We start from the raw sequence: 72,089 nt of genomic DNA, 5'->3' as shown, positions 1-72,089 counted from the left end.
AGATTCAGTTCGATATTAATGCAACATCATGCCAGGTAACTACCAATTATTTCACAGAAAAAGTTGATTTTGATGTTTTAATTCAAGCTAACTTTAATAAAATTTTTGTCATTAGAATACAAAAAAACATACAAAAACTTTGTAATTAGAAAGTTGCATTGTTGAAAAGCCACCTAAAGTGCCAGCTAAAATTACATTCAGTAATATAAATAATTAATATGAATAAATTTTAAAATAAAATTGAATATCATTGAAAATAATGCTGAGAATTTCCTGTATATTGAACCAAAGTGTCCTCATCTAAAGTTAAGCATGACCATTTTTTTTAAACTCAGGGTTGCCACTTTTTTTTTCAAAATTTTTTCAAGGTTTTCAAAACTTCCTTCAGTTTTTTAAAAGTACCCTTTTAGAGTCTATTTTTAGTTTAAAATTAAGTTTGAGGTAAAAAATGTTTTAAATAGTAAAAAATATTGAAAAGATATGGTAAAGCTAATTTAAATGTTCTTTTGAATAAAAAAAATTTGATAATGACAAAAAACTTTTATTTTTAGGGTAGAATTTTTCTGTCAAATCTAGATTTTTCTACTTAACATGTAAAACTTGTTTAAAATTCCAGGTTTTTTAGTGATTTTTTTTCAAAATTCCAGGTTTTTTTCAAAAATTCTCAAATTCTAGGTTTTGTTGCCTAAATTGTCAAATTCCAGGTTTCCAGGTAAAGTTGCAACCCTGTAAATATAAATAATATAAAATTACAGACCTGTTTCTTCAGTTCTTATAAATTTTCCCTCCAAATGTTTACAAACTTGTGTTTATCTTTGTCAAGCTTGAGTCAACTTCAGAATTTTAAAACTTTATAATTTCAAACCAGGTCCAAAAAACTATTTAGTAGAGACTTAATTCATTTTTTATAAAAATGTTAAAATGAAATAGAATCTGCAAAGTTTAACCGCGTAAAGCTTACACTATAAAGTCTTTGTTTCTTTATTAGATTCTCGTAATCTTAAAGTATTTAATAAGTTAACAGAATATTTCTTAAAACTGAGTTATCGTATCTTAATTCAAACAACTATAAATTTAGAAGTTAATTAACACTGTATAACTATCTTTGGTATGAATCTTATTTACTATAAGGTAAAATATTTTTTTTCTTAAATTAACGATAAATATAATAATGACGATAACTTAATATTCTACTCTAAATTTAATATTAAAAAAGATAAAGAAATATAAATTTAAAAAAAGCACACCCTTTTAAACGATTTTTTCATAGTTTTAGGTCAAAACGAGCATTTAAAATTTTTAGATATTTTTTACGAAAAAATTAGCCTTGTGGCATTTAGTTTTTAATTGATATTCTAGATTTGTAATTAAATAGTTAAACAAAGTTGTTTAAGCTAACGGTTTTTACTAATACACAGCAAAAATATTTTACAATCATTTTTATAGTCAAAAAACAAAAAAAACTTTCAAAAAGTTCTTTAAAATCATTTTCCTTGTAAGTAGAGTTTAAAATATTTGATTAAAATTAATGTTAATTCATTTGTAATTTATTTAAAACAATATCTCTTTTACGATAAAGTTCTAAAACAAAAAGTAATAGTTACTAGTTAAATAAGTTTAGTAAAGTACAACATTACTTAAGATCAAAAAATATAGTTATTTTTATAATATTGTTTGAGACATATTTTTCCTTGCTTAGTTTATTTAATAGCTTACAAACTGCATTTTCATTATAAGTTTTTTTTAAGTTACTTACTATTGTAGAGAATTTTTTGAAAGTATTTTTTAACAACATTTTCACTTTAACAACTTTCTTAAAAAAATTCTTCCACTGATAAGCTTAAAAAGCAATTTATTTTTAAGAAAAAAAACATTAGACTAGTTTTAATTTTTAAATTCACCACGGAAAAATATTTTCAAAGGAGATTTCCAAACATTATAAAAGTTTTAAGTTTATTGCAAAATAAGTCCTTACGAAAATCAATATTACAAAAACATTGCTCAAACATGAAATAAAACAAAACGAAAAAAGCTGTGTTATTAAAAAATTGACTCTGTATCACTTGCCTAAAATAAATTACTTTATTTTGTAAATAATATAGTATGAATTCAAGCTGATTAATTGTTTAAAACAAAAAGTTCAAGAACTTAAAGCAAAGAAAGTTGATATTTTTATTAAATTTTAGATTACAAGTTTTCAAAAAAAAACTCAATAAAATGAATAAAGCTTTTGTTTTATTTTTGATTAATTACTGGTTTTACACTTAAAGTTATCTATTTGTTTAGAAGTATTTGTCTCAAGGTAAAAAACAACTTTATCAAAGTAAAATTACTTATATCAAACTGTTTTTACTACATAACTTAAGCTAATTTTCAGCTTTTAAAAAATCGCAAGTAGTAAATCGTTTCTGTTTTAGTCTATTAACCTTTGACAAAGCTTTAGTTCATCTGTAAAAAACTTTTTTTTTTCACTATGAAGTTTTGAAAAGTATAAGTTTATTTTTTTAAAGAATTCAACTTTATAATTACCTTAAAATAAAGTTTTCATTACCATAACTAAGATAACCTACTAAACTTAGTTTTCAACACATTCATATTATTGTTAATAGAATCATAACAAACAATTTTGAAATTAAAGAAAGTTTACATTCTTATATGCTATTTATACTGTTAGTGAATTTGCTAATGTAATTTTAAGACAGAGTTCTATTAATTAACACTTGAAGAAAGATGTTCTTTGACTATTTGTAAAAGAAGTGTCGAGCAACAATTACACTATATATTATTATAATTGTTATACCAATAAGTATCTGTTTAGTTTTTACTTGTAATTCCATATTTCAGTATGTATTTCAATTGTTATGTTTATATTGCAACAACCACAAAGTTGTTTGTTCGCTGTAGCCATTAACCACTTTTTCGGCTTTTATTTTATACTATAAAAATTAAGTATTTTGTTTTCTCAGTTTAGAATATGATTGTAAACAAAAAAAATAATTGTATACAAAACTTCTTATTGTAAACACGTATATTAAGTTTTCAAAAGAATAACATTAACTGGCTTAACTTAGAAGAGTTTAGTCTGTGCTTAAATACTTTATTTTTTTTTAATGTCGCTTTATTTCACAAAATAAGAGTTCTTATTTGAAAAAATCTCCTTGTATCAGAGAAAATTGTTCATTTTCTAATGGGTTTTATGTGATGGTAAAGCAACAAATATTCATAACATGATGATAAAAACTAAGTATATAAACGTTACAAGATTAATTAGAATGAACCTTGATGGTCGAGTGGTAAAAACAAAAATTTCCATTCGAGTGGACCGAGATCGAATCCAACCGGTAGCGTGTTTTTTAACATTTGCATGGTAGTTTGTGTTGGAAAATTGTGAAGAAATTTTTTATTAAAAAAAAACCTTTTAATTACAACAGAAAGTTCTTTAGAATCAGTAAAAGATGTAACATTAATTTACTCGACTTGCTTGTTTTTATTTCGTTTATAACCGAAAGTTGGTTAGCTAGGCAGCTTCACAACTTATTTATTTTGCACTTGCCGTTTAGACTAGTTAAGTGAATATTTTTTTAGTTACAAAAAAGTAAATCAATTTTTTATAATTAAATCGTTGAGCGTATTTACTCTGATTTTTATTTATTTGTATCTACTTTTCAAATTTAAATAGTGTCTAGTTTACAAGCTTTTAATAATACTTTACTTTAGTAAAAAATTAGTTTGTGTTTTGTTACGCAAAGTTAACATAAATGATAAAACTATATATTTGAAAAACCCTAGAGTGTTTACCCGTCTTAATGTAAAGCGTATAGAAAAGTCTGACTGACAATCAGTCCTCAGACAGCAAGACTAAACAGAACATTTAGTTTATGATCCACCAACATTCACTGGTTTTAAGTTCTTTACTTATAACCAACAAGTGCTGCCTTTTCATTTTCATGTATTGACAGTAGTTGTAAACAAATATACATGAAAGTGACTTACAAGTTTTTAAGTTAAGTAAACTAAGCTTTTTTTGTTTAAATTCAAACTTAATTAACTTAGTTAGTTTTACCATCAGTTCGTAGTTTATTTTTCAAACACGATTTACAATGTTTATATAAATAAACAGAAGACCTTTCAAAGTGTTTTGTGTGTAAAATTGAGACGGTTCGTAAAAAGTTTTATTAAATATATATATTACTTACAAATTCAGTTAGATTACAATTTTGCCTGAAAACAAACTAACTATGCTGAACAAATCTCAAAATTATTTACAACTGTTTTAATATTTATATTTAATACAAAAATAAAACAACTCTTTTTTGTTGTAACTTAAATTTCACAATTTTACATATTTAAATAAATAGTATGTGTTAAGTATAAACACTTCTTTACACGTTTATTCGACTCAATGCTTTATGCACAAATTTTTATTCATAGTAACTTTCATTCGCGCGAAAATTAGTAACTTTACATAAAAAAGTTATATGATGTAATATTTTAACAGTCAAACTGACTATTCACAGTACTTTTGAAAATTTTGTTCCTTTTTGAAACAATAGTATAAAACATTTAATTAGCATACTAGTTAGTAAAACATGTTAAATAATATATTTTTCCAACATGTACTTTGCTTTTCTTTTTTTTTTAAGTATTTAGTATTACATACTATGAAAAAAAATGAAAATATTATTATTAATAAATGTAATATCAAAAAATTTAAATTAAGACAGATAAATTTTAAACACGAGAAAATTATGCCAAATGTTGCCATAGTAACGGGTTCCAACAAGGGCATCGGGCTCGCCATCGTCAGGGGGCTGTGCCAGAAGTTCGACGGGGACGTCTTCATTCTGTCCAGGAACGAGCAGCGCGGCAGGGAGGCGGTGAAGACCCTTGAGAGAGAGGGACTCTACCCCCAGTTCCACGAATTGGACGTTTGCGACGTCAAGAGCATCGAGCGGCTCAAAAGCTTCATGACGTCACAGTACGGGGGCATCGACGTCATCGTGAACAACGCGGGCATCGCGTACAACTCGACCGACGCGACGCCGCTAGTGAAAAAGGCGGAGGACTGCGTGAGGACGAACTACACTGGAACCGTCGACATCAGCAGGATCCTGTTTCCATTTGTGAGGAAGGGTGGCAGGATCGTCAACGTGTCCAGCACTTTGAGCATCATGTACCTCAAGCAGTTGAGCGAGGAGAACCAAAAGTTCTTCAGGAGGGAGACGCTGACGGAGGAGGAGCTGACGGGGAAGATGGAGGAGTTCGTCGAGAGCTGCCGGAGGGGGACTTGCAAGGAAGACGGGTTCGTGGAGCAGCCGTACGGAATGTCCAAGGTCGGCATGTCCGCGCTCACCTTCGTGTGGGCCAGGAAGCTAAAGGGTAGTGACGTCATAATCAACGCGATGTGCCCCGGATGGGTGAAGACGGACTTGGGCGGGGATAAGGCCTCGAGGACGCCCGATCAGGGCGCCGAAGCCCCCGGTTTACCTGGCGACGCTTCCGGCCGGGGTGGAGTCCCCGAACGGTGAATTCGTTTCTTCGGAAAAGAACATAAAGGAATGGTGAAAAAATAAATTATGTTTAAAATATTTAACAGTTTTGTGTTAAAATTGAAATGAAGTGATATTTATGACATTGTTAGTTTGAATACTTTTTCTTTTGTTATAAGTGCTGAGATCTACCCAAAAAAAAAATATAGAAATTCTTTTTAAAACACGTTTAACAAAAACATTTAATCAGCACTAATACAGTAAAATAACTTTTTAAAAGCTATTATGCCAACTTTTAGAAACACAGTTATAAAAAAGTTAAAAAGTTACTCAGATTATTTATGCAAATGCAACAAGTCACTTATGTAGATATTCTTCTAATCATTTATCTACAGTATAAAAATTTTTAGAGGTTATTAATTAATTTAATTCTTTGATATTTTTAAAGATTTAAGCATAAATCAGTTCCCTTGACTATATTACCGAATGTCAATTTCTGTATCGTTTTCAATAAACTAAAAAACTTATAAGTTTTATAAAACTATCACTTATTTTGGTTTTTAATTTATTGTTTTTTAATGACTAAAAAGAGTATAATATACTTTCTATAGAAAAAAATCAGATTGGGTAAAATGTGTCTTGGGTTACAACTTAAAATTTGCAAAGTAAGCATAAAATTTCAAGTGTAAAATTATAAAAACTAATGAAAAGTTTTTTTTTCCCTGAAAATAATCGTTGTAATATAAAAAAATGTTATAACATATTCAACAACTTGTAACCCAACTAAACTTGTTACTAAAATCAGCTCAGCAGTTGAAACCATTAATTAACATTTAACAGTTATTTTTCGAAACTTAGAAGCTTAAAATAAATGTTTTTTTTTTCACATAACTCATAAATATATTTTGATAAAAGTTTTTTCAATAACTATCTTAAAAGTCGTTTTTCTATTTTATCTTACGAAAAAATAATATGTCGTTTTTTAAAAACTAGTTTGTATATGAATATTATAAAAGTTACAATGAACTTCTTAGTTAATCCTCAGTAATCTTTTTTTTCTTAATACGTGTCGGCGTTTGTTGAAGTATTTAGATTGTAAATATTCGTTTTGAATCGCAAGAATTTGGCGGGAATCTTAAATAATTCTTTCCAGCACCATTGCAAGGTATCCAGAAATAAAGAGTTTTAAATCTAAAACATATTTTTTATTAAAACGTTATGTTCAAGTAGATTTGAGGCGGTATAGTAAACTAATTCTGGAACTCTTCCTACGAAATCAAATAACTTTTGGTCCGTGCTGGCATTTTTGTTAGAAAAAACATTGTATATGACGTTCCACTAACTAAATTATTTTCTAAGATGTACGATCTAAGTTTAAGAAACTATATCATTAAAAGCTAGACATACACCATATTCTAATTCTCGTAGCTTTCCGATGTAAAGTTTTACAAATTTATATTTTCGTTCTACTTTTTTACAACGTACCGCAAGCATATTCATAATATCAATACGAGTTGTTTGAAATACTTCAAAGTAAAAAAAAAACAGCAGACAACATTGTTTGTCATATTTTCATTATGTAGAACGATTATAAGGCCTTGCTAATTGCTTATTCAATCGGTATATTTCGTCATGGTAAGAAAAATTCCTTATTTTTTTTAGCGTTACTATTTAGTTTGATTACTTATATTTTCATTAATAAGTTTAAATTTTCTTTTTTTTAAACATTAATTAAGATTTTGTTAATTCAATTCAACATTTTGTAGACAACAAAATTGATGAATTTATTATTTTTTTTTCTTGCATGTTGTCATATCGAGTATTTTATATTTTTCAATATTTAAAAGACATATTAATTTTCTTAAAATAAAAAAAAAATTTTTTTGTAAAACTATATTTTAAAAGGAAAAGTTTACATGATTTTATAACAAATTTAAGTAGTTTTCGACTTGGTGGAGTATAAACAACTTTTAATATTATTATAGTGGGAAAGAGAAGCTTTTAGATATTCGTGCATTTTGAAAACTTTTTTTTAACTTTTACTCAGTTTTAATTTAATCTGTTACACTTATAATTTTTTTCAATTTTAACAAACAAGATCTTGCTCAAACTTCTTGGTTTTTCAGTACCAAATTTTTTTAGATAGAGTAATCATAAAAAACTTTGTGACCTAAAGTTCAACTATTTTTTAATTGTTTATATTTATAAAAATAAACACGTTTCAAAAAAACTTAATTGAGCTTATGATTTATAAAAAGTTTAGATAAAAAACTTAATAATCTAACTTCATAGGTATAATAAATTTTTTTAAGATTAAACAAAAACTACATTTTTTTGTATATAAGAGCCCATCTATTTTTATTACATGGGTATTCTTTATAAAATTAAACACATTTTTGAGATAATATAAAGGAGTTGAGCCTAAGGTTCGTATTCAGTTAAAAATACATTTTAAACGTTTATTTTTGCTTTATAGATAATAAGTTTTTTGTTTCGATTATATCAAAACATTAAAAAATAATTTCATGATCTTAAAAGTCAACTTATTTTTCTACTCTTCTATCATTTATAAAGTTCAAAACGTTTCGAATAAATTTAGAGAAACTTTTATTTTTTATTCAATTTAAAAAAGTCTTAAGTTTTTTTTTTTTGCTTTTTTACATATTACACTTTTTATTAAGACTAAAGAAAACAGCATAGCTTTTTTTTGACCTATAAGATCAATTAATTTTTTATGTTTTTATTCATTACATTTATATACATTCGTGATATTTTTAAACATGCTAAGTCATAGTTAAAACAAACTATCACAAAAATTACTCACAAGGTCTTTTTTTGTTTTTCTAAGACAAAAACTTTACTTACTGCTACATTTTTAAGTAGCTTAAAAATGTTAAGAAACATATATTAAAATTTAATACTTACCTTGGGTAAATTTGATTATAAAAAATAGTCTTTTTTATTTTAAACTGTAGCGTCCTTAAGAAAACTATTTTAAGTCTTATATTTACTTATAGTTTATATTAGAAACTTGAAATACTTATGATTATTTAAAAAATATAACTTTGCTTTATACACTCCACAACTTTAGTATTATAAATCAAACTTTTAAAACTAAAATATAATAAGTAAACAACGAAGTAAAAAAACCAATTTTTATTTCAAGTGAAACTTTTCAAAGTACACAACTATAAAATTGTTATAATCCAATACTTGAAAGTTTGACAAATAAAATTTAGTTTTCGGGAGTTTAACAAAATGCAAAGCTTAATAACATTGAAATATAATAAAACAGAATATTTCTAATTTGTTGAATTATCCATGTCTTAATATATCAAACATACTACTAGACAAAATATAAACGATAAATATCGTTATAAAATTTAAATTTAAAATTTAAATCTTATACCATTTTAGAAGAAATCATTTGATACAAGTTTGAATATAGAAAAAACTAACTTATAGAAAAAATAAAAACAGAATAAATCAATAATGTCCAATTTCACAAAGCCCGTAAAGTTCTTGTGACTTGGGCAAGTTTTCGAGCGCTTTTTTCTCGTGCCTTATGACAACGGCTTGATCGAGTTCGGTGTCACGTGGCACTGAAGCCGACCAATAGTAGAGCAGCTGTTCAAACGGGTTTGCGCGGGAAGCGAACAAATATTCGCCGTTCAACAGTTGGAACTCGCTGTTCAAAGTTTTGTCCTTGGCCCGCTGGCATCCGATCCAAACATCGTTGCTGTCAATCGCTTCTTCCACCAAACTGAATAAGTGAAAAATTTCAAAATTTTTATTTTTCAATATTTAATTTAAGATTTTATTAATGTAGAAAAAACTTATGCTCAATGAGATTTTGAAATGGTAAAAAAAAAAATAAAGTGTCATGTTTTATTCCACGTCCAAAACACGTTTTATCAAAAGATTTATAAAAATAATCAATCTAATGAGCTTGAATGGATAATACCAAATTTTAAAAACTTGTTCATTACACTTGCTCAGTAGCAATACACAACTTAACTTGAGTAAATTCTTTAGCTACTTACTCCTTATACGATGTACGAAGTCTTCCAACGTATCTCTTCAAAGTGTTGTGGACCAGTTGACCTCCCATATCTTCGCACATGTCTCTTGTTTCTTCCCAACTTCCTTTTTCCGTTGTCAGTTTGATGTCAAATCCTGTTTTATAAAGTAATGTCGTTGATGAATTGTATATAGAGAAGGATCAGTTCATCTCTTTTTGAATAAGTAGTTTGTCTACAAATGTACAAACAGAATGCTACATGCTTAAAGTCTTTGCTTGGCTTTTTTGAATAGAATTTGTGCGTAATTTTTATCATAAGCTTTTAATTACTTATATAAAGCACTTGATATGAGCTTGTGGCAAATACACTTATTATAATTTTAGTTCAAAACGGTACTTATTTTTCTTGCATTTATAGTCCAATTACAAATAATTGTAGACAAAACTCATACAATTTGTTACTTGAGTCTTAATTCAGTTTGACTTTTATTTTAGCTTAGGTAGCAATACTTATCTATTTGAATATATTTTCTAAGTTTTAAACTCATGAATGAACTCATGAAAGCTTTAAGCAACTTTTAACTTTACTTTTATCCTAATTAACTTACGAAAACGTGTATATATTTACTAAATTGTACTAAATTATAAAAAATTATAAGTTGTCATTTAAGTAATTACGGAAATTAAAAAACATTAAGTTGAAAAACGATATAGAAAAATTTACATAGTAACATGTTTTTTAGTCTTAAAATAATTCTACTGTAGTATACAAGTCTGAAAACAAATGCTGAACATCTGAAGAATCAAAATTGATAGTAAAAAACACTAAAACGATATTTGAAACAGTTGTTGTACCTGCGTAACAGACAAGTCGTTCTGATCTGTCAGCTGAAACGTACCAGCTTCCTCTGCTGCATCTCGTGTAAGGAAGATTTGGCACTTTGGCGTCTCGAGCTGAGCAGACGGCAATTTCGCAGATTGAAGCCTGGTAGGATTGGTAGCACCCGAAGTCGCTCAAACAGCCGCGATCTCGGTTGTAGTCCACGCAATGCTGAATGCTTTGGAAGTTGTCGGGTTCGCGCCGGCAGAACTGCGATATTTGAGATATCAGAATTCTTTTACCGTCGGGCAGGGTGACGAAGTCGTTTGCGGAATAATCGGACCCGGGCCGCTGCAAACCAGTCCACATCTTGCTTCCTGGTAATGTGTCTATGATCTTCTTTATTCGACTGTAATTTGGGTATAGTATAATACATGTAGATTTTAAGTGCTTAATGTTACCTCTAGAAATTAGTTATTTGTATAGTTTTTAAAAGTTTAGCAAAACTATTTTGACCTGAGAAAATGTTTTTGTGACAACATAAACCCTTGTTTTTTATTATTGTTCTCTATGAATGTGGTAAAATTTTAAAGATGTTCATATAACTATTTTCAAAATACGGCTTATTATTATTTTTGCTCGACTTGTCAACTCAGTTGAACTTTAATAAAAATAAACATTTCAGTTTGAAAATGTTTTAACTTACCGTTTTCTACTATTCAAGTACCGAAATTTGTCAATGCAAATAACAAGAAAAACAAAGATAACTTCTCTAAAGTACTTACGGCATATAAGCAGGGATGAAAAAAGTCGTAGACATCAGGGTACCTTCTACCGATCTGCAAGCATCGTCGGCAAACTGGTATGAGTTTGACTCTTCTCTTGGCCTAAGCTCGAAGCGGTCAACTTCGCATACAATCGGCCGTTTGCTTTCACAGTCTAAATTAACAACGCAGAAGCCGTTTGTGCGGATGAAATAGCAGATCGAAGAGGCGGAAGGTTTTGGGAAGCCTGAACACCAGTTTAAAAAGGTGTCGCTCAATTCTGGCTTTCCGTAGATGTAAGTGTACTCGAAGTTTTCATCACTCATGTGCTGAGTTATAGCCTTCAAATACCTGTTGTATAAGTTTACATTTTTAATGTTATAGAAAATAAACAATCACCGTTTTGAATGCAATTTTTTCTTTTTATAAAACGTAACTAGAAAAGTAGTAGGGTTAGCAAAGTGTTTTAAAACAAACTTTTTATAATCTACATCGTCAAGGGTTGGTCCAAGAAGGTCTGCAGACAAATTGTCGCACTTTTCAACTGCCTCATCGTACGAATGAGCATCCGTTATTATTTGATACGCTTTACATTGTCCTGAAAATTTTTTATCAATAAGGCGTATATTGCTTTTCATATACAACGTTTAATAAAAAAACACCAACTTTTAATGCACAACGGTTTTGCCACTTGGCTCCCAGAACTGACTTCATTCCACTGCACAGCATTCGGAGGTACTTGTTGGTTGCAGTGGAATGTAAAAGAAGCTGGAAAATAAGAGGATATGAGCAGGTGGTAGCCTTCGTCGCAAACGTAACTCTTCCTTGTTCCTTCTACATCTTTCATGCTGGCATGCTGATCGGTCAACTGGTGGAATTGACCGTTCTCGATGGAAGTTGGCAACAGTTCGCAAACTGAAATTTGTTGAAATTTTCAAAACTTTTATAACTAATCAATATTTGGTACAGTTATATTTGTTGCCAAAGAAGGCAAACTTTTTGTAAACAGTAATTAAGTTTTTTTGATATATTGTCTTCCATCTAAAAGCCAAATTTTTATGCAAAAGACTTAAAGTTAGCTAAATTGAACACAAAACTTAAGCAGACGTCCTTAAACTCATTAAGCTGCGTAAATTAGTAAGTTTTACAAAAAAAAGTAGTTGATTTCCCATATGTATGTTTTAATGCAGAAGTGATTGTCATAAGAAGTATTGATAGTATAAAGGTTTAAAACTGAAAATTAAATACTCAATAATTATCATTACTTAGTACACGTTAGCTATATCACTCCTTAGAATTTACTTTGGTAGCGTGTCCAAAGTGTTCATAAACTTTTATTTTCATCGTACGTGAGATTTAACAGCTAAGAAAAATAGTTTTATGTGTATTGTAACACGTTACTTTAAAAGTATTTAATGAGGTAAAACTATAAGCTAAAGCTCTGGAAACTAGAGTTCACTAAAAATAATAACGAATATTACTAGGGATACAGCTGGGTGCAACAGGATCGCTCCAACTTCCGTCTCTTCCACATGTACGAGTTGAATCAGTGAAGTTGGTCAGCGTGTGGGTTTCAGGACAAGTGTACTCTACAACCGTGTCGGTGAACAGTCTTCCTTCCCAATATGTGCTGGTAATTTTCCAAGTTGCCAAATCGTCGCTTGGTGGTGTCAGACAACCTAAATTAAATTCATTAAACACGTTTCACTCAACTACTAAACATGCCAACTAGTTTGATGCAAAAAATACTAGTGTTTAATTCAAAGTGGTACGTTAAATTTACTTGTAATGCAGCGCGATCTTTCCAAAGAGTGCCAGATACCATTAAGATCACACCTGAAACCAATGACTCCGCATATTCCTAGATCTTCTTGAAAACCATCGCGTAGCTTTTCACAGCTCACACGCAACGAGCCAGGACGGTCCACGAGGAAGTACCCTTGGTCGCAAACAAATCTGAATTCTGTTCCTCCCACATTAATATCTGTCCTTGGCCTTTTGTAATATTCGACGGTTGCAAAAGTCCATACTTGTAATTGGCAAACTTTTACATTCTGGAATACATACACTTTTCAACTTTGTTTAGATTTTTAAATATTATTTTTTTAATTTTAGTTACGTTTATGTTTTTGTTCATAAATAGTTATAAACAAAATATTACCTCTAGAGCAACTTTTAACATCTAGTGGTTTTGAGGAATCAGTGCATGTTACAAGGCTATTTGCGCTCGTGTAAAGATATCCTGTGTTGCACAAATAGTTGGATGAAATTATCAAAACGTGTCTTTCTCCTACCAAGTCCGATAGAAACTGTGAATCCGCAGTGAACCGTTTGCCATTCGGGATGTCTGGCCAGTCGCCACAGTCTGAAGATTTCCAGTTAATTTTGTTAATTCAAAATGGGAAAAAACTTAAAAACAAAATAAAAAAGCAAAAAAGAAGTTTTAATTAATATACATATTCTGAAACCAAACCCGGATAGCAAGCTCCAGAAGTAAACGACTCTCTGGTTGTGAGAGGAATGTCGTATTCTAACGAATTTTCGCTGCATTCAAATCCCTGGAAAAACTGCGGGGCCATGATGAAGCCGTTCTGGCAAACATAATTGACTTGCGTGCCTGGAAGATGCACCCCTTCATACTGCCATTTGAAATGCTGAGTTGCATTGTCTAATTGTGGGGTCGCAGAATTGCATTCTGTTTCTATTAAAGTTGTGGAAAAAGTTATACTAATGTACTTTAATTAGTATTTGTATATTTTTTCCGTAATTTTTGCTTAACTGTTTTAAATTTGTTTAGTATTATTTAAATATAAAAACTTATGAAAAAAGTTTACACTCTGCTCAAAGTATTGTGAATGACGTATTAAAGCTTTTAGAAATATACTTTTTTAAAACGCAATGTAATTAAAGTAATCTTTTATAGTTCCAATTACAAAAACGTTGTTTAAAAATGTTTTTATTATTACTAAAGCAGTATAATATTAAGTTTTGTAATCACCTTTTAGTAGAATAAAAATATACTATAACTACTTAAGCAATATTTTTAACTGACCGTTTTACTTTAACTTTTAAGCCATCAAAATAAACCTAGTCAACAATCTAACCAGTGTAGCAGCTTTTGAAATCATCAAATGTCCATTCCCCGTCATCACCGCACTGCAGCACGCTGAGACCTGAAGGCAAAGTTCTGTAGCCGGCTTCGCAAGTGTACTTTATTCTGTTCGGCGGTAGGTAGACACGGTGAGTGCTCATGAAAAAATCAAACGTGGAATAATTGTTGGTTGGCGGGGTTGAACACTCTGTGGTTTTAAAATAAATTGAAACATTAAAACTTTAAAAAACCGATTAAAACTTTTAATAAAATTTAGTACAAATCATGAGCTTAAACATTTGTATACGACTTGGTCACCTGGCAAGCAGACCGGCAACTCAGGTTCAAACGTGAAGCTGGTATTCGAGCATTTCAACACCATCTCGCTTCCGGGAACCGTCGAGTGAAACGGGTTGCAAGAATAAGTCACCTGGTGCGGATACTTGCTGCTGTACAGTTCCTCTTCACCTTCAGGATACTCATCCGACTCTTCGTTGACCAGGAAAGATCCGTTGTCGATCTCGTCTGGATTCCCGCAATCTTTAAAAACAAAAAAATGAGTTGTTTTTAATTTATTTTTTCACGTGCAAATATACATACCTCGAACACACGTGATCTCGGGCGTCCATCTGCCGTCGAGGCCACAACTCGATATCGAGTTGATCAGGCCGTAGTTTGGTTGACAGCTGAAATTCAACGATGATCCGGTTATAAGCTTGCCCTCCCTTGAAACATTCTTTGTAACAACAGCGGGCAACGTTTTATCGTACACGGGTATGCTGTTGCATTCTAGAAAAGATAAACTCGTAATAAATTTGATAACATTTCAAGACACTTAAAAACAGTCCGTTAAAAAATTTTAGAGTAGGAAATTGATTTGAGCCTGAGAGGATCTTTTTAGACGCTTGAAATTTGTCTAACAAACAGTTTGCAGTAAAAACTGGTATTTATTTACCTTTTAGACAGACAGGAGTTTCCAAGGGAAACCAAACAGGACCGAGCCTGCACTCGAAAACGCTGTTCGACTCGTTGTCAATGTGATAACCGTCTAAACATTCGTATTCAATAAATGAGTCGTTTAAAATATTAATTGTTGAGCCTTCAACGGCTGGAGGAGTTTCACATTCTGTTAAGTGTAGTTTATTTGTTATTTCTTACGCACAGATTTAAATATAACTAAAAGTATTTGTTGGGATAGTGATAATATTTTCATCATTTATTAACCGGGAGCACACTCAGGAGGGGAGTCATCGCTCCAGTTTGCGTCTCCTTCACAAGTGCGAGTCCCGTCCTCATCGGGATATTTAAAAGTGTGTTTTTCCTTGCATACGTACTCCACTACGGTGTACGACCAGTATTCTCCTTGTGCGTGACTGAACTTTATCGTGGAATTTAGAAAGTCGCCTCGAGGAGGGTCGTCACATCCTTAAAATAAACAAATTGAGTAGAAAAGAAGTATATTGTAGATAAAATTAAGTTAATAAATTAGTTTAAATGCATTTAAACTAATGAAAAAACGAATCAACTAAACTTGTTAGGTCACTAATTTTAGTGCTGAAAAACTTCTGAAACAAGTGTAGGTGTCAAAATAAAAGAACGTCTTAAATTTTTTTCTTACATAAATGAAAGTTCAACAGAATAAGAATAAAAGCTTTTGATTAGCGTAACTCACTTTTAATACAAACCGGTATTTTTTCGTAATTCCACCTTCCGTTTGACAGGCAGGACAAAGTTGTACTTGAAGCTGTTAAGTCTGAGCTCAACACGTAGTCATCATCACAGCTTAGTTCAACTCGGTCACCGGCCAGATAGAAATTAGTCCGAGCTTGTACAGATGCTTCAAGACTTCCGTACGGATCGTTTTGCAGGTTAGGGCAGCCTTAAAGTCAAATAGTAGGTGGACTGATAAACAAACACTTATCAATATTGTTACAACTTACGCCTCAAACACCTAGGGTTCAACTCTGAATTTTGCCAGCTCCCAGCGTAGTTGCAACTGTATCGGCTGTTTACAAAAGTCGGAGTGAATCCTTGGTTGCAAAAGTAGTGTATGGTTGTCGAGAAGGAAACCAAGCTCCTTCGATTCGGTTGCCTAATAACTCGCTTAACCCCGTTTCGTATTAAAAATGGGAGTGGCGGGCAAGCTAAAAGTTATTAGTAATTTTTTATTTTACCTTAAACTTATGTACAAACTTCAGTAGCAATACTTTGCGCTGAAAGGCTTTAACAAAACTAAATTATTCGACATATTAAAAAACAGAAAAGATAAATACTTACGGTTGTTAATTTAAAACATTCAGTTGTTTTGTAATTTGTTTACAAAAATTTATCTTTGAAACTAAAAGAAGCTAACCGGGTGCACAGAATCCAAGCAGCGTGTTTAATCTTCCGAAAGGACCTTTATCTTGAATATCTTGGTGGCGACAGCTCACAACTGCCACCCGCGTCCAATGGTAACCCTCGTTACAGGTGTACCTGACGACTGAAGGTATGGAGTATGACGCATTGACTTCAAGATATTTTAGCACAGTTTTTATTGAGTTATGTGGATCGGGAAACTCACACTCTGAAATAAATTTTGCATTTTTAAAATAAATTTATTTTATAAACCTTTTAAAAATCCCACGCAATTTCTAAAAAGCATGCCGAGAACAGAGTCGTACATGGGTCAATATAGACAATTGTAAAAAAAAAGTTTTAACAAACTAAAATTGGAAACATAAAGGCTTGCTAAAAACTTAATTAGAAGTGGTAATTGTTAACCTAGGAACAACATATTTCAAAGATACTGGTGGTAGCAGTTTAGTTTTTAAATCAAAATAACTTGAAATTGACATCATGTACCTTTTCGAACGTAATTTCTAACTAAAAAACTATAAACTGCTACTAGCTTACTTCAAGTGAATTATAAACACAAAAAAGTTGACTAAACATTACAAATTAAAAATACCAGTGACGCATTTTCCAAACTTTTCCTTGAACTTCTTGTCGTCCATTTTAATATCGTGAGGTTTTTCATGCGAAGGATGGTATTTTCCATACACGCCCACCCACGCGCCGCTGCTGGTGCATTTCGCCCCGAAGAAGTCGTCGGGAACGGTTATCGGGTACTGATCGTTGCATTCGTAATGCAGGATCGTTTCCGGAAGCCACATCGAGTCGGTAGAGTTTGCCGGAGTCGGAGGCCTGTAGTAGTCGTGGTGCGAGGAAAAGGCGATTTGCGGTGGAGACGGGCACACGTCATCTGTAAAAAAAAAAGTCAAATTAGATTGTACTCATACTTTTGGGGATTTTTTCTTACCTTCAACGCAGCCAATCAGCGTGTCGGGTCCCCACCTTCCGTTTTCCTGGCAAGTCAGCGACGGGTTGGAAGGAAGAAAACGTTTGTGGCCGTCGCAGGAAAACGTCAGCACGTCGCCGTAGACGAAACTGGACAGTTGGGGCTGCCGCTGGTGGACGATGTGGGTCGTTGCTCCGTCGAACGACGGTACACCTTGGCAGACTGAAACGTAAAAAGGCTGTTTGTTACTTGTCTGTTTTTACAACTTTGTTGGTAACATTAGTTATATAACCTCGTTTTGCTGAAAAACAGCTGATCAGATGCAAAACAGAAAGCTGAAAAACATGTACAGAAAAATTAAATAAAACAAAAATTAAAACAAAGTTTAAAAATAGATGCGCATTAGTGTTTTGTTAAAATAAATGTAGTTTTTATATAGGTTAATATACATAATCTTAATAATTGAATGAAATTCATATAAAAATAAAGATAAAAAAGAGCTCTCTCTGAATTCTTTTTAGGGTAAAATACAAAAATTAAATTACTTATTAACAAAAGGAAGCAACTACTTTCATTATGTTTTATCCAATGAAAAGATTATAAATCCACATGTTTTAGATGAGTAATCGTTTTAAAATATTTAACATTAAAGAAAATTAAAAAAATGTCAACAATACACAACTGTTTTTATTTGTAGAATTCAGCAATATTTATGAAAGTTCACTGATAATATTATACAATATACATACAAACAGGGCAAACTTTTCTTAACAGAAGTACTGATGTTTTCATCCAGCACGAAACCGGTCACAAGGCGGTGAGCCGGACCCGCTTCCCCGCAGTGAGGACGCAAATTGAATATGGACATTTTCCCTGTTGAAGATGATAAGAATAACATGACACAAAGCACAAGTAAGTAATAACATGTCAAAATTTTATTTTTAATAAAAAATACATCATTTGTAAACTGGTTTGGTTATGTTTTCTTAATTGAAATAGTCAGTTTACAACTTTTGTAATTAATTATTAATAAGAAAACTTATAAGTTTTAAGTTATGAAATTTAAGTTATTTAATATGAAAATGCTAACAAGCTTTAGGATTTTTTTTTTAAATTTTTCTGAGTGACAATAATAATTTCAAAAATAATCACACACTCAAAAATGTTATTAAAATAAATTAAAAGAATCAAATCATATAGATAATAAAATATTAATTTTTAATTAATAGATAATAAAATATTAATAAAACAAAATTTTATATTAGAAACTTGTTAGTTGTATAAAAGCACATGTAGTTATTAAGTTTGTTATAAGGAGGAACATGTATATGTGATAAAAAATCTTTGTTCAGTTTTAATTAAAAAAAAAACTTCTTATTTATGTAACTTTGTAATATTTAAAACAGCTAGCAATGCAAATGAACCATATTTGTTACAACTAAAACGTCATAGCTGTTTAACTGAAAAAAAAACTGTACTTGGCTATAAAGTAAAGATAATATATAGTTACACATTATTTAAGTTTGAAAAAGGCAAAAACTTTCACATTTATACTTAATAAATTAACTCATTATTAATGTAAGTGCGTACTTTACGCAAATGCGTACCTCTTAGTGTCCTTATATATGTGTATAGTGTAGTTGGTTAACATGATAATATAAAGAGCAACACATATAAGTTAAGTAATATAAGCAACACATATAAGTTAAGTAATAAGTAATACATATAAGTAAAAATGTAATGTTATGAAAGAAAGAAAAATTTTGACTCTCTTGGGGTAGCCAAATTTTTCAACACGATCATTTCGGCATCATACGCGTATGCTTAATGTTACACTATTAAGAGAGGCACTTGTAGTGTGCCAGAAAGCGAGCTGACGACCTAGTCAGCTTAGGGATTTTACAATGTAAAGCTGTAATGAATAAATCCCTAGACGTCTAAGCGGGTAGGCGTGGTGAAGGCGGGTTGTGTGTTAGTGTTTTTGCAGGCATATAGCTTGAGTCGACGTGGCCGTCGACTTGAGCTGGCGTGAAAAGACCGCAGCTGGGCGGTTAGAAGTCGTATAGCAGACCTGATTGAATAAGTAGCGAGGGAAGGTGAAGCGAGAGGAATGGCAGGTACCGTCCGAAGAAAGCCATGTAAAAGCCGGGCTCTCGCAAGAAGTAAAGGTAAAGCGAGAGGAATGGCAGAAACCGTCCGAAGAAAGCCATGTAAAAGCTCTCGCAAGAAGTAGCAGTCAGTAAACGAGCTCTGATATGATTCAGCCCAAGTAAAAGAACGAGTGCGAAATGAGGTGATTAAAGCATTTCTAGAGGTAAAGGTTTGGCCGGGGCGACTGAAGCAGAGAAGGCGAGGTACTAGAAATGGCGAATGGTAAAGCACTCAAAATGTAACAAGTAAAAAAGCGACTGAATCTCACGGTCGCTTTACCGATCAGAGCTCATGTGCAGCGAAGAGTTTTGCGAACGAAGCAGAAGCTTTGAGAAAAAAATTACAGCAAAAGGTGAGGGCTGTTTTTTTGGAAAATTAGTTGAAAATGAATTTTATAAATGTGAGAGAGTTTGATAGAAAATATTGAAAAAAAATGGGAAAATTTTGGAGCAAAAAAAGGCCCCGAAGCCGCCGCGGCGGCTTCGGGGCCTTTTTTTGCTCCAAAACTTTCCCATTTTTTTTCAATATTTTTTTTTCCAATGGCGTTCGTCGAAAGACGTTCGCCTTTTTATTTACCAAAATTTTTTCAGGCTTTAACATTATATTTCAAGGGCGTTTGTCGAAAGACAAACGTCCTTTTTTTTTGCCAATTTTTTTAGCTTGCCCAAGAGAGTCTCCCTTAGTAAATGACTGTTTTTTTATTTAAGTTATACCCTAGATTTTGAGCGGTTGCGCCGAAAGGTGAGCATAGTTTTTTGCCCAAATTTTGTTTGACAAAATTATCAATAGCCTTATTAGTATAATGTTGTTTATTTTTGATACTTATAATAAATCAGATTTTTATTCGTATAAGATACAATCAAAAGAAAGATGGTAGTAAGGTTTGATTACTTTGATACATATAAAATGAAAATTTTACATGTTTCAAAACCTACTTTCATCTTTGGATTTTTGATTTATTAACTTGATATTTTAAGTTACAATACTAGACTTATTTTAATATGTTGAATGTATTTATTATGTGGAAATTTTTTTTTTATAAAATTTTTTTCTTAAGCTTAAAGATGAAGTAATAGTTATTTTTGTAAGAAAAATTTATAGTTTTATTAATTTCACCAATATGTGAGTTTTTGTTACAAAATGCTTAATTTAATTAAAACAAATAATTGTAATAGAAAATTTTTAAGCTTAGGCAAGCATTATGGTTTTAAAAAAGTGAACAAAACTGGACACCAAGTAAAACAAAAATCAAACTTTCAACCAAAGACTATTTTATTAATGACATGGACAAAAGGTATCTTTTCTTTTAGTATATTTTATATAATATAATCTTTTTTCTGAACAGTTTTTAACAGTGACTAGTCATTAAACGCAATTAAGTTATGTTATAGGCAGTTAAAATATTTTCTTATTCTTTTACAAAACGTGTAAATTAATTGTTTGCTTTTACAACATAAGTATGTGGTTACTTAGAAAATTAATAATGTATTAAATTTACAACTAGCTTGTAATAAGTTTACATGTTTAAATGCTAAAACGTTTTTAATGTATATTGGAAGAATACTTAAATATTATTTAAGCTTTCTAACATTTTAATTTATAATCATCATTTTAGTCCCTAATTTAAGTTTTATGTGAGTATATGCAGTACTCTGCTAAAAAACATGTTAAACCTTACTTTTCTAGTTTAACATATACTTTTTTGAATAGCAAGTAATTCAAGTTGTACTAAGAGCTAAAAAAATTAACCAACTTCTTATACATTATCTTTCTTTTATTTTATTATTACAAACCGATAGTAGGCTAGATCATTGTATTTTTATTAATACTAAAACAACTTTAAACGCTTGTATTTTATCATTTTTGTTTTAATTTAAAGTCTTTTAATGTTTTAGTTGAAATACTTTACTTATTTTTAATAAATAGAGTTTTTTCAGTATAAACTGTTACGAGTTATAGTTAGTTGTTAAAGTTAGTGGACATGATTTTAATAAACATCCTTAAATTCAATTAATGTCCATTGTTTAAAAACTTCTGGCACAGTTGTTACTACAAAACAATTTTTTTTATCAAAATAGAATCTTAAAGCAGAAAATTGGTAAGCTTAGGCAAGCATTAAAATTTTAAATAAAAAGAAGAAGGTAAACACTTTGTACACATATTTAACTTCAAACCAAAAGCAGTAAATTTTAATTGAAAAGCGTAAACAAAATATTTTTTGTGTTTACATAAGGTCGTTGATTTTTTCAATAGTTTTAAGAATGTTAAGAAGAGTGACCAGTAATCTTATTTACTTTAAAATTACCTTCATGTTGTGTATTATAACTAGTGATGTACCGGACCCACAAATTTGGGTCCGGCCGGACCCGGATCCGGACTTTTATTTTAAACTAGAATCCGGCCGGAACCGGATCCGGACTTTTTTTTAAAATTAGAATCCGGCCGGAACCGGACCCGGACTTTTTTTTCAAATTAGAATCCGGCCGGAACCGGATCCGGACTTTTTTTTCAAATTAGAATCCGGCCGGATCCGGATATCAGACAAAAATGGCAATATCCGGCCGGACCCGGATAGTGAGTCCGGTACATCAGTAGAATAAACTAGCCTGAGTCAGAATGAGGTTTTAAAAACTGAAAAAAAGAACTTTAATCTAATAATAAGTAGAACAGCTAGCCACAAGGTTTACAAATTTAGGTGTTATTAACAATTAAATAATCTGAAATCAAGTTATTGAACAAAATATACTAGAAAATTACAAAATATTGAAAACTGGATCAGCTCAAACTCATTCAAAATCTAAAAGAAAACTATCCTGAGTTTTCATAAAAAACTAAACTAGCCTGAGGCAGTCCAAGATTTTCTAAAATTCCAAAAAATTTTCAAACTAGCAGGGTTGCCACTGTTTAAGTCAATAAAACTAGCTAGAGTGAGTATAAACAAGCCTGAGTCCGAATGAGGTTTTTAAAAACTGAAAAATTACTTTAATCTAATAATCAGTAGAACAGCTAGCAAAGGTTGACAATTTGGTAGTAAAATTGTGGACTGATTGTGGTACACTTAACTTATTAGTACTACCCATCATAATTAACTCCTACCTTATTTAATTAAAATCTAACAAATACTAAATTCTAACTGAGACTACTTTCTATAATCAGACACGACAGTTTTGAGTGATGAATCTTTTATATAAAACACAACAAGAAATACTAGCATATACAAAATTATTAATTACTTTGCTAACACTTTAAAACCTGTAAGCTATTTAAATCTATATCAAAAGACTTAAAACAAAAAACTAAAAATTAAATAAAACTTTTAGTAAACAAGAAAATGTAAAAATTTTAATAAACTATTAAACTATAAACCTGGCTTAAATATTTAAACAATTAATTATCAGTTGAAATATTTACTTTTAAACAAAACACTACCTACAATAACCATTCACAAAAAACTTCAAGATATTTTGTTGCTTCAAGCTACACACCAAACTAACTAACTGCTTACATATAAACTGCCTGTCATGTTCTGATGTTTTGTTGCATCAGTATTTAGTTTGAAACATTTCGTCATATGATTCTCACTGGCTCGTACAACATTCAACCGTATTAACTCTAAATATTCTCTGAGCTCAACTTTAAACAATAAATAATGCAAGTATTCATTCCAAAGTTTTCAATTTTACAACATATGTAAAGAGCATGGTTGCCACTCAAAAAGCTGAGAAGAATTTCCTGACTTTTCCTGACTTTTTCCTGACTTTTTACCAAAGTTTTCCTGACTTTTCTAAATCAAACTCTTAAATTAGACTTATTCTAAATTACATAATCTAACACTTAAAACTATATAAAACTTCCAATCTAACTTTAATACAGGTTAAATTCAATAGTTTTTTGCTGAATTCTATAATCAAACTTCCAGTACATCACTTATACCATCTGTGTATGATTGATGTTTGTAATAAACAGCTCTATCAGCAAAATTCTTGTATTTTTACCTCATAAACACAGCTTGTCTAAAAAACGAAACAATTTTTTAGAAAATCCTAGCATAAATGTATCTAGATAAACAAACGACATATAAGGAACTTTTACAATTAAAACCTTAAATTAATAACGAACTTTCACAACTAAAATCTTAAAACAATAACAAGTTTTTACAGTTGAAACCTTAAAACAATAAATAACACTATTTTTTAGAATTTCCTAGTATAAATGTATCTAAATGAACGAAACAACATATAAGGAACTTATAAAATTAAAACCTTAAATTAATAAGGAAACAACTCAAACCTTAAAACAATAACGAACTTTTACAGTTAAAACATAGAAACAATAAAGAAATTAATCAAATACTGTTTTTTTAAATTTATGTACTAAAATTTATTTTCTCCGTTTTTCTATTAGCACTTCAACCTCTTCATCTAATGAAGTCATGGTTTCTCTAATTACTCATTTACTCTCTATCAGTAATAAGCTATTTATTTAACTAAAAAAGTAAACTTTAGTCAGATTTAGCATATAAGTTGTAAAATAAATCTAGTAATAAAATTTAGCGTATAAGTTAAAAATATCTAGTAATAAAAAGTATTTACTTAAAACATGTTTTACTTATATAAATTGTTCACTTAGTTTTATAAAATACTACCCAAACTATTTAATATAAAATCCTTAAATAAAAAATAAAAAAGAATATAATTAAGTGACTGTAAAAAAAAGACATAAAAAAGTAAACTATATATCTGTTGTATAAAATATTTCCTCTTATCATTTAGTATAAAATTTGTAACAAATAAATATACTCTTATTTACTTTAAAAACTTGAGTTACTCTACAAAAAATAAAAATAATAAGTAAATTTAATCTTGGCATATACCTCTCTTATAACTTATTTAAAAAATTTAAACAAATTTGAAAAAATTATAAAGAGGTAAAGTATACACATTAAATTGTTACATAAAATACTAAACTAACTGCTTAGTTATAAAGAACTCAATTATTTACTTAAAAAAAAACACTTTGATTCTAAAATTATGCTAGATAAACTTTTGTGTATATATCACAGTTTCACTATGGAAGTGTCCTTGCTGCAGAGCGTAAATACTAAAAAGCTTACAAAAACTGCTTGTTCAAGTAGGGTAGTTGTTCAATATGTTAATATAAAATTTTTGCAGTATTATAAAGGATATTTTACTAATTTATACCAGCTGAAGGCATTGGAAATAAAACTAAATATTTTTGTAAATTTCTAGGAAAATTTTGGAATTTTTTTCTGACTTTAAAGGACTTTTAATTAACTTTTACCACTTAAAGGCTTTGGAAAACAAGGAATTTTGTAAATTTAAACTGACAAAATCTGACTTTTTTTTTATTTTATCAAATTTCCTGACTTTTCCTGACTTTTTTCAAAACCCCCCATTTTTTCCTGACTTTTCCTGACTTTTGTAATTTTTTCAAATTTTTCCTGACTTTTCCTGATTTCCTGACTTTTCCTGACCGAGTGGCAACCCTGAAAGAGTTGCATTTCATGAAATGTTTATTTATAGTTTAAATGTCAACAAATGTAAATTAGTCACGTGTACAAAATGATCCAATCACAGTAGGTGTTTAACTTTAACTGACGATAATGACTCTTATTAATTTTCACAGGGTTTGTTTTTGAAAAAATACTTTTCAGTATGCTCTTTTTAACTTACTAGATCCGGGTCCGGCCGGATATCTGTTAGGATCCGACCGGACCCGGATCCGGACTTTTTTTTCAAATTAGAATCCGGCCGGAACCGGACCCGGACTTTTTTTTTCAAATTGGAATCCGGCCGGAACCGGATCCGGACTTTTTTTTCGAATTAGAGTCCGGCCGGATCCGGATATCAGACAAAAATGGCAATATCCGGCCGGACCCGGACCCGGATAGTGAGTCCGGTACATCACTAATTATAACATATACATTGATTGTTTGCTGAAGCAGAAGCGTCTAACATACTATTTGGTTGTTTAGAATATAAAATTATTGTTAATAATTTAGAATATAGTTAAAGAAAAAACTAAGTTACAGCAATGGAAAAAAACTGATAATGCTATAAAATAGTTAAATAAAATGAACAACAAGAGTAGTTACACGTTTATAAAATTTAATAAAGAAGAATCCTACCCAAGTATCTCGAAAAATCTTTTACTAAAAAACATCTATCGAATTTGCAAAGAAATATATGAAAATAAAAAACTCAAACATAGATACTATACTACACTCATGCAAGGTAGTTCTCAGACATGTCAACGAAGTTTGGATCAAAAAGAATGCAAAAGAAGACCAATGTTTTAAACCTATTTTGTTTAATCTAAAAAGATACTTTGTTTCAAACTGGCTACGAAGATTAATAGTATTAATAAAAATAAATTAGTACATACTTAAATATTTAATCGATTTCATCTCACAACATCTTAATTGATACAAATTATTTCATTTATATAATCGCTTGATATTGTAAATAAAAAAGATCAAATTTTTTAGTTTTATTAGTTGATGATAAATAAATTAGATTATATTTTTGTGTATATAAAGTAGAAACTTATATGTAAAAATTATAGTTAAAAAAGACATCGAATGTAATATAAATTTAGCTTGATATTGGTGGACATCATCCTAGGTAATTACCAAAACTAGTAAAGACAGATAAAAACAAAATACAAAACAACAGTGCAACTCTATGTAATTACATTATCCTTTTATTCCTTTTTTTAGCTTATTTAAACATTAATACTGTCATCAACCTTTATTTCAAGTCTAAAATTATATAGTAATAAATTTCTTTAAATTATTAGTCATAAATGGTATTAGAGTATTGAATCTGCAGTAGTTTAAATATTAAGCAATTGATAGTATCAATATATTATTTAAAATTAGAAACTTATCATAAAAACTATTTAATGAAAAGAGCTACCTAAAATAACCTAATGACAAATAAAATCCAAGTTTATGTCTAAACAGGATTGCAACTAGCTTTACAGAACTATCTTTTAAGTTTTTAGATTTTCTGCCAGGATTTTGAAACTTCTCTTGTCATTTTTATATAACCTTAATTCTAAAACTAAATTATTTTTTAAACAGTGCTATATTAATAAAAAGATAATGCAATTCTACTATAAATATAAGTAACTATCTAGGGCAGGGGTTGACAAACTGCGGTCCGCGATCCGCATTAAACTTTTTTTTTTCAACTAGTTTGATATATTAACATTCTCAAAAAACAAAAGTTAAATTTCAGTGTTATCTTTAAAGGATTATCTCTCGCCTAAATTATTAATAATCAAAAAATTATCTTTAAATGTGTTTTTTAAACCAAATAAAAAACGTTCCTTTTTTGACCTGCCAACCCCTGACCTAGGGTGATGTCGCACTAATATCAAGCTGAAATTATACTATATTCGATATCTATTTTACCATACTTTTAAGCTAAATATCAATGTTTTAAGCCTATTATGTTTAATCTAAAAAGATACTTTGTTTTGAACTCGTTACATTATTTAATAGAAATAATTAAATTTATTACTAACTAAAATATTTAATAGATTTTATATCACAGTATTATTGTAATCGATATAAACTAATTCATTTATATAATCGCTTTACATTATAAATAAAAGTGATCGAATATTTCAGTTTTACTAGTTTATGATAAATAAGTTTAATTGATTTTTTGCATGTATAAAATACAAATTCTTATTTTAAAATTGTTTTAAAAAGACATCGAAAACAGTTTCAGCTTGATATTGGTGGACATCCCTGGTAATTACCAAAACTAGTAAAGACAATTAAAAACAAAATACAAAACAACAGTGCAACTCTATGTAATTACATTATCCTTTTATTCCTTTTTTTAGCTTATTTAAACATTAATACTGTCATCAACCTTTATTTTAAGCCTAAAATTATATAGTAATAAATTTGTTTAAATTATTAATCATAAATGGTATTAGAGCAGTGGATCTGCAGTAGTTTTGTTATTAACCAACTGATAATATCAATATATTGTTTAAAATTAGAAACTTATCATAAAAACTATATAATGAGAAGAGCTACTAAAAATTAACTAATGACAAAATGTTTTAACCCTTAAATGTCTGAAATTTATGTCTTAACAGGATGGCCACTGGCTTTTTAGAACTATGTTTTAAGTTTTTAAATATTCTGCCAGGATTTTTAAATTTTTATTGTCTTTATTTATATAACTTTAAATCTAAAATAAAAGATGTTTTTTCAAACAATGCTATGTTAATAAAAAAGATAATGTAATGCTACTACAAATATGTAAGCAAACACTATCAAAAATGTTTTAACTAGCCTGAAAAATTTTACTCAATATCTTTATGATTCAGCCTGAGATTATCATAAACTTGAAAATTTATGTACTAAAAGGTGAAAACTGTAAAAATACTTTAAAATAATCTTGTACACTTTAAAAAATCATAATATTAGCAATTTAAAACAGGTAAAAATATTTAGTAACTATTTACTGTCGCACCAATATCGAACTGAAAATAAATTAATTTCAATGTTCATTTTAACCATAATTTTAGGCTGAAAACTATGTTTAAAGCTTAATATATTCTGAAAAAAATACTTTATTTTAACCAAGCTTTATAAATACATAAGTAGAATTAATTTTGTTTCTAATAAACTAATAAAACTAAACATTTAGTCAATTTTTTTTTTTAGATTTGTAGTGATATAAAAAATAAACATTGTATTGATGTGATCGATTTATAATGTTAAATCATAGCAATATCATGCTCATAGCATCATTGCATAATCAAGTTTTATTACTTTATGATAAATAAAAAGTTTGATTTTATTTTTAACTTTTTTAAAAATGTCATATTTAGCCTAAAACTATGGTTATTTTCAATATATAGATTCAGTTCGATATTAATGCAACATCATGCCAGGTAACTACCAATTATTTCACAGAAAATGTTGATTTTGATGTTTTAATTTAAAACTGACTTTAGTAAAATTTTTGTTATTAGAATACAAAAAAGAATACAAAAACTTTGTTATTAGAAAGTTGCATTGTTGAAAAGCCACCTAAAGTGCCAGCTAAAATTACATTCAGTAATATAAATAATTAATATGAATAAATTTCAAAATAAAATTGAATATCATTGAAAATAATGCTGAGAATTTCCTGTATATTGAAGCAAAGCGTCCTCACCTAAAGTTAAGCATGACCACTGTATTTTCAAAAATTTTTCAAGGTTTTCAAAACTTCCTTCAGTTTTTTAAAAGTACACTTTTTAGAGTCTATTTTTAGTTTAAAATTAAGTTTGAGGTAAAAAATGTGTTAAATAGTAAAAAATATTGAAAAGATATGGTAAAGCTAATTTAAATAATCTTTTGAATAAAAAAAATTTTGATAATGACAAAAAACTTTTATTTTTAGGGTAGAATTTTTCTGTCAAATCTAGATTTTTCTACTTAACATGTAAAAATTGTTTAAAATTCCAGGTTTTTTAGTGATTTTTTTTCAAAATTCCAGGTTTTTTTCAAAAATTCTCAAATTCTAGGTTTTGTTGCCTAAATTGTCAAATTCCAGGTTTCCAGGTAAAGTTGCAACCCTGTAAATATAAATAATATTAAATTACAAACCTGTTTCTTCAGTTCTTATAAATTTTCCCTCCAAATGTTTACAAACTTGTGTTTATCTTTGTCAAGCTTTAGTTAACTTCAGAATTTTAAAACTTTACAATTTCAAACCAGGTCCAAAAAACTGTTTAGTAGAGACTTAATTCATTTTTTATAAAAATGTTAAAATGAAATAGAATCTGCAAAGTTTAACCGCGTAAAGCTTACACTATAAAATCTTTGTTTTTTTATTAGATTCTCGTAATCTTAAAGTATTTAATAAGTTAACAGAATATTTCTTAAAACTGAGTTATCGTATCTTAATTCAAACAACTATAAATTTACAAGTTAATTAACACTGTATAACTATCTTTGGTATGAATCTTATTTACTATAAGGTAAAATATTTTTTTTCTTAAAATAACGATAAATATAATAATGACGATAACTTAATATTCTACTCTAAAATTAATATTAAAAAAGATAAAGAAATATAAATTTAAAAAAAAGCACACCCTTTTAAACGATTTTTTTCATAGTTTTAGGTCAAAACGAGCATTTAAAGTTTTCACATATTTTTTACGAAAAAATTAGCCTTGTGGCATTTAGTTTTTAATTGATATTCTAGATTTGTAATTAAATAGTTAAACAAAGTTGTTTAAGCTAACGGTTTTTACTAATACACAGCAAAAATATTTTACAATCATTTTTAAAGTCAAAAAACAAAAAAAAACTTTCAAAAAGTTCTTTAAAATCATTTTCTTTGTAAGTAGAGTTTAAAATATTTGATTAACATTAATGTTAATTCATTTGTAATTTATTTAAAACAATATCTCTTTTACGATAAAGTTCTTAAACAAAAAGTAATGGTTACTAGTTAAATAAGTTTAGTAAAGTACAACATTACTTAAGATTAAAAAATATAGTTATTTTTATAATTTTGTTTGAGACATATTTTTCCTTGCTTAGTTTATTTAATAGCTTACAAACTGCATTTTCATTATAAGTTTTTTTTAAGTTACTTACTATTGTAGAGAATTTTTTGAAAGTATTTTTTAACAACATTTTCACTTTAACAACTTTCTTAAAAAAATTCTTCCACTGATAAGCTTAAAAAGCAATTTATTTTTAAGAAAAAAAACATTAGACTAGTTTTAATTTTTAAATTCACCACGGAAAAATATTTTCAAAGGAGATTTCCAAACATTATAAAAGTTTTAAGTTTATTGCAAAACAAGTCCTTACGAAAATCAATATTACAAAAACATTGCTCAAACATGAAATAAAATAAAAAGAAAAAAGCTGTGTTATTAAAAAATTGACTCTGTATCACTTGCCTAAAATAAATTACTTTATTTTGTAAATAATATAGTATGAATTCAAGCTGATTAATTGTTTAAAAGAAAAAGTTCAAGAACTTAAAGCAAAGAAAGTTGATATTTTTATTAAATTTTAGATTACAAGTTTTCAAAAAAAAACTAAATAAAATGAATAAAGCTTTTGTTTTATTTTTGATTAATTACTGGTTTTACACTTAAAGTTATCTATTTGTTTAGAAGTATTTGTCTCAAGGTAAAAAACAACTTTATCAAAGTAAAATTACTTATATCAAACTGTTTTTACTACATAACTTAAGCTAATTTTCAGCTTTTAAAAAATCGCAAGTAGTAAATCGTTTCTGTTTTAGTCTATTAACCTTTGACAAAGCTTTAGTTCATCTGTAAAAAAATTTTTTTTTTCACTATGAAGTTTTGAAAAGTATAAGTATATTTTTTTAAAGAATTCAACTTTATAATTACCTTAAAATAAAGTTTTCATTACCATAACTAAGATAACCTACTAAACTTAGTTTTCAACACATTCATATTATTGTTAATAGAATCATAACAAACAATTTTGAAATTAAAGAAAGTTTACATTCTTATATGCTATTTATACTGTTAGTGAATTTGCTAATGTAATTTTAAGACAGAGTTCTATTAATTAACACTTGAAGAAAGATGTTCTTTGACTATTTGTAAAAGAAGTGTCGAGCAACAATTACACTATATATTATTATAATTGTTATACCAATAAGTATCTGTTTAGTTTTTACTTGTAATTCCATATTTCAGTATGTATTTCAATTGTTATGTTTATATTGCAACAACCACAAAGTTGTTTGTTCGCTGTAGCCATTAACCACTTTTTCGGCTTTTATTTTATACTATAAAAATTAAGTATTTTGTTTTCTCAGTTTAGAATATGATTGTAAACAAAAAAAATAATTGTATACAAAACTTCTTATTGTAAACACGTATATTAAGTTTTCAAAAGAATAACATTAACTGGCTTAACTTAGAAGAGTTTAGTCTGTGCTTAAATACTTTATTTTTTTTTAATGTCGCTTTATTTCACAAAATAAGAGTATTTATTTGAAAAAATCTCCTTGTATCAGAGAAAATTGTTCATTTTCTAATGGGTTTTATGTGATAGTAAAGCAACAAATATTCATAACATGATGATAAAAATTAAGTATATAAACGTTACAAGATTAATTAAAATGAACCTTGATGGTCGAGTGGTAAAAACAAAAATTTCCATTCGAGTGGACCGAGATCGAATCCAACCGGTAGCGTGTTTTTTAACATTTGCATGGTAGTTTGTGTTGGAAAATTGTGAAGAAATTTTTTATTAAAAAAAAACCTTTTAATTACAACAGAAAGTTCTTTAGAATCAGTAAAAGATGTAACATTAATTTACTCGACTTGCTTGTTTTTATTTCGATTATAACCGAAAGTTGGTTAGCTAGGCAGCTTCACAACTTATTTATTTTGCACTTGCCGTTTAGACTAGTTAAGTGAATATTTTTTTAGTTACAAAAAAGTAAATCAATTTTTTATAATTAAATCGTTGAGCGTATTTACTCTGATTTTTATTTATTTGTATCTACTTTTCAAATTTAAATAGTGTCTAGTTTACAAGCTTTTAATAATACTTTACTTTAGTAAAAAATTAGTTTGTGTTTTGTTACGCAAAGTTAACATAAATGATAAAACTATATATTTGAAAAACCCTAGAGTGTTTACCCGTCTTAATGTAAAGCGTATAGAAAAGTCTGACTGACAATCAGTCCTCAGACAGCAAGACTAAACAGAACATTTAGTTTATGATCCACCAACATTCACTGGTTTTAAGTTCTTTACTTATAACCAACAAGTGCTGCCTTTTCATTTTCATGTATTGACAGTAGTTGTAAACAAATATACATGAAAGTGACTTACAAGTTTTTAAGTTAAGTAAACTAAGCTTTTTTTTGTTTAAATTCAAACTTAATTAACTTAGTTAGTTTTGATATCAGTTCGTAGTTTATTTTTCAAACACGATTTACAATGTTTATATAAATAAACAGAAGACCTTTCAAAGTGTTTTGTGTGTAAAATTGAGACGGTTCGTAAAAAGTTTTATTAAATATATATATTACTTACAAATTCAGTTAGATTACAATTTTGCCTGAAAACAAACTAACTATGCTGAACAAATCTCAAAATTATTTACAACTGTTTTAATATTTATATTTAATACAAAAATAAAACAACTCTTTTTTGTTGTAACTTAAATTTCACAATTTTACATATTTAAATAAATAGTATGTGTTAAGTATAAACACTTCTTTACACGTTTATTCGACTCAATGCTTTATGCACAAATTTTTATTCATAGTAACTTTCATTCGCGCGAAAATTAGTAACTTTACATAAAAAAGTTATATGATGTAATATTTTAACAGTCAAACTGACTATTCACAGTACTTTTGAAAATTTTGTTCCTTTTTGAAACAATAGTATAAAACATTTAATTAGCATACTAGTTAGTAAAACATGTTAAATAATATATTTTTCCAACATGTACTTTGCTTTTCTTTTTTTTTAAAGTATTTAGTATTACATACTATGAAAAAAAATGAAAATATTATTATTAATAAATGTAATATCAAAAAATTTAAATTAAGACAGATAAATTTTAAACACGAGAAAATTATGACAAATGTTGCCATAGTAACGGGTTCCAACAAGGGCATCGGGCTCGCCATCGTCAGGGGGCTGTGCCAGAAGTTCGACGGGGACGTCTTCATTCTGTCCAGGAACGAGCAGCGCGGCAGGGAGGCGGTGAAGACCCTTGAGAGAGAGGGACTCTACCCCCAGTTCCACGAATTGGACGTTTGCGACGTCAAGAGCATCGAGCGGCTTAAAAGCTTTATGACGTCACAATACGGGGGAATCGACGTCATCGTGAACAACGCGGGCATCGCGTACAACTCGACCGACGCGACGCCGCTAGTGAAAAAGGCGGAGGACTGCGTGAGGACGAACTACACTGGAACCGTCGACATCAGCAGGATCCTGTTTCCTATTGTGAGGAGGGGTGGCAGGATCGTCAACGTGTCCAGCACTTTGAGCATCATGTACCTCAAGCAGTTGAGCGAGGAGAACCAAAAGTTCTTCAGGAGGGAGACGCTGACGGAGGAGGAGCTGACGGGGAAGATGGAGGAGTTCGTCGAGAGCTGCCGGAGGGGGACTTGCAAGGAGGACGGGTTCCTGGAGCAGCCGTACGGAATTTCCAAGGTCGGCATGTCCGCGCTCACCTTCGTGTGGGCCAGGAAGCTAAAGGGTAGTGACGTCATAATCAACGCGGTGTGCCCCGGGTGGGTTAAGACGGACTTGGGCGGGGAGAAGGCCTCGAGGACGCCCGATCAGGGCGCCGAAGCCCCCGTTTACCTGGCGACGCTTCCGGCCGGGGTGGAGTCCCCAAACGGTGAATTTGTTTCTTCGGAAAAGAACATAAAGGAATGGTGAAAAAATAAACTTAGTTTTAAACATTTAACAGTCGTGTGTTTATTTTTAAATGAACTTATTTTTATGACTTTATTAGTTTGAATCCTTTTTTTTATGTTATAAGTGCTGTGATCTACCAAAAAAAAGTTATAGAAATTCTATTTTAAACACGTTTAACAAAAACATTTAATCAGCACTAATACAGTAAAATAACTTCTTAAAAGCTATTATGCCAACTTTTAGAAACACAGTTATAAAAAAGTTAAAAAGTTACTTAGATTATTTATGCAAATGCAACAAGTCACTTACGTAGATATTCTTCTTCTATTTATCAACAGTATAAGAAATTTTAGAGTTCATTAATTAATTTAATTCTTTGATATTTTCAAATGTTTAAGCATAAATCAGTTCCCTTGACTATATTACCGAATGTCAATTTCTTTATCGTTTTCAATAAACTAAAAAAATTATAAGTTTTATAAAACTACCACTTATTTTAGTTTTTAATTTGTTGTTTTTAAAAGACTAAAAAGAGTATAATATACTATCTATAGAAAAAAATCAGATTGGGTAAAACGTGTCTTGGGTTGCAAAATAAAATTAGCAAAGTAAGCATAAAATTTCAAATGTAAAATTATAAAAAATATTGAAAAGTTATTTTTTCCTGAAAATAATCGTTATAACAAAAAAAAAAATTATAAAATATTCAACAACTTGTAACCCAACAAAACTTGTTATTAAAGTCCTTTCAGCAGTTGAAACCATTAATTAACGTATGACAGTTATTTTTCGAAACTTAGAAGCTTAAAATAAATGTTTTTTCACATAACTCATAAATATATTTTGACAAAAGTTTTTTTAATCACTATTTTAAAAGTCGTTTTTCTATTTTATCTTTCGAAAGAATAAAATGTCGTTTTTTAAAAACTAGTTTGTATATGAATTTTATAAAAGTTACAATGAACTTCTCAGTTAATCCTCAGTAATCTTTTTTTTCTTAATACGTGTCGGCGTTTGTTGAAGTATTTAGATTGTAAAAATTCGTTTTGAATCGCAAGAATTTGGCGGGAAGCTTAAATAATTCTTTCCAGCACCATTGCAAGGTATCCAGAAATAAAGAGTTTTAAATCTAAAACATTTTTTTTATTAAAACGTTATGTTCAAGTAGATTTGAGGCGGTATAGTAAACTAATTCTGGAACTCTTCCTACGAAATCAAATAACTTTTGGTCCGTGCTGGCATTTTTGTTAGAAAAAACATTGTATATGACGTTCCACTAACTAAATTATTTTCTAAGATGTACGATCTAAGTTTAAGAAACTATATCATTAAAAGCTAGACATACACCATATTCTAATTCTCGTAGCTTTCCGATGTAAAGTTTTACAAATTTATATTTTCGTTCTACTTTTTTACAACGTACCGCAAGCATATTCATAATATCAATACGAGTTGTTTGAAATACTTCAAAGTAAAAAAAAAACAGCAGACAACATTGTTTGTCATATTTTCATTATGTAGAACGATTATAAGGCCTTGCTAATTGCTTATTCAATCGGTATATTTCGTCATGGTAAGAAAAATTCCTTATTTTTTTTAGCGTTACTATTTAGTTTGATTACTTATATTTTCATTAATAAGTTTAAATTTTCTTTTTTTTAAACATTAATTAAGATTTTGTTAATTCAATTCAACATTTTGTAGACAACAAAATTGATGAATTTATTATTTTTTTTTCTTGCATGTTGTCATATCGAGTATTTTATATTTTTCAATATTTAAAAGACATATTAATTTTCTTAAAATAAAAAAAAATTTTTTTTTGTAAAACTATATTTTAAAAGGAAAAGTTTACATGATTTTATAACAAATTTAAGTAGTTTTCGACTTGGTGGAGTATAAACAACTTTTAATATTATTATAGTGGGAAAGAGAAGCTTTGAGATATTCGTGCATTTTGAAAACTTTTTTTTAACTTTTACTCAGTTTTAATTTAATCTGTTACACTTATAATTTTTTTCAATTTTAACAAACAAGATCTTGCTCAAACTTCTTGGTTTTTCAGTACCAAATTTTTTTAGATAGAGTAATCATAAAAAACTTTGTGACCTAAAGTTCAACTATTTTTTAATTGTTTATATTTATAAAAATAAACACGTTTCAAAAAAACTTAATTGAGCTTATGATTTATAAAAAGTTTAGATAAAAAACTTAATAATCTAACTTCATAGGTATAATAAATTTTTTTAAGATTAAACAAAAACTACATTTTTTTGTATGTAAGAGCCCATCTATTTTTATTACATGGGTATTCTTTATAAAATTAAACACATTTTTGAGATAATATAAAGGAGTTGAGCCTAAGGTTCGTATTCAGTTAAAAAAACATTTTAAACGTTTATTTTTGCTTTATAGATAATAAGTTTTTTGTTTCGATTATATCAAAACATTAAAAAATAATTTCATGATCTTAAAAGTCAACTTATTTTTCTACTCTTCTATTATTTATAAAGTTCAAAACGTTTCGAATAAATTTATATACATTCGTGATATTTTTAAACATGCTAAGTCATAGTTAAAACAAACTATCACAAAAATTACTCACAAGGTCTTTTTTTGTTTTTCTAAGACAAAAACTTTACTTACTGCTACATTTTCAAGTAGCTTAAAAATGTTAAGAAACATATATTAAAATTTAATACTTACCTTGGGTAAATTTGATTATAAAAAATAGTCTTTTTTATTTTAAACTGTAGCGTCCTTAAGAAAACTATTTTAAGTCTTATATTTACTTATAGTTTATATTAGAAACTTGAAATACTTATGATTATTTAAAAAATATAACTTTGCTTTATACACTCCACAACTTTAGTATTATAAATCAAACCTTTAAAACTAAAATATAATAAGTAAACAACGAAGTAAAAAAACCAATTTTTATTTCAAGTGAAACTTTTCAAAGTACACAACTATAAAATTGTTAAAATCCAATACTTGAAAGTTTGACAAATAAAATTTAGTTTTCGGGAGTTTAACAAAATTCAAAGCTTAATAACATTGAAATATAATAAAACAGAATATTTCTAATTTGTTGAATTATCCATGTCTTAATATATCAAACATACTACTAGACAAAATATAAACGATAAATATCGTTATAAAATTTAAATTTAAAATTTAAATCTTATACCATTTTAGAAGAAATCATTTGATACAAGTTTGAATTTTATAGAAAAAACTAACTTATAGAAAAAATAAAAACAGAATAAATCAATAATGTCCAATTTCACAAAGCCCGTAAAGTTCTTGTGACTTGGGCAAGTTTTCGAGCGCTTTTTTCTCGTGCCTTATGACAACGGCTTGATCGAGTTCGGTGTCACGTGGCACTGAAGCCGACCAATAGTAGAGCAGCTGTTCAAACGGGTTTGCGCGGGAAGCGAACAAATATTCGCCGTTCAACAGTTGGAACTCGCTGTTCAAAGTTTTGTCCTTGGCCCGCTGGCATCCGATCCAAACATCGTTGCTGTCAATCGCTTCTTCCACCAAACTGAATAAGTGAAAAATTTCAAAATTTTTATTTTTCAATATTTAATTTAAGATTTTATTAATGTAGAAAAAACTTATGCTCAATGAGATTTTGAAATGGTAAAAAAAAATTTAAAGTGTCATGTTTTATTCCACGTCCAAAACACGTTTTATCAAAAGATTTATAAAAATAATCAATCTAATGAGCTTGAATGGATAATACCAAATTTTAAAAACTTGTTCATTACACTTGCTCAGTAGCAATACACAACTTAACTTGAGTAAATTCTTTAGCTACTTACTCCTTATACGATGTACGAAGTCTTCCAACGTATCTCTTCAAAGTGTTGTGGACCAGTTGACCTCCCATATCTTCGCACATGTCTCTTGTTTCTTCCCAACTTCCTTTTTCCGTTGTCAGTTTGATGTCAAATCCTGTTTTATAAAGTAATGTCGTTGATGAATTGTATATAGAGAAGGATCAGTTCATCTCTTTTTAGATAAGTAGTTTGTCTACAAATGTACAAACAGAATGCTACATGCTTAAAGTCTTTATTCAAAAAAGCCAAGCAGAATTTGTGCGTAATTTTTATCATAAGCTTTTAACTGCTTATATAAAGCACTTGATATGAGCTTGTGGCAAATACACTTATTTTACTGTTATTATAATTTTAGTTCAAAACGGTACTTATTTTTCTTGCATTTATAGTCCAATTACAAATATTTGTAGACAAAACTCATATAATTTGTTACTTGAGTCTTAATTCAGTTTGACTTTTATTTTAGCTTAGGTAGCAATACTTATCTATTTGAATATATTTTATAAGTTTTAAACTCACGAATGAACTCATGAGAGCTTTAAGCAACTTTTAACTTTACTTTTATCCTAATTAACTTACGAAAACGTGTATATATTTACTAAATTGTACTAAATTATAAAAAATTATAAGTTGTCATTTAAGTAATTACGGAAATTAAAAAACATTAAGTTGAAAAAAGATATAGAAAAATTTACATAGTAACATGTTTTTTAGTCTTAAAATAATTCTACTGTAGTATACAAGTCTGAAAACAAATGCTGAACATCTGAAGAATCAAAATTGATAGTAAAAAATACTAAAACGATATTTGAAACAGTTGTTGTACCTGCGTAACAGACAAGTCGTTCTGATCTGTCAGCTGAAACGTACCAGCTTCCTCTGCTGCATCTCGTGTAAGGAAGATTTGGCACTTTGGCGTCTCGAGCTGAGCAGACGGCAATTTCGCAGATTGAAGCCTGGTAGGATTGGTAGCACCCGAAGTCGCTCAAACAGCCGCGATCTCGGTTGTAGTCCACGCAATGCTGAATGCTTTGGAAGTTGTCGGGTTCGCGCCGGCAGAACTGCGATATTTGAGATATCAGAATTCTTTTACCGTCGGGCAGGGTGACGAAGTCGTTTGCGGAATAATCGGACCCGGGCCGCTGCAAACCAGTCCACATCTTGCTTCCTGGTAATGTGTCTATGATCTTCTTTATTCGACTGTAATTTGGGTATAGTATAATACATGTAGATTTTAAGTGCTTAATGTTACCTCTAGAAATTAGTTATTTGTATGGTTTTTAAAAGTTTAGCAAAACTATTTTGACCTGAGAAAATGTTTTTGTGACAACATAAACCCTTGTTTTTTATTATTGTTCTCTATGAATGTGGTAAAATTTTAAAGATGTTCATATAACTATTTTCAAAATACGGCTTATTATTATTTTTGCTCGACTTGTCAACTCAGGTGAACTTTAATAAAAATAAACATTTCAGTTTGAAAATGTTTTAACTTACCGTTTTCCACTATTCAAGTACCGAAATTTGTCAATGCAAATAACAAGAAAAACAAAGATAACTTCTCTAAAGTACTTACGGCATATAAGCAGGGATGAAAAAAGTCGTAGACATCAGGGTACCTTCTACCGATCTGCAAGCATCGTCGGCAAACTGGTATGAGTTTGACTCTTCTCTTGGCCTAAGCTCGAAGCGGTCAACTTCGCATACAATCGGCCGTTTGCTTTCACAGTCTAAATTAACAACGCAGAAGCCGTTTGTGCGGATGAAATAGCAGATCGAAGAGGCGGAAGGTTTTGGGAAGCCTGAACACCAGTTTAAAAAGGTGTCGCTCAATTCTGGCTTTCCGTAGATGTAAGTGTACTCGAAGTTTTCATCACTCATGTGCTGAGTTATAGCCTTCAAATACCTGTTGTATAAGTTTACATTTTTAATGTTATAGAAAATAAACAATCACCGTTTTGAATGCAATTTTTTCTTTTTATAAAACGTAACTAGAAAAGTAGTAGGGTTAGCAAAGTGTTTTAAAACAAACTTTTCATAATCTACATCGTCAAGGGTTGGTCCAAGAAGGTCTGCAGACAAATTGTCGCACTTTTCAACTGCCTCATCGTACGAATGAGCATCCGTTATTATTTGATACGCTTTACATTGTCCTGAAAATTTTTTATCAATAAGGCGTATATTGCTTTTCATATACAACGTTTAATAAAAAAACACCAACTTTTAATGCACAACGGTTTTGCCACTTGGCTCCCAGAACTGACTTCATTCCACTGCACAGCATTCGGAGGTACTTGTTGGTTGCAGTGGAATGTAAAAGAAGCTGGAAAGTAAGAGGATATGAGCAGGTGGTAGCCTTCGTCGCAAACGTAACTCTTCCTTGTTCCTTCTACATCTTTCATGCTGGCATGCTGATCGGTCAACTGGTGGAATTGACCGTTCTCGATGGAAGTTGGCAACAGTTCGCAAACTGAAATTTGTTGAAATTTTCAAAACTTTTATAACTAATCAATATTTGGTACAGTTATATTTGTTGCCAAAAAAGGCAAACTTTTTGTAAACAGTAATTAAGTTTTTTTGATATATTGTCTTCCATCTAAAAGCCAAATTTTTATGCAAAAGACTTAAAGTTAGCTAAATTGAACACAAAACTTAAGCAGACGTCCTTAAACTCATTAAGCTGCGTAAATTAGTAAGTTTTACAAAAAAAAGTAGTTGATTTCCCATATGTATGTTTTAATGCAGAAGTGATTGTCATAAGAAGTATTGATAGTATAAAGGTTTAAAACTGAAAATTAAATACTCAATAATTATCATTACTTAGTACACGTTAGCTATATCACTCCTTAGAATTTACTTTGGTAGCGTGTCCAAAGTGTTCATAAACTTTTATTTTCATCGTACGTGAGATTTAACAGCTAAGAAAAATAGTTTTATGTGTATTGTAACACGTTACTTTAAAAGTATTTAATGAGGTAAAACTATAAGCTCTGGAAACTAGAGTTCACTAAAAATAATAACGAATATTACTAGGGATACAGCTGGGTGCAACAGGATCGCTCCAACTTCCGTCTCTTCCACATATACGAGTTGAATCAGTGAAGTTGGTCAGCGTGTGGTTTTCAGGACAAGTGTACTCTACAACCGTGTCGGTGAACAGTCTTCCTTCCCAATATGTGCTGGTAATTTTCCAAGTTGCCAAATCGTCGCTTGGTGGTGTCAGACAACCTAAATTAAATTCATTAAACACGTTTCACTCAACTACTAAACATGCCAATTAGTTTGATGCAAAAAATACTAGTGTTTAATTCAAAGTGGTACGTTAAATTTACTTGTAATGCAGCGCGATCTTTCCAAAGAGTGCCAGATACCATTAAGATCACACCTGAAACCAATGACTCCGCATATTCCTAGATCTTCTTGAAAACCGTCGCGTAGCTTTTCACAGCTCACACGCAACGAGCCAGGACGGTCCACGAGGAAGTACCCTTGGTCGCAAACAAATCTGAATTCTGTTCCTCCCACATTAATGTCTGTCCTTGGCCTTTTGTAATATTCGACGGTTGCAAAGTCCATACTTGTAATTGGCAAACTTTTACATTCTGGAATACATACACTTTTCAACTTTGTTTAGATTTTTAAATATTATTTTTTTAATTTTAGTTACGTTTATGTTTTTGTTCATAAATAGTTATAAACAAAATATTACCTCTAGAGCAACTTTTAACATCTAGTGGTTTTGAGGAATCAGTGCATGTTACAAGGCTATTTGCGCTCGTGTAAAGATATCCTGTGTTGCACAAATAGTTGGATGAAATTATCAAAACGTGTCTTTCTCCTACCAAGTCCGATAGAAACTGTGAATCCGCAGTGAACCGTTTGCCATTCGGGATGTCTGGCCAGTCGCCACAGTCTGAAGATTTCCAGTTAATATTGTTAATTCAAAATGGGAAAAAACTTAAAAACAAAATAAAAAAGCAAAAAAGAAGTTTTAATTAATATATATTCTGAAACCTAACCCGGATAGCAAGCACCAGAAGTAAACGACTCTCTGGTTGTGAGAGGAATGTCGTATTCTAACGAATTTTCGCTGCATTCAAATCCCTGGAAAAACTGCGGGGCCATGATGAAGCCGTTCTGGCAAACATAATTGACTTGCGTGCCTGGAAGATGCACCCCTTCATACTGCCATTTGAAATGCTGAGTTGCATTGTCTAATTGTGGGGGCGCAGAATTGCATTCTGTTTCTATTAAAGTTGTGGAAAAAGTTATACTAATGTACTTTAATTAGTATTTGTATATTTTTTCCGTAATTTTTGCTTAACTGTTTTAAATTTGTTTAGTATTATTTAAATATAAAAACTTATGAAAAAAGTTTACACTCTGCTCAAAGTATTGTGAATGACGTATTAAAGCTTTTAGAAATATACTTTTTTAAAACGCAATGTAATTAAAGTAATCTTTTATAGTTCCAATTACAAAAACGTTGTTTAAAAATGTTTTTATTATTACTAAAGCAGTATAATATTAAGTTTTGTAATCACCTTTTAGTAGAATAAAAATATACTATAACTACTTAAGCAATATTTTTAACTGACCGTTTTACTTTAACTTTTAAGCCATCAAAATAAACCTAGTCAACAATCTAACCAGTGTAGCAGCTTTTGAAATCATCAAATGTCCATTCCCCGTCATCACCGCACTGCAGCACGCTGAGACCTGAAGGCAAAGTTCTGTAGCCGGCTTCGCAAGTGTACTTTATTCTGTTCGGCGGTAGGTAGACACGGTGAGTGCTCATGAAAAAATCAAACGTGGAATAATTGTTGGTTGGCGGGGTTGAACACTCTGTGGTTTTAAAATAAATTGAAACATTAAAACTTTAAAAAACCGATTAAAACTTTTAATAAAATTTAGTACAAATCATGAGCTTAAACATTTGTATACGACTTGGTCACCTGGCAAGCAGACCGGCAACTCAGGTTCAAACGTGAAGCTGGTATTCGAGCATTTCAACACCATCTCGCTTCCGGGAACCGTCGAGTGAAACGGGTTGCAAGAATAAGTCACCTGGTGCGGATACTTGCTGCTGTACAGTTCCTCTTCACCTTCAGGATACTCATCCGACTCTTCGTTGACCAGGAAAGATCCGTTGTCGATCTCGTCTGGATTCCCGCAATCTTTAAAAACAAAAAAATGAGTTGTTTTTAATTTATTTTTTCACGTGCAAATATACATACCTCGAACACACGTGATCTCGGGCGTCCATCTGCCGTCGAGGCCACAACTCGATATCGAGTTGATCAGGCCGTAGTTTGGTTGACAGCTGAAATTCAACGATGATCCGGTTATAAGCTTGCCCTCCCTTGAAACATTCTTTGTAACAACAGCGGGCAACGTTTTATCGTACACGGGTATGCTGTTGCATTCTAGAAAAGATAAACTCGTAATAAATTTGATAACATTTCAAGACACTTAAAAATAGTCCGTTAAAAAATTTTAGAGTAGGAAATTGATTTGAGCCTGAGAGGATCTTTTTAGACGCTTGAAATTTGTCTAACAAACAGTTTGCAGTAAAAACTGGTATTTATTTACCTTTTAGACAGACAGGAGTTTCCAAGGGAAACCAAACAGGACCGAGCCTGCACTCGAAAACGCTGTTCGACTCGTTGTCAATGTGATAACCGTCTAAACATTCGTATTCAATAAATGAGTCGTTTAAAATATTAATTGTTGAGCCTTCAACGGCTGGAGGAGTTTCACATTCTGTTAAGTGTAGTTTATTTGTTATTTCTTACACACAGATTTAAATATAACTAAAAGTATTTGTTGGGATAGTGATAATATTTTCATCATTTATTAACCGGGAGCACACTCAGGAGGGGAGTCATCGCTCCAGTTTGCGTCTCCTTCACAAGTGCGAGTCCCGTCCTCATCGGGATATTTAAAAGTGTGTTTTTCCTTGCATACGTACTCCACTACGGTGTACGACCAGTATTCTCCTTGCGCGTGACTGAACTTTATCGTGGAATTTAGAAAGTCGCCTCGAGGAGGGTCGTCACATCCTTAAAATAAACAAATTGAGTAGAAAAGAAGTATATTGTAGATAAAATTAAGTTAATAAATTAGTTTAAATGCATTTAAACTAATGAAAAAACGAATCAACTAAACTTGTTAGGTCACTAATTTTAGTGCTTAAAAACTTCTGAAACAAGTGTAGGTGTCAAAATAAAAGAACGTCTTAAATTTTTTTCTTACATAAATGAAAGTTCAACAGAATAAGAATAAAAGCTTTTGATTAGCGTAACTCACTTTTAATACAAACCGGTATTTTTTCGTAATTCCACCTTCCGTTTGACAGGCAGGACAAAGTTGTACTTGAAGCTGTTAAGTCTGAGCTCAACACGTAGTCATCATCACAGCTTAGTTCAACTCGGTCACCGGCCAGATAGAAATTAGTCCGAGCTTGTACAGATGCTTCAAGACTTCCGTACGGATCGTTTTGCAGGTTAGGGCAGCCTTAAAGTCAAATAGTAGGTGGACTGATAAACAAACACTTATCAATATTGTTACAACTTACGCCTCAAACACCTAGGGTTCAGCTCTGAATTTTGCCAGCTCCCAGCGTAGTTGCAACTGTATCGGCTGTTTACAAAAGTCGGAGTGAATCCTTGGTTGCAAAAGTAGTGTATGGTTGTCGAGAAGGAAACCAAGCTCCTTCGATTCGGTTGCCTAATAACTCGCTTAACCCCGTTTCGTATTAAAAATGGGAGTGGCGGGCAAGCTAAAAGTTATTAGTAATTTTTTATTTTACCTTAAACTTATGTACAAACTTCAGTAGCAATACTTTGCGCTGAAAGGCTTTAACAAAACTAAATTATTCGACATATTAAAAAACAGAAAAGATAAATACTTACGGTTGTTAATTTAAAACATTCAGTTGTTTTGTAATTTGTTTACAAAAATTTATCTTTGAAACTAAAAGAAGCTAACCGGGTGCACAGAATCCAAGCAGCGTGTTTAATCTTCCGAAAGGACCTTTATCTTGAATATCTTGGTGGCGACAGCTCACAACTGCCACCCGCGTCCAATGGTAACCCTCGTTACAGGTGTACCTGACGACTGAAGGTATGGAGTATGACGCATTGACTTCAAGATATTTTAGCACAGTTTTTATTGAGTTATGTGGATCGGGAAACTCACACTCTGAAATAAATTTTGCATTTTTAAAATAAATTTATTTTATAAACCTTTTAAAAATCCCACGCAATTTCTAAAAAGCATGCCGAGAACAGAGTCGTACATGGGTCAATATAGACAATTGTAAAAAAAAAGTTTTAACAAACTAAAATTGGAAACATAAAGGCTTGCTAAAAACTTAATTAGAAGTGGTAATTGTTAACCTAGGAACAACATATTTCAAAGATACTGGTGGTAGCAGTTTAGTTTTTAAATCAAAATAACTTGAAATTGACATCATGTACCTTTTCGAACGTAATTTCTAACTAAAAAACTATAAACTGCTACTAGCTTACTTCAAGTGAATTATAAACACAAAAAGGTTGACTAAACATTAAAAATTAAAAATACCAGTGACGCATTTTCCAAACTTTTCCTTGAACTTCTTGTCGTTCATTTTAATATCGTGAGGTTTTTCATGCGAATGATGGTATTTTCCATACGCGCCCACCCACGCGCCGCTGCTGGTGCATTTCGCCCCGAAGAAGTCGTCGGGAACGGTTATCGGGTACTGATCGTTGCATTCGTAACGCAGGATCGTTTCCGGAAGCCACATCGAGTCGGTAGAGTTTGCAGGAGTCGGAGGCCTGTAGTAGTCGTGGTGCGAGGAAAAGGCGATTTGCGGTGGAGACGGGCACACGTCATCTGTGAAAAAAAAAGTCAAATTAGATTGTACTCATACTTTTGGGGATTTTTTCTTACCTTCAACGCAGCCAATCAGCGTGTCGGGTCCCCACCTTCCGTTTTCCTGGCAAGTCAGCGACGGGTTGGAAGGAAGAAACCGTTTGTGGCCGTCGCAGGAAAACGTCAGCACGTCGCCGTAGACGAAACTGGACAGTTGGGGCTGCCGCTGGTGGACGATGTGGGTCGTTGCTCCGTCGAACGACGGTACACCTTGGCAGACTGAAACGTAAAAAGGTTGTTAGTTACTTGTCTGTTTGTACAACTTTGTTGGTTACATAAGAAATTACACAATTTTTTTGTTTTACTTTGTTTATACAACCTCGTTTAGCTAAAAAACAAGTATAGAAAAATTTAAAAAAACAAAAATTAAAACAAAGTTTAAAAATAGATGCGCATTAGTGTTTTGTTAAAATAAATGTAGTTTTTAATTAGGTTAATATTAGTGATGTACCGGACCCACAATTTCGGGTCCGGCCGGACCCGGATCCGGACTTTTTTTTCAAATTAGAATCCGGCCGGACCCGGATCCGGACTTTTTTTTCAAATTAGAATCCGGCCGGAACCGGACCCGGACTTTATTTTCAAATTAGAATCCGGCCGGAACCGGATCCGGACTTTTTTTTCAAATTAGAATCCGGCCGGATCCGGATATCAGACAAAAATGGCAATATCCGGCCGGACCCGGACCCGGATAGTGAGTGCGGTACATCACTAGAAAAAACTAGCCTGAGTCAGAATGAGGTTTTTAAAAACTGAAAAAAAAAGAACTTTAATCTAATAATAAGTAGAAAAGCTAGCCACAAGTTTACAGATTTAGGTGTTATTTAAAATTAAAAGTCTGAAATCAAGTTCTTGAACAAAATACACTAGAAAATTACAAAATATTTAAAACTGGATCAACTCAAACTCATTCAAAATCTAAAAGAAAACTAGCCTGAGTTTTTATATAAAACTAAACTAGCCTGAGGCAGTCCAAGGTTTTCTAAAATTCCCAAAAATTTTCAAACTAGCAGGGTTGCCACTGTTTAAGTCAATAAAACTAGCTAGAGTGAGTATAAACAAGCCTGAGTCAGAATGAGGTTTTTAAAAACTGAACAACTTACTTTAATCTAATAATTAGTAGAACAGCTAGCAAAGGTTGACAATTTGGTAGTAAAGTTGTGGACTGATTGTGGTACACTTAACTTATTAGTACTACCCATCATAGTTAAATCCTACCTTATTTAATTAATATTTAACAAATACTAAATTCTAACTGAGACTACTTTCTATAATTAGACACGACAGTTTTGAGTGATGAATCTTTTATATAAAACACAACAAGAAATACTAGCATATACAAAACTATTAATTACTTTGGTAACACTTTAAAAACTGGAAGCTATTTAAATCTATATCAAAAGACTTAAAACAAAAAACTAAAAATTAAATTAAACTATTAGTAAACAAGAAACTGTAAAAATTTTAATAAACTATTAAACTATAAACCTGGACTAAATATTTAAACAATTAGACACCTGTTGAAATATTCACTTTTAAAACAAAACACTACTGACAATAAGCATTCACAAAAACGTTCAAGATATTCTGTTGCTTCAAGCTACACACCAAACTAACTAACTGCTTACATATAAACTGCCTGTCATGTTCTGATGTTTTGTTGCATCAGTATTTAGTTTAAAACATTTCGTCATATGATTCTCATTGGCTCGTACATTCAACCGTATTAACTCTAAATATTCTCTGAGCTCGACTTTAAACAATAAATAATGCAAGTATTCATTCCAAAGTTTTCAATTTTACAACATAATAAAGAGTTGCATTTCATGAAATGTTTATTTCATAGTTTTAATGTAAACAAATGTAAATTAGTCACGTGTACAAAATGAGCCAATCACGGTAGGTGTTTAATTTTAACTGACGAAAATGACTCTTATTAATTTACACAGGGTTTGTTTTTGAAAAAATACTTTTCAGTATGCTCTTTTTTACTAACTAGATCCGGGTCCGGCCGGATCTCTGTTAGGATCCGGCCGGACCCGGATCCGGACTTTTTTTTTAAATTAGAATCCGGCCGGAACCGGACCCGGACTTTATTTTCAAATTAGAATCCGGCCGGAACCGGATCCGGACTTTTTTTTCAAATTAGAATCCGGCCGGATCCGGATATCAGACAAAAATGGCAATATCCGGCCGGACCCGGACCCGGATAGTGAGTCCGGTACATCACTAGTTAATATACATAATCTTAATAACTGAATGAAATTCATATAAAAAAAAAATAAAAAAGAGCTCTCTCTGAATTCTTTTTAGGGTAAAATACAAAAATTAAATTATTTATTAACAAAAGGAAGCAACTACTTTCATTAAGTTTTATCCAATGAAAAGATTATGAATCCACATGTTTTAGATGAGTAATCGTTTTAAAATATTTAACATTAAAGAAAATTAAAAAAATGTCAACAATACACAACTGTTTTTATTTGTATAATTCAGCAATATTTATGAAAGTTCACTGATAATTTATACAATATACATACAAACAGGGCAAACTTTTCTTAACAGAAGTACTGATGTTTTCGTCCAGCACGAAACCGGTCACAAGGCGGTGAGCCGGACCCGCTTCCCCGCAGTGAGGACGCAAATTGAATATGGAAATTTTCCCTGTTGAACATGATAAGAATAACATGACACAAAGCACAAGTAAGTAATAACATGTCAAAATTTTATTTTTAATAAAAAAATACATCATTTATAAACTGGTTTGGTTATGTTTTCTTAATTGAAATAGTCAGTTTACAAGTTTTGTAATTAATTATTAATAAGAAAATTTATAAGTTTTAAGTTATGAAATTTAAGTTAATTAATATGAAAATGCTAACAAGCTTTAGCATTTATTTTTTAAAATTTTCTGAGTGACAATAATAATTTCAAAAATAATCACACATTCAAAAATGTTATTAAAATAAATTAAAAGAATCAAATCATATAGATAATAAAATATTAATTTTTAATTAATAGATAATAAAATATTAATAAAACAAAATTTTATATTAGAAACTTGTTAGTTATATAAAAGCACATGTAGTTATTAAGTTTGTTATAAGGAGGAACATGTATATGTGATAAAAAATCTTTGTTCAGTTTTAATTAAAAAAAAAACTTCTTATTTATGTAACTTTGTAATATTTAAAACAGCTAGCAATGCAAATGAACCATATTTGTTACAACTAAAACGTCATAGCTGTTTAACTGAAAAAAAAACTGTACTTGGCTATAAAGTAAAGATAATATATAGTTACACATTATTTAAGTTTGAAAAAGGCAAAAACTTTCACATTTATACTTAATAAATTAACTCATTATTAATGTAAGTGCGTACTTTACGCAAATGCGTACCTCTTAGTGTCCTTATAGATGTGTATAGTGTAGTTGGTTAACATGATAATATAAAGAGCATCACATATAAGTTAAGTAATATTGTAAAAATGTAATGTTATGAAAGAAAGAAAAAATTTGACTCTCTTGGGGTAGCCAAATTTTTCAACACGTACATTTCGGCATCATACGCGTATGCTTAATGTTACACTATTAAGAGAGGCACTTGTAGTGTGCCAGAAAGCGAGCTGACGACCTAGTCAGCTTAGGGATTTTACAATGTAAAGCTGTAATGAATAAATCCCTAGACGTCTAAGCGGGTAGGCGTGGTGAAGGCGGGTTGTGTGTTAGTGTTTTTGCAGGCATATAGCTTGAGTCGACGTGGCCGTCGACTCGAGCTGGAGTCGAAAGACCGCAGCTAGGCGATTAAACAGAGCCGATTGAATAAGCACCAAGGGAAGGTAAAGCGAGAGCAAGGCACGTGCCGTCCTAAGCAAGCCGTTGAGCAAAGAAGCCGCTCTCTCAGAATGCGTAGCAGTATATGAACGAGCTCTGACATGATTCAGCCCAGTTAAAAGTACGTTTGAGTGATACTAACTAAAGCATTTCTAGAGGTGAAGCTTCGGCCGGGGCGACTGAAGCGGAGTAGGCGAAATATTAGAAAATGCGAAGCACTCAAAATAGTACATGTGAAAAAGCGGCTTATTCTCATGGTCGCTATAAAAGTTAGAGGTGAGTAGAAGCGAAATATTTTGAAAGTGAAGCAGGAGCTTCGAAAAAACAATTATAAGTAAGCGGGGGAGGATTGCTTTTTCAAAAATTGGGGATTGAGAAAAAAATGTGAGGTTAAAGGAACGGTTGGTAGAGAAAAAGGGAGAAAATGAAAAAAAAAATGGCGCAAAAAAGCTTTTTTGCGCCATTTTTTTTTTCATTTTCTCCCTTTTTTTTTTCTAAAGGCTTTTCGTCGAAAGACGAAAGGTCTTTTTTTTTATCAAAAATTACTAAGTAAGCTACCTCAAGAGAGTCAAAATTTTCTAATTTTTTCCATAAGAATGACTATTTATTTTTTATAGAAAGTTCGTCTTAAGTTATAAAAGGTGAGCATCGTTTTTTTTTTGCACAAAAATAATTGTAAAAATTTTAAATCACCTAGGGTTTCAAATTACCAAGTCCTTTTTAAGTTGTTAGTAAAAGTTATAGTATATAATAGTTATTTTTGTAAGTTAAACGAATAGTTTTATACAGTTATAATTAAAACTATGATATAAACAAGGTGAATTCATTAAAACATGTGTGATAAAAATAACACAAATTTAAACGCTTCTGTTTTATCATTACTGTTTTAATTTAAAGTCTTTTAATGTTTTAGTTGAAATACTTTACTTATTTTTAATAAATAGAGTTTTTTTCAGTATAAACTGTTATGAGGTTTAAAGTTAGTATGAAGGACATGATTTTAAGAAACATCCTCAGTTTTAATTACTGTCCATTGCTTAAAAACTTCTGGCAGTTGTTACTACAAAACAAAAATAGAATCTTATACAGAAAATCGGTAAGCTTAGGCAAGCAATGAAATTTTGAATAAAAAGAAGGAGATAAACACTTTGTACAAATATACAATTTAAACCAAATGCAATATATTTTAATTGAAGAAAAAAATTTTGTGTTTACATAAGGTCTTTGATTTTTTCAATAGTTTTAAGAATGTTAAGAAGAGTGACCAGTTATCTTATTTACTTTAAAATTACCTTTATGTTGTGTATTATAACATATACATTAATTGTTTGCTGCTGCACAAGCGTTTAACTTACTATTTGATTGTTTATAATATAAAATTATTGTTAAGAATTTAGATTAAAGTTAAAGAAAAAAACTAAGTTACAGCAATTGATAAAAATTGATAATGTTATAAAATGGTTTAATAAAATCAACAACAAGAGTAGTTACACGTTTATAAAATTTAATATAGAAGAATCCTACCCAAGTATCTCGAATAATCTGTTAATAAAAAAATCGATCGAACTTGCAAAAAAATAAATGAAAATAACATACTCAGACATATATACTATACTACACTCGTGCAAGACAGTTCTCAGGCATGTCAACGAAGTTTGGATCAAAAAGAATGCAAAAGAAGACCTATTTGACGTTCCGATGGGAAGCTACCATGGCGCTGAAGTTTGCAAGTTAATCGTTTTGTTCCTATTGAATAACCTAAACTAATTTTTATCTAAAGATAACTTCGAGTAGTAGCGCGATGATGGAATTTCTAAAATTAAAAAGCGATCAAAAAGAGTCATAGAAAAGACAAGAAAAGAAATTAGAGCGGTTTTCTCTGAACAAAACTTAAAAAATAAGATTGAATTAGACAGCAGTAACATAGACTTCCTGGATGTATTACTTGATCTACAGAATAATATATCATCCCCACAGAAAACCAAACGCTAAAGAAAAAAAACATAAATATAAAATCTAACCAAGCGTCAAAAGAGAGCCAACTAATATGAAACAAAATATACTATTTGATTTATCAAAAAACAAGACTATGTCTGATAATTACAAGAAATCATACGAGAAAGCGTTAAAAAACAGTGGTTTTAATAAAGTTTTAGAATACTCAAATCATAATGATGGTAGGGGCGATAGAAAAAGAAAAAAAACAAGTGTTATACTACAACCTTCCTTTTAGAGCAACATTAAAGACCAAAATAGGGAAAAAAAAAATTAAATCAGTAGATAAGCATTTCCCTAAAAACAAATATATATAAAATTCTCAACAGAGAGGCAATCAAAATAGGTTATTCATGTATGCCCAACATAGAATCCGAAATCAGCAAATCAAGTCTAAAATCATAGAGGAAAGTAAAAACAAAAAGAAAAATGAAACAAGTTTCAATTGTAGAATTAGAATCTCATGCCCAGTGGAAGGTAAATGCCTTTCCAGACGTTTCATATACAAAGCTACTGTCTCATATGATAACAAAGAACCGCATTATTTTGGAAACTGCAAAAAACTTTAAAACAAGATACAACGAAAATATACATAGCTGCAGAAATTAAAATCTGAAAGAATCCACAAAATTCAGCTCATTTTTTCACGCCGCTAAGTTCAATGAAGATATGATTAAGAACAATGTTAAATGGAAGATAATGCATAAAATTAATCAACGCAAACCGAGCAAAATATGCACTCTGTATAATATTGAAAAATTGGATATAGCGATCGCTGACAAAAACTCCTCTCAACTCCAGAACTGAGTTAATTGGTAAATGTAGATACTTCGCTAAATATCTAAAATCATAACATTTTCGTGTCCGTAATTGCATATTTTACCATTTTCTAAGTTTGTTGCATTTATGCTTGTGTTTATATCGTATTGGTATTTTGTATTTTCATTTCATTGTAAGCTGTATCCAATAAGTTTTTTGTATAAAAAATTAATTTAACACTCATAATAACTTGAATGATAGCTCTGTAGTAGTTATTCAATTCGTTATTAAGACTTTGAAATTTTTGTCAATTTAACAGACTTATATAATTTAGTATATATAGCTTTGTCAGTCTTACTTTAAACAGTTTTTAGTTCGTGATCATTGCATTACGCATTAAACACTGTGTAGAATAAAAACTCAAATTTTAAATTGTTTAATTAATGTTGTATAGAATATAAATATTGCACAACTTTTAAATCTAAGTTAAGATAAACTATTATTTTTCAAAGATCAAGTATTAATATAGGTTTAATAACATTTAACTTTTAACATTTTGTAATTTCGTTTATAACAATTACTGCAGTTTATAAGTTTACTTCAACACTATTTTTGTTTTTGACTTTAATATTTTATATTAAAGTACTTAAAGTTTTATTAATAACTATACTATTTTGAAAACTTTATAAACATAATACATTTTTTACTCATTGAGTTGTTACAAATTCGATAGTAAGTTTGATTATTGTATTTGTTTTAATCTCTAAGTTTAAAGTAAATAATAAAAGTAACTCTCAACAAAAAAATATTTTTAACAACATCATCAAAGCTAAAAATTACCATAAACTTTGCGTATCAAAAAATAAATTACTTGAAATTTGTGGTACAGTTAATAAGCTTAACAATGTAAAGCAAACTTTAATTTTATTACTACTGTGTTTTTAAACAACTAATGATATAATTAAATATATTCAAGCTGAGTATGTATTTTTAGTTTATAAAAGTACGAAACACCTATAAAATAAAAAGCTTAAATAAATTTTTTAGTCAACAGTACTGAGTTGTACAACTCTAAAGGTTATGTTCGAAATAATATAAATAAATATTCAGTTGTGTATATGTATGTTTACAGTAATTTAAACTTTTACATTTTTCTACTACAACAAAACGACATGTAACAAATACTCCATAAGTTTTTCTTTTGAACTGTTAGGACCTTTTAAAGCTACTGTTAACTCATAATTTTGCCCAGGAATAATATGACTGCGGTTTTTAATTTTTATTGAGTATTAAGGAATTAAGTTTAAGGAGTATCAACATATTTGTACCTGACGCCATGTGAAGCTAATTAATTGATAGCTCACTTAACTTTTATGTATAACTAAACATTTAATCAAATTTCGTTTGTAGAGCGACAGTTTCAATGGCGGATAACATTAAGCACTACTTTAAATAAAAGAACTTGAATGTTCATAATAAAACTATTTACGAGTGCTTTATCATAGTATATTTTATCCCATTTTTGTTTTTTAAATTTTTTAATTAAGTGTGGACCGCGACAACGTTTTTTTTTTTTAATTTCACTGCGACCTCTGGTTTAGGCTATCCTTGTGGTCAGGTCCTGCTTCATTCCAAATAATTCAATGACGTAATAATGGTAAAAAACTTTACTTTAAAATGTATTTTACCTTTTGACTTGTATTATACTGAATTACATTGAAATGTATGCTTAAATATTAAAATACAACTAATTTTAACAACTATAACTATAATTTATAAATGAAAACAAACAATATTCACCTATTAAAGTAAGAAACACTATGACGTAGGAACAAATTTTCAGTATCTCTTAATTACTTCGCCTCTGGTTCTCGGGTCCTTTTTTCGTCTTCTCGGTCATTCTTCATGATCACCTATGAAATTACACATTTTAAATATAATAAATAGTTTTAGTTTCTATTTCGTAAAATTATAAAATTGTTCGTCTGTTAATAGTATGTTCTGTTTTTATGGGTAAAATAACACTAACAAGATGCGTCAGGAAAAGGAGGCCACAAGCACGACTTGAGGTACAAAACTGGAATGAAAAATAAATAAAAATCGGATAACAAAAGATTTATAAATAAAATTTTAATGATAACACATAACGTTTTTGTTCTTTTACTTTTGATATTAACTTTAAAGCTAAAAAATATACGAAGAATTTAGGTTTAACAAATTAAGAACTCGATACTCTAGAAATACTTCAGTAATTTTATAATTTCAGAAACGGTTTGATACAAAATTAAACAGAAATAAAGTAGTTTAAAGTTGGTTTCTCAAAGTTTACTGCTCAATGTGCACACTTTTGTCAAACACTAATTTTATGAACGGTTATAGGTTAGAAACTCTTTAAAAATCTTAGTTTGCAACTTAGCGCATCACAAAATTTAAAAATGACAGCAAAAATACAAATGGTTTAAAATTTTCATTCAATTAAGTGTTCATTTAGTTTTGCTTTTATTCAAAAATTTAGTTAGTACTTGCTTTTATATTAAATTATTATTTCTATTTTACTAACGTTGAACTTTTAAGCTGAAGCTGTAAAAATTTACCATAGATTTACCTCAGAGAACGTTTATTTTGAGATTAACTTGCTATCTTGATATGTTGGTTATTTAATTATATAAGTAAAAACTAAGAAATTTGAAAGCATTAAAATTAAAAGTAGCGTTTCGAAATATATTTTTATATTGTTAACACAAAAGCAATCACATATTCGAGAAATTCAACTTAAAATTAGTTAAGTGTTATCTAGTTTTAGTTCAACTTACTTTACAGTTTCAATTTGTTTGATTTTCTTTCCCTTTAATCAAAAATATTAGTTTTATATTTAAAACACTAGTTTATAGCATAAAATAGGGTTGCCAAATATTGTTGGCAAATTTTTTCCTGGTTTTTAAAAGTACACTTTTTTGGGTCTATTTTTAATTTAAAGTTAAAGTTAAGGTAAGATAATGTGTTAAATAGTATAAAAACTTATTATCATATTGAATTATATTGAATATTATTATAATGAATCAATTAGTCTACTTAGAACACTGTTTAAAAAAGAGACGTACTTACTAGAATTAAATATTGTTTGTTCAATGTCAAAAAAAAATCTTATTTAAAATAAAGCAAAGTACAAACTGCACTGCAACCAAAGCTAAATTATAAACTTATTTAAATAACATAACAAAATTCATTTTTGAAAATCGTGGATTTTTATCGCGAAACATAACAACTATTAACTTAATTAAAAATACATTTTGGTTTGCTAATGAAGAAACGTACAAAAATGTAAAATTGATAGGTCAACACAAACCAGCTTTGCATAAATTTACAACTATATAAAATAATTTTAAGAAGAACAAAAGTCAAATAAAGATCGATTTCAAGGTTCTGTAAAAGATTCTAACCAGATACAATAGAGAAATATTATTTGTTGTTGTTGAAAGGAAATAAGTACAGAACAAGCGGTATTCACTGAGTTAAGACAACCATATAAAACTACAAAAACTTGAGTAACAAAAGTTTTTTTCATCACCAATATTAACTAAAAGTACATCAAACGTGTTAGTTGGTTCTATAATAAAAAACTTGAACTAGATTACTACGTTAAAAACAAATACTGTAGAAAAAGGGATATATTATCGAAAATTAAACGTAGAAAAATAAGGATATTGAATAAAAATTCACATTCATCCTGAAAAAGAAGATAATTTTTTTCTGAAAATCAACACCATTAAAACGACATCTTAGAAAAGATTTAAAACCAAAAAAGAAAACTATAGATATCAAAAACTGAAGAAGTATTCTGAATTATGACGTCACAAAAATGTATTTAACTAAACCAATGATACCTTAAATTAGATAAAGAAATTCAAGTAAGCCGTAAATCCGGGATCAGAACAAATTTCTGCTATTATTCTTTCAGACAGTTAAATAATTTTGTTCCGTCAAAAAAGCTTTAGAGCTCAGAAATAAACTGTCTAATAAAATACAAACCAAACTATTTACTCACAAAGTTTTCATCATTTATTGACATTATCAATGAGCAAACGGCTTTTTCTTAAAGAATAAATTTTGAAACAATCACTAACGATATAAAAACCATCTTAGTTTAACAACGCAGTATAGGCGGATCTTGATGAGCTAATAGTTAGTTAGTACAGAGCTATCAGTCATTTAAAATAATATATCCAGGTTTTCAGAATTTCCTCCAAGTTTTGAAAAGTACACATGTTTCGGTCCATCTTTAGTTTTAAATTGAGTTTAAGGTAAAAAACTGTGTTAAATAGTATAAAAACATTGAAAACATACTATAAAGCTACTTTAAATGTGTTTATGAATAAAAAAATTTTATGATGACCAAAACATTATTCATATGATAAATATTTCTACTTAACATGTAAAAATTAATTAAAATTTCAGGTTTTTTAGTGAAAATTCAAAATTTCAGGTAAAGTGGCAACCCTGTAAGTAGATTTGAGAGTACTTGATTACAAGCAATAACAAATGTTAAAAAGAAATAAAGAGTAAGGTAGATAAAAAGTATCCAGCTGTAATCAATAAAAAACTGCTGTTTTATTGAGCAAAGCTAATCAAAAAAGCGAACAAAAGTTTTTCGTAAACAACCAAAAAATATATAACTATACAAAACAATCTAGTGTGGTAATTTAATTTATATGTTTTTAATGTATTTGTTATTAACTTATTTCAGAATAGTTATAATGGTTAGCTTTGGTTTATATATTTAACTCTAAAACAATTATCTTTTGTAATAGGTTATTCTAAACAATATATTATTTTAATGTTTTAAACGTTATTTAAATAAGTAATTTGTCTAAAAGTTAATGGAAAGTTCTGTATTTAACCAATCCTACCGTAAATGTACAGCGACGCTCTTTCGGATCCTGGTACAACATTTTCAGGGTAAATTATCTCGACTGCGTCCAAAAGTGCTTCATCGTCTTCATTCATGAATATAACTGATTCCAAAAAGCACTGCTCAATTCCTTCAGGCTGTTAGTATTAAGGTGTTTTACTTGAGCCAGATTGTACACACAATTTATTAAACCATTAGTACACAATGGCAATAATACAAATTCGTTCAAAATGATTAATTTCTAATCATTAAATTACTTTTAAAATTTCTGTACGTGTTATTATGTTTTCTAAACTAAAAAAATCATGCTAAATTTCAAATACCTTGTTGACACAGATTTATTCTTCCATTTTGATTTTTTTTTAATTACAGAATTAATGTTTATAAAATGTAATTATGCCGTGTCGTGTATGTATAATCAATTACAGTTGACTAAAAAAGACAGACAAATGTTTTAAAATGCAAAAACCAGTTTAACTACTGAATTATTCAAAAACTTATTCTTGATTATTTACATTTTCGAGTTTTCTGAAATATAGAATGAAAATAATTTGAGTTTTTATCAAAAACAACACAGTTAATATGACACCATAAAAAAGATACAAGTCCCAAAAAGAAAGCGACTGATATCGAAAACTGAGGAAGTATTCTGAACTATGACATCACAAAAATGTATTTAACTAAACCAATAATACCTTAAAATAGATGTAGAAATTCAAGTAAGCCGTAAATCCGGGGTCAGAACAAATTCCAGATATTATAATTTCAGACAGTTTAATAATTTTGTTCAACAAAAAAGCTTTAGAGCTCAGAAATAAACTGTCTAATAAAATACAAACCAAACTATTTACTCACAAAGTTTTCATAATTTATTGACATTATCAATGAACAAACGGCTTTTTCTTAAAGAAAAAATTTTGAAACAATCACTAACGATATAAAAACAATCTTAGTTTAACAACGCAGTTAAGGCGGATCTTGATGAGCTAATAGTTAGTTAGTACAGAGCTATCAGTCATCAAAAAAAAAATATCCAGGTTTTCAGAATTTCCTCCAAGTTTTGAAAAGTACACATGTTTCGGTCTATTTTTAGTTTTAAATAGAGTTTAAGGTAAAAACTGCGTTAAATATATAAAAACATTGAAAACATACGGTTGAGCTACTTTAAATGTGTTTTTAATTTTGATGATGACCAAAAAAAATTCTATATGATAATTTTTTTGCGTTATATCAAGATTTTTCGACATAACATGTAAAAATTGTTTAAAATTCCAGGTTTTTTGGTGATTTTTCTTCAAAATTCCAGGTTTTTCTATATTATCAGATAAAGTGGCAAACCTGTAAGTAGATTTGAGAGAACTTGATTACAAGCAATAACAAACGTTAAAATTAAATATTGAGCAAGATAGATAAAAAGTACCAAGCTGTACTCAGTAAAATATTGCTGCTTTATTGAGAAAAACTAATCGAAAAAGCGAACAAAAGTTTTTTGTTTACAACCAAAAAATAAGTAATTATACAAAACTATCTAGTGTGGTAATTTGATTTATATGTTTTTAATGTATTTTTTATTAACTTATTTCAGGATAGTTATAATGGTTAAATTTGGTTTATATATTTAAAACTATAAAGAGTAATCTTTTGTAATAGACCACACTATATAATATTTTATTTAAATAAGTTATTTGTCTAAAAATCAATGGAAAGTTCTGTATTTAACCAATCCTACCGTAAATGTACAGCGACGCTCTTTCGGATCCTGGTACAACTTTTTCAGGGTAAATTATCTCGAATGCGTCCGAAAGTGCTTAATCATCTTCATTCATGAATATAACTGATTCCAAAAAGCACTGCTCAATTCCTTCAGGCTGTTAGTATTAAGGTGTTTTACTTGAGCCAGATTGTACACACAATTTATTAAACCATTAGTACACAATGGCAAGATTACAAATTCGATCAAAATGAATAGATGCAGGTCTTATTTTTAATCAGAAAACTACGTTTAAAACTTCTGTACGGGTTATTATGTTTTCTAAACTAATAAAATCATTTAAAACACAAATATAGTAATCTTTGTAACTAAATTTCAAATACTTTTTTGTAAAAGGTTTATTCTTCCATTTTGATTTTTTTTATATTAGAAAACTTATTTTTATAAAATGTAATTGAGCAGAGACTTGTATGTAAAATCAATTACAGTTGATTAAAAAACATAGACAAATGTTTAAAAATGCAAAAACCAGTGTAACTACAAAATTATTTAAAAACTTATCTTAGTTATATACATTTTCGAATTTTCTGAAAGATAGAATAAAAATAATTTGTTTTTCTGAAAAACAACACCGTTAATATGACAGTATAAAAAAGATACAAGTGCCAAAAAGAAAGCGACTGATATCGAAAACTGAGGAAGTATTCTGAATTATGACATCACAAAAATGTATTTAACTAAACCAATAATACCTTAAAATAGATAAAGAAATTCAAGTAAGCCGTAGATCCGGTGTCAGAATAATAGATCCGGTGCGGCCGCGGCTCGTTGGGGGCTTTTTTGCGCCATTTTTTTTTTCATTTTCTCCCTTTTTTTTTTCTAAAGGCTTTTCGTCGAAAGACGAAAGGTTTTTTGTTTTATCAAAAATTACTAAGTAAGCTACCTCAACAGAGTCAAAATTTTCTAATTTTTTCCATAAGAATGACTATTTATTTTTTATAGAAAGTTCGTCTTAAGTTATAAAAGGTGAGCATCGTTTTTTTTTTGCACAAAAATAATTGTAAAAATTTTAAATCACCTAGGGTTTCAAATTACCAAGTCCTTTTTAAGTTGTTAGTAAAAGTTATAGTATATAATAGTTATTTTTGTAAGTTAAACGAATAGTTTTATACAGTTATAATTAAAACTATGATATAAACAAGGTGAATTCATTAAAACATGTGTGATAAAAATAACACAAATTTAAACGCTTCTGTTTTATCATTACTGTTTTAATTTAAAGTCTTTTAATGTTTTAGTTGAAATACTTTACTTATTTTTAATAAATAGAGTTTTTTTCAGTATAAACTGTTATGAGGTTTAAAGTTAGTATGAAGGACATGATTTTAAGAAACATCCTCAGTTTTAATTAATGTCCATTGCTTAAAAACTTCTGGCAGTTGTTACTACAAAACAAAAATAGAATCTTATACAGAAAATCGGTAAGCTTAGGCAAGCAATGAAATTTTGAATAAAAAGAAGGAGATAAACACTTTGTACAAATATACAATTTAAACCAAATGCAATATATTTTAATTGAAGAAAAAATTTTTGTGTTTACATAAGGTCTTTGATTTTTTCAATAGTTTTAAGAATGTTAAGAAGAGTGACCAGTTATCTTATTTACTTTAAAATTACCTTTATGTTGTGTATTATAACATATACATTAATTGTTTGCTGCTGCACAAGCGTTTAACTTACTATTTGATTGTTTATAATATAAAATTATTGTTAAGAATTTAGATTAAAGTTAAAGAAAAAAACTAAGTTACAGCAATTGATAAAAATTGATAATGTTATAAAATGGTTTAATAAAATCAACAACAAGAGTAGTTACACGTTTATAAAATTTAATATAGAAGAATCCTACCCAAGTATCTCGAATAATCTGTTACTAAAAAAATCGATCGAACTTGCAAAAAAATAAATGAAAATAACATACTCAGACATATATACTATACTACACTCGTGCAAGACAGTTCTCAGGCATGTCAACGAAGTTTGGATCAAAAAGAATGCAAAAGAAGACCTATTTGACGTTCCGATGGGAAGCTACCATGGCGCTGAAGTTTGCAAGTTAATCGTTTTGTTCCTATTGAATAACCTAAACTAATTTTTATCTAAAGATAACTTCGAGTAGTAGCGCGATGATGGAATTTCTAAAATTAAAAAGCGATCAAAAAGAGTCATAGAAAAGACAAGAAAAGAAATTAGAGCGGTTTTCTCTGAACAAAACTTAAAAAATAAGATTGAATTAGACAGCAGTAACATAGACTTCCTGGATGTATTACTTGATCTACAGAATGATATATCATCCCCACAGAAAACCAAACGCTAAAAAAAAAAAACATAAATATAAAATCTAACCAAGCGTCAAAAGAGAGCCAACTAATATGAAACAAAATATACTATTTGATTTATCAAAAAACAAGACTATGTCTGATAATTACAAGAAATCATACGAGAAAGCGTTAAAAAACAGTGGTTTTAATAAAGTTTTAGAATACTCATATCATAATGATGGTAGGGGCGATAGAAAAAGAAAAAAAACAAGTGTTATACTACAACCTTCCTTTTAGAGCAACATTAAAGACCAAAATAGGGAAAAAAAAAATTAAATCAGTAGATAAGCATTTCCCTAAAAACAAATATATATAAAATTCTCAACAGAGAGGCAATCAAAATAGGTTATTCATGTATGCCCAACATAGAATCCGAAATCAGCAAATCAAGTCTAAAATCATAGAGGAAAGTAAAAACAAAAAGAAAAATGAAACAAGTTTCAATTGTAGAATTAGAATCTCATGCCCAGTGGAAGGTAAATGCCTTTCCAGACGTTTCATATACAAAGCTACTGTCTCATATGATAACAAAGAACCGCATTATTTTGGAAACTGCAAAAAACTTTAAAACAAGATACAACGAAAATGTACATAGCTGCAGAAATTAAAATCTGAAAGAATCCACAAAATTCAGCTCATTTTTTCACGCCGCTAAGTTCAATGAAGATATGATTAAGAACAATGTTAAATGGAAGATAATGCATAAAATTAATCAACGCAAACCGAGCAGAATATGCACTCTGTGTAATATTGAAAAATTGGAAATAGCAATCGCTGACAAAAACTCCTCTCTCAACTCCAGAACTGAGTTTATTGGTAAATGTAGACACTTCGCTAAATATCTAAAATCATAACATTTTCGGGTCCGTAATTGCATACTTTACCATTTTCTAAGTTTGTTGCATTTATGCTTGTGTTTATATCGTATTGGTATTTTATATTTTTATTTCATTGTAAGCTGTATCCAATAAGTTTTTTGTATAAAAAATTAATTTAACACTCATAATAACTTGAATGATAGCTCTATAGTAGTTATTCAATTCGTTATTAAGACTTTGAAATTTTTGTCAATTTAACAGACTTATATAATTTAGTATATATAGCTTTGTCAGTCTTACTTTAAACAGTTTTTAGTTCGTGATCATTGCATTACGCATTAAACACTGTGTAGAATAAAAACTCAAATTTTAAATTGTTTAATTAATGTTGTATAGAATATAAATATTGCGCAACTTTTAAATCTAAGTTAAGATAAACTATTATTTTTCAAAGATCAAGTATTAATATAAGTTTAATAACATTTAACTTTTAACATTTTGTAATTTCGTTTATAACAATTACTGCAGTTTATAAGTTTACTTCAACACTATTTTTGTTTTTGACTTTAATATTTTATTTTAAAGAAAAGCAAGTACTTAAAGTTTCATTAATAACTATACTATTTTGAAAACTTTATAAACATAATATATTTTTTACTCATTGAGTTGTTACAAATTCGATAGTAAGTTTGATTATTGTATTTGTTTTGATCTCTAAGTTTAAAGTAAATAATAAAAGTAACTCTCAACAAAAAACTATTTTTAACAACATCATCAAAGCTAAAAATTACCATAAAGTTTGCGTATCAAAAAATAAATTACTTGAAATTTGTGGTACAGTTAATAAGCTTAACACTGTAAAGCAAACTTTAATTTTATTACTACTGTGTTTTTAAACAATTAATGATATAATTAAATGTATTCAAGCTGAGTATGTATTTTTAGTTTATAAAAGTACAAAACACCTATAAAATAAAAAGCTTAAATAAACTTTTTAGTCAACAGTACTGAGTTGTACAACTCTAAAGGTTATGTTCGAAATAATATAAATAAATATTCAGTTGTGTATATGATGTACACAGTAATTTAAACTTTTACATTTTTCTACTACAACAAAACGACATGTAACAAATATTCCATAAGTTTTTCTTTTGAACTGTAAGGACCTTTTAAAGCTACTGTTAACTCATAATTTTGCCCTGGAATAATATGACTGCGGTTTTTAATTTTTATTGAGTATTAAGGAATTAAGTTTAAGGAGTATCAACATATTTGTACCTGACGCCATGTGAAGCTAATTAATTGATAGCTTACTTAACTTTTATGTATAACTAAACATTTAATCAAATTTCGTTTGTAGAGCGACAGTTTCAATGGCGGATAACATTAAGCACTACTTTAAATAAAAGAACTTGAATGTTCATAATAAAACTATTTACGAGTGCTTTATCATAGTATATTTTATCCCATTTTTGTTTTTTAAATTTTTTAATTAAGTGTGGACCGCGACAACGTTTTTTTTTAATTTGACTGCGACCTCTGGTTTAGGCTACCATTGTGGTCCGGTCCTGCTTCATTCCAAATAATTTAATGACGTAATAATAGTAAAAAACTAGTTTTGCCCTGGAATGATATGACTGCGGTTTTTAATTCTTATTGAGTATTAAGCTATTAAGTTAAAGGAGTATCATCAGATTTGCACGTGAAGCTAATTAATTGATAGCTCACTTAACTTTTATGTATAACTAAACATTTAATCAAATTTCGTTTGTAGAGCGACAGTTTCAATAGCAGATAAAATTAAGCACTACTTTAAAACAAAAGAACTTGAATGTTCATAATAAAACTATTTACGAGTGCTTTATCATAGTATATTTTATCCCATTTTTGTTTTTATAATTTTTTAATTAAGTGTGGACAACATTTTTTTTTTAATTTCACTGCGACCTCTGGTTTAGGCTATCCTTGTGGTCAGGTCCTGCTTCATTCCAAATAATTTAATGACGTAATAATGGTAAAAAACTTTACTTTAAAATGTATTTTACCTTTTGACTTGTATTATACTGAATTACATTGAAATGTATGCTTAAATATTAAAATACAACTAATTTTAACAACTATAACTATAAATTATAAACTAAAACAAACAATATTCACCTATTAAAGTAAGAAACACTATGACGTAGGAACAAATTTGCAGTATCTCTTAATTACTTCGCCTCTGGTTCTCGGGTCCTTTTTGCGTCTTCTCGGTCATTCTTCATAATCACCTATGAAATTACACATTTTAAATATAATAAATAGTTTTAGTTTCTATTTCGTAAAATTATAAAATTGTTCGTCTGTTAATAGTATGTTCTGTTTTTATGGGTAAAATAACACTAACAAGATGCGTCAGGAAAAGGAGGCCACAAGCACGACTTGAGGTACAAAACTGGAATGAAAAATAAATAAAAATCGGATAACAAAAGATTTATAAATAAAATTTTAATAATAACACATAACGTTTTTGTTCTTTTACTTTTGATATTAACTTTAAAGCTAAAAAATATACGAAGAATTTAGGTTTAACAAATTAAGAACTCGATACTCTAGAAATACTTCAGTAATTTTATAATTTCAGAAACGGTTTGATACAAAATTAAACAGAAATAAAGTAGTTTAAAGTTGGTTTCTCAAAGTTTACTGCTCAATGTGCACACTTTTGTCAAACACTAATTTTATGAACGGTTATAGGTTAGAAACTCAATAAAAATCTTAGTTTGCAACTTAGCGCATCACAAAATTTAAAAATGACAGCAAAAATACAAATGGTTTAAAATTTTCATTCAATTAAGTGTTCATTTAGTTTTGCTTTTATTCAAAAATTTAGTTAGTACTTGCTTTTATATTAAATTATTATTTCTATTTTACTAACGTTGAACTTTTAAGCTGAAGCTGTAAAAATTTACCATAGATTTACCTTAGAGAACGTTTATTTTGAGATTAACTTGCTATCTTGATATGTTGGTTATTTAATTACATAAGTAAAAACTAAGAAATTTGAAAGCATCAAAATTAAAAGTAGCGTTTCGAAATATATACTTATATTGTTAACACAAAAGCAATCACATATTCGAGAAATTCAACTTAAAATTAGTTAAGTGTTATCTAGTTTTAGTTCAACTTACTTTACAGTTTCAATTTGTTTGATTTTCTTTCCCTTTAATCAAAAATATTAGTTTTATATTTAAAACACTAGTTTATAGCATAAAATAGGGTTGCCAAATATTGTTGGCAAATTTTTTCCTGGTTTTTAAAAGTACACTTTTTTGGGTCTATTTTTAATTTAAAGTTAAAGTTAAGGTAAGATAATGTGTTAAATAGTATAAAAACTTATTATCATATTGAATTATATTGAATATTATTATAATGAATCAATTAGTTTACTTAGAACACTGTTTAAAAAAGAGACGTACTTACTAGAATTAAATATTGTTTGTTCAATGTCAAAAAAAAATCTTATTTAAAATAAAGCAAAGTACAAACTGCACTGCAACCAAAGCTAAATTATAAACTTATTTAAATAACATAACAAAATTCATTTTTGAAAATCGTGGATTTTTATCGCAAAACATAACAACTATTAACTTAATTAAAAATACATTTTGGTTTGCTAATGAAGAAACGTACAAAAATGTAAAATTGATAGGTCAACACAAACCAGCTTTGCATAAATTTACAACTATATAAAATAATTTTAAGAAGAACAAAAGTCAAATAAAGATCAATTTCAAGGTTCTGTAAAAGATTCTAACCAAATACAATAGAGAAACATTATTTGTTGTTGTTGAAAGGAAATAAATACAGAACAAGCGGTATTCACTGAGTTCAGACAACCATATAAAACTACAAAAACTTGAGTAACAAAAGTTTCTTTCATCACTAATATAAACTAAAAGTACATCAAACGTGTTAGTTGGTTCTATAATAAAAAACTTAAACTAGATTACTACGTTAAAAACAAATACTGTAGAAAAAGGGATATATTATCGAAAATTAAACGTAGAAAAATAAGGATATTGAATAAAAATTCACATTCATCCTGAAAAAGAAGATAATTTTTTTCTGAAAATCAACACCATTAAAACGACATCTTAGAAAAGATTTAAAACCAAAAAAGAAAACTATAGATATCAAAAACTGAAGAAGTATTCTGAATTATGACGTCACAAAAATGTATTTAACTAAACCAATGATACCTTAAATTAGATAAAGAAATTCAAGTAAGCCGTAAATCCGGGATCAGAACAAATTTCTGCTATTATTCTTTCAGACAGTTAAATAATTTTGTTCCGTCAAAAAAGCTTTAGAGCTCAGAAATAAACTGTCTAATAAAATACAAACCAAACTATTTACTCACAAAGTTTTCATCATTTATTGACATTATCAATGAGCAAACGGCTTTTTCTTAAAGAATAAATTTTGAAACAATCACTAACGATATAAAAACCATCTTAGTTTAACAACGCAGTATAGGCGGATCTTGATGAGCTAATAGTTAGTTAGTACAGAGCTATCAGTCATTTAAAATAATATATCCAGGTTTTCAGAATTTCCTCCAAGTTTTGAAAAGTACACATGTTTCGGTCCATCTTTAGTTTTAAATTGAGTTTAAGGTAAAAAACTGTGTTAAATAGTATAAAAACATTGAAAACATACTATAAAGCTACTTTAAATGTGTTTATGAATAAAAAAATTTTATGATGACCAAAACATTATTCATATGATAAATATTTCTACTTAACATGTAAAAATTAATTAAAATTTCAGGTTTTTTAGTGAAAATTCAAAATTTCAGGTAAAGTGGCAACCCTGTAAGTAGATTTGAGAGTACTTGATTACAAGCAATAACAAATGTTAAAAAGAAATAAAGAGTAAGGTAGATAAAAAGTATCAAGCTGTAATCAATAAAAAACTGCTGTTTTATTGAGCAAAGCTAATCAAAAAAGCGAACAAAAGTTTTTCGTAAACAACCAAAAAATATATAACTATACAAAACAATCTAGTGTGGTAATTTAATTTATATGTTTTTAATGTATTTGTTATTAACTTATTTCAGAATAGTTATAATGGTTAGCTTTGGTTTATATATTTAACTCTAAAACAATTATCTTTTGTAATAGGTTATTCTAAACAATATATTATTTTAATGTTTTAAACGTTATTTAAATAGGTAATTTGTCTAAAAGTTAATGGAAAGTTCTGTATTTAACCAATCCTACCGTAAATGTACAGCGACGTTCTTTCGGATCCTGGTACAACTTTTTCAGGGTAAATTATCTCGAATGCGTCCGAAAGTGCTTCATCGTCTTCATTCATGAATATAACTGATTCCAAAAAGCACTGCTCAATTCCTTCAGGCTGTTAGTATTAAGGTGTTTTACTTGAGCCAGATTGTACACACAATTTATTAAACCATTAGTATACAATGGCAATAATACAAATTCGTTCAAAATGAATAATTTCTAATCATTAAATTACTTTTAAAATTTCTGTACGTGTTATTATGTTTTCTAAACTAAAAAAATCATGCTAAATTTCAAATACCTTGTTGACACAGATTTATTCTTCCTTTTTGATTTTTTTTTAATTACAGAATTAATGTTTATAAAATGTAATTATGCCGTGTCGTGTATGTATAATCAATTACAGTTGACTAAAAAAGACAGACAAATGTTTTAAAATGCAAAAACCAGTTTAACTACTGAATTATTCAAAAACTTATTCTTGATTATTTACATTTTCGAGTTTTCTGAAATATAGAATGAAAATAATTTGAGTTTTTATCAAAAACAACACAGTTAATATGACACCATAAAAAAGATACAAGTCCCAAAAAGAAAGCGACTGATATCGAAAACTGAGGAAGTATTCTGAACTATGACATCACAAAAATGTATTTAACTAAACCAATAATACCTTAAAATAGATGTAGAAATTCAAGTAAGCCGTAAATCCGGGGTCAGAACAAATTCCAGATATTATAATTTCAGACAGTTTAATAATTTTGTTCAACAAAAAAGCTTTAGAGCTCAGAAATAAACTGTCTAATAAAATACAAACCAAACTATTTACTCACAAAGTTTTCATAATTTATTGACATTATCAATGAACAAACGGCTTTTTCTTAAAGAAAAAATTTTGAAACAATCACTAACGATATAAAAACAATCTTAGTTTAACAACGCAGTTAAGGCGGATCTTGATGAGCTAATAGTTAGTTAGTACAGAGCTATCAGTCATCAAAAAAAAATATCCAGGTTTTCAGAATTTCCTCCAAGTTTTGAAAAGTACACATGTTTCGGTCTATTTTTAGTTTTAAATAGAGTTTAAGGTAAAAACTGCGTTAAATATATAAAAACATTGAAAACATACGGTTGAGCTACTTTAAATGTGTTTTTAATTTTGATGATGACCAAAAAAAATTCTATATGATAATTTTTTTGCGTTATATCAAGATTTTTCGACATAACATGTAAAAATTGTTTAAAATTCCAGGTTTTTTGGTGATTTTTCTTCAAAATTCCAGGTTTTTCTATATTATCAGATAAAGTGGCAAACCTGTAAGTAGATTTGAGAGTACTTGATTACAAGCAATAACAAACGTTAAAATTAAATATTGAGCAAGATAGATAAAAAGTACCAAGCTGTACTCAGTAAAATATTGCTGCTTTATTGAGAAAAACTAATCGAAAAAGCGAACAAAAGTTTTTTGTTTACAACCAAAAAATAAGTAATTATACAAAACTATCTAGTGTGGTAATTTGATTTATATGTTTTTAATGTATTTTTTATTAACTTATTTCAGGATAGTTATAATGGTTAAATTTGGTTTATATATTTAAAACTATAAAGAGTAATCTTTTGTAATAGACCACACTATATAATATTTTATTTAAATAAGTTATTTGTCTAAAAATCAATGGAAAGTTCTGTATTTAACCAATCCTACCGTAAATGTACAGCGACGCTCTTTCGGATCCTGGTACAACTTTTTCAGGGTAAATTATCTCGAATGCGTCCGAAAGTGCTTAATCATCTTCATTCATGAATATAACTGATTCCAAAAAGCACTATTCAATTCCTTCAGGCTGTTAGTATTAAGGTGTTTTACTTGAGCCAGATTGTACACACAATTTATTAAACCATTAGTATACAATGGCAGGATTACAAATTCGTTCAAAATGAATATATTATTTTTAATCAGAAAACTACGTTTAAAACTTTTGTACGGGTTACTATGTTTTCTAAACTAATAGAATCATTTAAAACACAAATATAGTAATCTTTGTAACTAAATTTCAAATACTTTTTTGGAAAAGGTTTATTCTTCCATTTTGATTTTTTTTTTATATTAGAAAACTTATTTTTACAAAATGTAATTAAGCAGAGACTTGTATGTAAAATCAATTACAGTTGATTAAAAAAGACAGACAAATGTTATTAACCAACTGATAATATTAATATATTGTTTAAAATTAGAAACTTATCATAAAAACTATATAATGAGAAGAGCTACTAAAAATAACCTAATGACAAAATGTTTTAACCCTTAAATGTCTGAAATTTATGTCTTAACAGGATGGCCACTGGCTTTTTAGAACTATGTTTTAAGTTTTTAAACATTCTGCCAGGATTTTAAAATTTTTCTTGTCTTTATTTATATAACTTTAAATCTAAAATAAAAGAAGTTTTTTTTAAACAATGCTATATTAATAAAAAGATAATGTAATTCTACTATAAATATGTAAGCAAACACTATCAAAAATGTTTTAACTAGCCTGAAAAATTTTACTCAATATCTTTATGATTCAGCCTGAGATTATCAAAACTTGAAAATTTATGTACTAAAAGGTGAAAACTGTAAAAATACTTTTAAATAATCTTGTATACTTTAAAAGATCATAATATTAGGAATTTAAAATAGGTAAAAATATTTAGTAACTATTTACTGTCGCACCAATATCGAACTGAAAGTAAATTAATTTCAATGTTCATTTTAACCATAATTTTAGGCTGAAAACTATGTTTAAAGCTTAATATATTCTGAAAAAATACTTTATTTTAACCAAGCTTTATAAATACATAAGTTGAATTAAATTTGTTTCTAATAAACTAATAAAACTAAACATTTAGTCAATTTTTTTTTTAGATTTGTAGTGATATAAAAAATAAACATTGTATTGATATGATCGATTTATAATGTTAAATCATAGCAATATCATGCTCATAGCATCATTGCATAATCAAGTTTTAATACTTTATGATAAATAAGAAGTTTGATTTTATTTTTTATTTTTTTAAAAATGTCATATTTAGCCTAAAACTATGGTTATTTTCAATATATAGATTCAGTTCGATATTAATGCAACATCATGCCAGGTAACTACCAATTATTTCACAGAAAATGTTGATTTTGATGTTTTAATTTAAAACTGACTTTAATAAAATTTTTGTTATTAGAATACAAAAAAGAATACAAAAACTTTGTTATTAGAAAGTTGCATTGTTGAAAAGCCACCTAAAGTGCCAGCTAAAATTACATTCAGTAATATAAATAATTAATATGAATAAATTTCAAAATAAAATTGTTTATCATTGAAAATAATGCTGAGAATTTCCTGTATATTGAACCAAAGCTTCCTCACCTAAAGTTAAGCATGACCATTTTTTTTTAACCTCAGGGTTGCCACTTTTTTTTTCAAAATTTTTTCAAGGTTTTCAAAACTTCCTTCAGTTTTTTAAAAGAACACTTTTTAGAGTCTATTTTAAGTTTAAAATTAAGTTTGAGGTAAAAAATGTTTTAAATAGTAAAAAATATTGAAAATATATGGTAAAGCTAATTTAAATGTTCTTTTGAAAAAAAAAATTTTGATAATGACAAAAAACTTTTATTTTTAGGGTAGAATTTTTCTGTCAAATCTAGATTTTTCTACTTAACATGTAAAAATTGTTTAAAATTCCAGGTTTTTTAGTGATTTTTTTTCAAAATTCCAGGTTTTTTTCAAAAATTCTGGTTTTGTTGCCTAAATTGTCAAATTCCAGGTTTCCAGGTAAAGTTGCAACCCTGTAAATATAAATAATATAAAATTACAAACCTGTTTCTTCAGTTCTTATAAATTTTCCCTCCAAATGTTTACAAACTTGTGTTTATCTTTGTCAAGCTTGAGTCAACTTCAGAATTTTAAAACTTTACAATTTCAAACCAGGTCCAAAAAACTACTTAGTAGAGACTTAATTCATTTTTTATAAAAATGTTAAAATGAAATAGAATCTGTAAAGTTTAACCGCGTAAAGCTTACACTATAAAATCTTTGTTTTTTTATTAGATTCTCGTAATCTTAAAGTATTTTATAAATTAACAGAATATTTCTTAAAACTGAGTTATCGTATCTTAATTCAAACAACTATAAATTTAGAAGTTAATTAACACTGTATAACTATCTTTGGTATGAATCTTATTTACTATAAGGTAAAATATTTTTTTTCTTAAAATAACGATAAATATAATAATGACGATAACCTAATATTCTACTCTAAAATTAATATTAAAAAAGATAAAGAAATATAAATTTAAAAAAAAGCACACCCTTTTAAACGATTTTTTTCATAGTTTTAGGTCAAAACGAGCATTTAAAGATTTTACATATTTTTTACGAAAAAATTAGCCTTGTGGCATTTAGTTTTTAATTGATATTCTAGATTTGTAATTAAATAGTTAAACAAAGTTGTTTAAGCTAACGGTTTTTACTTATACACAGCAAAAATATTTTACAATCATTTTTAAAGTCAAAAAACAAAAAAAAACTTTCAAAAAGTTCTTTAA

General features: G+C 29.0%; 2 pseudogenes; both read left to right on the top strand.

Annotated features, from left to right (window-relative positions):
* The first annotated feature begins 4,748 nt into the window (after window positions 1-4,748).
* Window positions 4,749-5,528, top strand: LOC145833582 (carbonyl reductase [NADPH] 1 pseudogene; annotated as a pseudogene).
* Window positions 5,529-33,254: 27,726 nt separating this feature from the next.
* LOC145833581 (carbonyl reductase [NADPH] 1 pseudogene) lies at window positions 33,255-34,070 on the top strand (annotated as a pseudogene).
* The last annotated feature ends 38,019 nt before the right edge of the window (window positions 34,071-72,089 follow it).

This window comes from Thalia democratica, chromosome 4, assembly GCF_965202585.1.
Source record: "Thalia democratica chromosome 4, ktThaDemo2.hap1.1, whole genome shotgun sequence".
NCBI lineage: Eukaryota > Metazoa > Chordata > Thaliacea > Salpida > Salpidae > Thalia > Thalia democratica.
The sequence above is the reverse complement of the archived record's forward strand: the minus strand, read 5'-3'. Positions and strand labels throughout refer to the sequence as shown.